We start from the raw sequence: 72,089 nt of genomic DNA, 5'->3' as shown, positions 1-72,089 counted from the left end.
GGATACATGCTGTACAATGTGTGATTTGCAAACTGTGAGCCATCACAATAATCACGCATTTTACCATCAACACTTTTGTTAGATTGCTCATATAGTTTCTGCTTCTTTTCACTTCCAAAGAGAAACTTTATGGTATCATTAATGGACATATACTGACAAGTGTCTGCAGCCAGTAGTTGAGTCAATTTTCACTGCTTTCTCACTGTGTCACCTCTGTATCCTAAGAAAATTTCTATAGGCTTCACAAGGGAGTGTTTTTCAGAAACATATTTGCACATTTTGTAGGGCGTATCTACCTCTGAAAACATATTTTGTGCATTAAAGATTGGACAGCTTCATCATCATTTGATATAGTGTATCTATTAATCAAAGACGCAGTTTTCTCCTTTAATGAGTCCAAAGTCTTCTCCAGCAGTTCTTTGGTGCATGTAATGCTTTTCTGTACATCAATTAATGTGGAATTTGATGAGGAATACATTTTTGCAACATATGATGCTGCACAGTCACGGTGGTCTGAGAAATGAAGACCCATAAGAGTGTCCAAATCAGCGTCCAATTTAGTTTCAGAAGTATCCATAGCATGGGAGCAAGATGGCATAGAAACATCTTCCAATACATCACTGAAACTGCCTTGATCAAAATGCTGTGGGTTAGCAACTGGAATGTGTTCTCTATTGAGATGTCTGCATAAGAATTGAAGTTATGGTATGTTCTTTGACAGTGGTTTTGAGTATATACAATTGTATAGTCCTACCCATCAGAAATTGCATGAACTTGCCGAAGATGTCTGATTAGTGCCCTTACTCTGTTTGAAATGGACTTCTTGCACTTAGGACAGGTGTACATGTTAATTTATACCAAGGCCTGAAGCTTGGCAATTAACTCCAAAACTCCAAATTAACTTGGCATGTCATAAACATGGTGAAAAAAATAGAATACACTGAGTCAAGTTGGATAGGGTAGGCTACTTTGCAAAGCCACAACATTTTGAACAACTTGTCCAGGGCGCATGTCAACTCTTCATCTTGAAGTGAAATGGCGACTTTGTCATTCTTTGCCACAATTATGTTATACTGGGATGTCCTATACACACAAGCTTGGGCTGGTGGACTCCCACTTCAGCTTCTCTGGCTGCTGCTTCTGACGATTCTTGTAGAAGACTGGGGATGCTTGTTTCAGTCTGAGAAAACACAACTGTTAAATGCTATTTTGAAAACATAAAAAGTATTTTAGTGTGTAAATAGTTTTTATAACAAGTTTGTTTTGCTATGAAACACACCAGACATGAGCTAACCACAGACTCTTGAGATGTTCTCTTTTTCAAGGCTGGATTTTTACTTTTTAGAATATCTGAAAATGTCAGTGGGGTTTTCAGTAAGAGAGCCTGATGTACACACAGCATTCAGCTGCTGTCAGACTGAAACAAGTCCAGACACCAGCTGAATGCGTAAATAGTTTTTTTATTCTGGCAGGTTCATCAAAAAGTATTATGCCTTAAAAACTAATATGTAAATAGTAACTGTAAATAGTTCACAGGACTGAAGGTCATTATCATCTGCGCTCTCAGGAGGTCTACACACTAACTGTTCCTAGTGTTAGAACAAAGACGGGAAAAATGTCTTTCCAATATTGTGCACCAACAGATTGGAATTTTTTACAGAGAGCTCTTAAAATTCAAACACTTGTGTCAATGCCTCATTTTAATTCTTTTCTTGATGACCTAGAAATGCAGTCAATGGTATGTCGCTGTTTTTAACCAGGTTTCTGCACTGTATGAAATGTATGAAATTGTATGAAATGTGTGTGTTGGAGCCTCTTGGCCAGGACTCCCTTGAAAAAGAGACCTTTCGAGTCTCAATGGGACTTTCCTGGTTAAATAAAGGTATAAAAAAAAAAAAAAAAAAAAACCAGCACTACATAGTAATAATGTGTGCATTTATTTATTTATCCAGCCATCCATCAAACATGGCATGTCACACAATACATCACCGAAGTAAATAATCAGCTAATATACAAAAATAAATTCTGCATAAAGGAAGAAAGAAAAAAACTTAAATCAGGAAGCTTAGTTCCACTGGGCTACAAAGTGTTTTCACTTGATGTAATATTGTCCTGGCTGCTGTAGATTTTTCCTGATTCTCTAAATATTAAGTTAATGTTAGAGGAACAATTTTACTTTCACGAACATTTTTCTAAAATTGTTCCACAATTAGATGCAGTTTTGTTGCAGGTTGGTGAACGTTGGCAGATCGTAACATCAGTGTAATATCTTCGTTGCAATGAGTAGATGGAGGAACTGATGCTTGTCTTGAGAACCAACTTTATTGCCAACTTGCAATCAGAACATCCTGACAGTCTACGGGTCTCATGGTGTGTACACGTCTCTACATAATCACATACAGAAGACTATGGCCCCCTGTCGGGCATGAACTGTCATTACACGTGTCACTACATAAAATCCCTCCCCTCTTAAACTGGAACTACGGGGGTAGTTTATAAATAAGTCTCCCACATGTAAACTTAAAGACAACCTTATAATCTTCACATACTCTTTTGCCTAATAATATCATACTAATCTAAATGCCCAAACTTAAATCTCTCATTATAACAAAAATCCACACATCATGAACACAACTGGGACAACAGTCACCATCATAGCCTTTTTTTTCTTTTTTTCTTTTTTTAAATATACATATATATAGTTATGTATCACTAAACAAAGTCTCTCATGTGTACTAGAGGGCTCGAGTTTCTTTGAGAACAGCGCAAGTCTGCGTGAGGTGAGTCACCACATGCACCAGTTTTGTGTCTTGTGTCACCAATGGTGTGCCCTGGTCCTCCTATTTCTCAGGACTAGCTTCCTGAGACGTGGTGCCTATCACTGATGAATATGTCATGTGCTCGTCCTGTATGCCATCAGGTATCACGGTAGGTAGGTTTGGCTCCAGTCTGTTAAACAGTTGATCCACGTGTCGCCTGATCACTTTGCCATTTCCCAACAGCACAGTGTAGGCAACAGGTCCTGTCATTTTCTGTATTAGTCCTGGAATCCATTTTGGTCCGCCTCCAAAGTTTCTTGTACAGGATCAACAAAGTTGAGTTCTTTGGCGTGTTTGTCATGGTACAGTTTTTGGCTGCCTTGTTTTTCAGCAACTTTCTGTTTTAAATGTGCATCGTAACCTCCTGTCTATCAGCTCTGCTGGAGACTTTCACGTTGTTGACTGTGGTGTGATACGGTAACTAAAAAGAGCCCTGCTTAGCTTTTTCTCCAATGAGTCCCCCATGATCTTTTTCAAAAGCTCTTTAAAAGTCTGCACAGCTCTTTCAGCTAAGCTGTTAAAGGAGGGGTGATATGGAGCTGATGTGACGTGTGATTCCATTTCTTGTCATAAACTCTTTAGTTTGTTCATTGACAAAACACTGGGCATTGTCCGACACAACCATTTCAGGGAGGCCATGTGTATTGAAGCTGTTTCTCAAACAGTTTATTGTGGTTATAGACATAGCTGAATCTATATAATCATAGCATAATCTATATGCAGCCTTCTACAGGGCTTCTCAGGCCGCTCCCATGGATGGAGCAGAGCACTTTGAGGTTTGTTTGTCTGTGTTCTTGGCATGCAGTACATGACTTTACCTTATTCTCAATGTCAGTGTCCATGTGAGGCCACCACGTGTAACTCTGCCCTAGGGCCTTCATACGGTTCACTCCAGGTCGTGACTGACGCTGTTCCAGCATAGGGGGTCGTCCTCTTTTGGGTATCATGGTGCGAGCTCCCCACAACACACAGTCGTCCTGCACACTCAGCTCATGCTCTGTCTGTCTGTAAGAACTAAAGTCACCGTCTTGTTGGCTGGGCCAACCTCTCAGAATATACTCACGGACTCTGGAGAGCATGGGATCTTTTGTGGTCCACTTTTGTAACTGTTAAGATGTCATCAAGGGGCCCTGCTCCTGATCCAACATCAACACATGTTCCTCAGATAACGACGACTCAGGGGGTTTCTCTGGCAGTGGCAGACAACTCAGACCATCTGCATTACCATTGTTCTTTCCCTCTCTGTACCTGATAACATACTCTTAGGGTCTTAGTAGCACAGCCCATCTCATTATCCTTGGTGAGGCCATGTGAGGTACAGCTTTTATCTCATGAAATAAGCTTATAAGTGGCTTATGATCTTTGAAAATCATAAACTTCCTACCATACACATACTTATGAAAATACTGTACACCAACAGCTAGCCCTTCCTTATTAAGTTGGGAGTTGTTCTTTTCTGACACAGTAAGTGTACGGGATGCAAAACCAGTAGGTTTCTCCTGACCATCTGGCATACGGTGAGCTAACACTGCTCCCACTCCATAAGGAGAGGCATCACAGGAAAGTATCAGTTCTTTCTTTTCATTATAGTGTACTAACACACTGCTTGATTGTAACAGCTCTTTTGACTTTTGGAAAACCCTCTCTTGTTCTGGTCCCCAGCACCATGGTTCATCCTTCCTCAGCAATTTGTGCAGGGGAGCCAACAGGGTATACACGTTTGGCAGAAACTTATTGTAAAAGTTCAACAAGCCCAAGTACGCTTTGAGCAACGTCACTGATCATGGGCACGGGGCCTCCTGCACCGCTTTCACTTTTGCTGGTAACGGATGCAGCCCTGTCTGGTCCACACGGTGTCCTAACAATGTCCCTTCCTTCTCCATAAACTGACACTTGCTCCTTTTTAGGTGAAGTCCCGCCTTCTCTATTCGCTGCAGCACTTGACCCAGTGTCTGGAGGTGACCTTCGTCATCCTTTCCAGTCAGAATAATGTCATCAAGACACACTGCGACATTTGGGATTCCTTGCAGCACACTCTCCATGGTGCGCTGAAAAATAGCTGGACTGGAACTCACACCAAATGGTAACCGAGTGTATGTGAACAGTCCTTCGTGTGTATTAACTTTGACATACTTCTCTCAACCTGATAAACATGCTATCATGTCCTCCATTCTCGGAATCGGATACTGTTCAATGGGTGACACCTTGTTCACAGTTAACTTGTAGTCCCCACAAATACTTGTGCTAGAGTCTGGCTTTAGTACTGGTACAATGGGTGCTGCCCAGTCTGAGAATTTCACTGGCTCAATGATTTTCTCTTTTAATAGCCGTGCAAGTTCTTGCTCTACTTTCTTTTTCATAGCGAAAGGGACAGATTGTTGTTTATAATAGCAGGGTTTTGCATCACTTGCTACATGTATCTTTGCTGTGAAGCCTTTCAGCATCCCTAGCTCCTCTTTAAAGACTGTTTCGTGTCTAGCCAGCAGCTCCTGCAAGACATCTTCTCCATTCTCTATTTTATGCACAGGTTGCCAGTTTAGTTTGAGGGCTTTAATCCAACCTTGGCCCAACAGGCTGGTCCCTGAACCTTTGACCACCCCTACTGCTAGCATCTTCACCATGTCTCTGTGTTCCACTTTAATTTTTGCAGCACCCAACACTGGCACCCTGTGGCCACTATATGTCCGCAGTTTGACCCCACATTTGACTAGCTTGGGCTTGCTTCTGTCATCAAACAGCTTTTCAAATTTTATTTTTGATGTGATGGTGTAACCACAGCCAGTGTCTATTTCATATATTACATTTTGTCCATTCACTTTTAGCTACAGTTTGGTTCTTCCCTTTGTATCACCATCTCATCATGCATGTTGTACATTGTCACTTTACTTGCCTTCATGTGGTACATTTCAGCAACTTCATTTTCACTATCATCCTCCTCTGCCAAGAAATGTGCACAGGTTGAACTGCTGGCACAGTTCTATTTAGTTATGAGTGAGCACATAAGAATGATACAAAACCAAGTGGCAAAGGTTCATTCTTCAGTGCAGCCATTCAAAATTAAATAGTTACACTGGTTGGAAACAACGTTCTTGAAGAGATTGTCAGAAAAACACACAAAGCAAAAAACTACTCTATTATTATGGATTGCACTCCTGATGTCAGCCATAAGGAACAGCTTTCCATCGTTTTGAGAATCGTCTATCTTGAACCATCTGTGTCTATTGCAGAACATTTTTTTGGTTTTGTAGATGTTGAAGACACATCTGGTAAAGGTTTGACTAAAGTCCTACTTGACCACTTGCAGAAACACAGTCTGAGTATTTCTGACTGCCATGGTCAATCTTATGTCAATGGCAGCAATATTATGGGCGAAAAACAGGGTGTTCAGGCAAGGATTTTGCAGCTGAATAACAAAGCATTTTACATTCCATGCAGCAGTCATACCCCTTAATCTTGTTGTGGCAGATGCTGCTAAGTCCTTAGTGCTGTCCATCTCCTTCTTTGGTGTGTTGCAAAGACTCTACAACTTATTCAGTTCTTCTGTGCAATGCTGGGCAATTCTAAGGGAACAGGTAAAGCAGCTAACTTTAAAACCTTTGTCAGCAGCAAGATGGGAGGCTCGGGTTGACTGCGTTAAGGTGGTGCAATACCAATTGCCATAGATCCTGGACACATCGTCTGCACTCTAGATGGTTGCTACAGAGAATGGGAATTCAGAGACCATGTCCTCTGACAAAAGTTTACGTGGTGAATTGAAGACCTGGTCTTTTGTCCTTTGCACAATGATCTGGTACAATGTCTTGTATCTGGTTGATCATGTCAGCAAGCTGCTAAAAAGTCCAAATGTTTCCATGGAAACACTTAAAGCAGAAACACAAGGAGTAGCATGAAGACTTCAGGGAAACGGACTGGCTTCCTGCCAAACTGATGCATCAGACACTGCAGAAAATCTGGATGTGGAAATGACCCTTCCATAGAAAAGGCAGCGTAAAAATAAAAGACAGTGTCAAGGAAACTCAGCCTACTCCAGAATAGACTTTCAGAAAAAACTTTTTTCTGCCCTTGGTTGACACAGCCCTCAGAAGACTGGATGACAGGTGTTCAAGATTAAAGGGTGTTTATGACTTGTATGACTTTCTCTTCTCAAAGGATAACATGAAGCTGACAATAAAGAATGGGAAACTTAATGAACGAATCAAGAAACTAGAACAAACCCTCCATGACATTGATGCCGATGACTTGGCACTTGAAATCAGTTCATCTATCCATGTGGCCACCTGCCCATTTGACATGCTTAACTACATATGCAGTGAGAAGCTTCTGTACAGTAATTTAAGCATTCACTGTAAATGCAAACTTTTGCCTGACTAAAGATTAAATAAATTAAACTTAATTTGTGTTATTTTTTTTAAATTTACTTGTTTACATCGAGTTTTCTGTACTTTTTTCCCCGCATATAATCAAGTACAATGTACTTACTTTTTTTGGGTGTGTACAACACCTGTACACCCTGTGCGTGTCCATTTCCGGTAAATGCGCACATCCCAGTGGAATCGGCCGGAAGAGACGAATCACAGGAATATGAAGCGACTGGAAACATGATTCAAACTTGTGCACACAGCTCCATTGGTCTTACGAAAGGTTGGCTCTAACGTTGATTTCGGTAAGTGTTACGACCCAACATTAGGGGTATGAGGAAGGGCGTAACAAAGAAAATGAAAGCGATGTGGACAGCTGGTAAAAGTGTCAAACACATTTTATTTGCACAGGTGTGGACCAGAAAAGAAAACCTGTAACAAAAAGATACAACCAGGTGTTGGGGTTAGCAGAACTGCTGAAACAAATATACAAAACATGTCCCAGGACCCACGGAGTGCAAACAACGACATAACTAAACTCGGTGAGGGAAATTAAACCAAACAAAAAAAAAACAGCAGTTCCATAAACTAGCGTGACCGTTGTCACAAACAAAAACCCTAAACTAGCCCAACACCAAACTAAACATAACCACTATGGCAGAAAACAAACTGGAGTGTAGCAAGGCCTGAAACGAACTGAGTGTATTACAAAAAAAGGTACGTCTAAACTAAGCGGACTATTCTACCGTTCCCCCACGGGGAACACACGAGCAGCCAGGAATTGTCCTGCTGCACACACTCGAATAGTCCAACACAAAACAGACGACCAAGTAGCACAGCGGACACCCAGTAGACCAAGCTACCAATTCTGCCAAGCTCGGAGACAACGCTACCTGCGCTAACCAGCCTCGCTCCTACACAGTGAACACAGTAACTAATGTGAGGGGAAGCAGCCTGTGCCAATCCGGCTTCCCCTCCCGACTGAGCACAGCAGAAGCCTTTTCTGTCCTGGCTTCCACAGAACTGCAGCCTGGTTGGCCGAACGTGCAGCCAATCAGAGGGGAGGAGACAGGGGTGCGTTGGAGCCAGCCACTCCAAGCAGAGCTCTGAGCCAGGCAATTACCTGCAGAACTAGCCGCAGCTGCCTGCAATAAGCAGCGGCTGTAACACCCCCCCCCTAAAGTTTCTAAATCCCCTCAAGGATTTTGAAACAAACACATAATCACAAAAGAGGCCAGCGCTTTTCCCACACACAAACAGGTAGGGCATCACCCCGCCACTACCACACATGACGAACCACCCGGCCACCACAAAACACCAAAAAGGGCTGTTGGCGTGTTCACCTCCATGTTCTAGAATAGAGGCACCACAGGCAGCACAACTCAGGAGGTGAACGAATGCTGCCACCCAGCAGCCAAAGGGGGAAGGTGCCAGAACACACGCGGCTTGTCACCCGCAACCACCCACTTTCCTCATCCCCACCAGGGTGACAGAACATAAGAAAGCAGGGGCGCGGCAGGGGGAAACTACAGGCCCTTTTCCTGTTTCACCCTCCCGACAACCAAGAGGTACGTCCTCCCCCTCACAAAGGGTCGCCCCTAAGACAGAGAGCCCAACATAAGCCGCAAATCCAGAATGTCCAGACAACACCATATCTTCCCCCCCCCCCCACACACACTCCCATCGGAGCCATGTTCTCTGCCGGGCACCAACCCCCACCACACAGAGGGAACACGCCACCTGGCATGAGACCCACAACAGGAAGAGCCGGATGGACGCCTTTCAAAATAACAGAATTTACTCATGTCCACATCCATGACGAAAACGGCTGACTTATCCACAACGCAACGACAATACCAGGGATCTTTCTAGGTGATATACAAAGATGAGTCTACCCCACCTGAAAGAAGCTCCTGGACGAGCCCCCACTTGTTACGACCCAACTTTTTAGGGGTAAGTGGAAGGGTGTAACAAAGAAAATAAGCATGTTGAGGACAGGTGGTAAAATTAAACCAAGCACATTTTATTGGCACTGGTGTGGAACAGAGGGTAAAGCCTGTAACAAAAGAAAACACAAAATAAATGAGTGTTGGGGATAGCGGACCTGCTGAAAGAAATATACCAGAACATATACCAGAACCCACCAAGTGAAACCAAAAGAATGTACAGAACTCGGTGAAACTAAAACCAAACAAAAGAGCAGCAGATCCATAAACTAATGTGACCGTTGTCACAAACAAAAACATCCTAACCTAGCCCAACACCAAACTAAACATAACCACTATGGCAGAAACACAAACTAAAGTGTAGCAGAGCCTGAACTGAACTGAGTGCGTAAACTAAGGTGAATCCAAACTAAAAAACAGAACCATCCAAAGTCCCCACATGGGACACACCACAGCCAGGAATCCTCCTGCTGCGTCCAAATGGTCTGCCCCACAGATGATTCACTTACACGAAGCACAGCGAGCACTCAGTAGGCCTTGTAGAATGGCACAGGCCGCTTCCCCTCACCTTAGTTACTGTGTGTTTGTATTGTAGGAGTGAGGCTGGCCAGCGCAGGTGGCCTTGGCTCCGAGTTTGGCAGGAAATTGGTAGCATGGTTTGCTGGGTGTCCGCTGCGCTAAGTGGTAGTCTGTTTGGTGTGTGACTGTTCGAGTGAGTGCAGCAGGATAAATCCGTGGCTGCTTATGTGTTCCCAGTGGGGGACGGTAGAACAGTCCATTTAGTCTGGACTTACCTGTTTGTTTTACACTCAGTTTTAGTTCAACCTTTGCTACACCTTTGTTCTGCCATTGTGGTTATCTTTTGTTTAGTTTGGTGTTGGGCTAGTTTAGTATTTTGTTTGTGACGACAGTCACATTAGTTTATGGAACTGCTGCTTTTGTTTGGTTTTCACACCGAGTTCTGTACATTCTTTTGGTTTCACTCGGTGGGTTTTATACAGGGTTTTGTTCATTCCTTTGTATTTATTTCAGCAGTTTCTCTAACCCTAACACTTGGTTATTTCTTTTACAGGTTTTTTATTCAGCGTTTCACTACTGTTCCAATAAAATGAGCTGATTATAATTTTACATCTGTCCCAACATTTTCTTTTTGTTACGCCCAATCATACCCCTACTCTGGGTCGTAACAGTAAGTTTAAGGGTTTTTTTTTTTTTTTTTTTTTAAGAATCTTGTCAACGTAATTTAACTTTTGGAGCCAGAGCTTTTGAAGAAACCAACAACAACAATGACTTTCTGACACCATTGGCATGTTCGCCTGTGTTTACATAGCAGACGTTAAAAAGTTAGCAGCAGCTCAACATTAGCGCATCTGAGTTAAGTGCTTTGGCTTGGTCTAAACGGCCTTTCTAGGCAGCAGTTAGATATCTATCTATCTATCTATCTATCTATCTATCTATCTATCTATCTATCTATATATATATATACATATATATATATATATATAAACTCAACATATATATATCAACTCAACTGTTCCCAACTCACCAGCTAAAGTGTACTCTCAGTGGCAGGGTAATAACAACAGGGCAGACCCGCCAAGGTTGGAGACTGAACAATACTGGAAAAGCATATGGGAGAAGGGGGCATCGCACAACAGCGGTGCACAGTGGCTGATGGATCTAAGAGCAGACCACAGCAACCTCCCTGAACAAGAACCAGTAACCATCACAGTGGCAGACATTCAACAAAGAGCCTCAGGTATGGAAAAACTGGACAGCACCAGGGCCTGACATGGTTCCCACCTACTGGCTGAAGAAGCTAACGGTACTCCATGAGCACCTGGCAGCCCAAATAACCCAACTGCTAAAGGATGAGACCCACCCTGAATGGCTAACTGAAGGCCGGACAATCCTGATCCAGAAGGATCCCCTGAAGGGAACAGTTCCATCCAACTATCGGCCAATAACCTGTCTCCCCACCACATGGAAGCTCATGCCAAGCATCATAGCGGCTAAGAGAAGTGGGCACATGGATCAATACATGAGCACAGCACAGAAGGGCATTGGTAAAAATACCAGAGGAGCAAAACACCAGCTGCTGGAAGATAGAACAGTTGCTCTGGACTGCAGAACCAGGCCAAATAATCACCAAGACTGGCTATGGATACCGACTCAGGAATGGGTCCATCATCAGTCATCTCCTCTACATGGATGACATCAAGCTGTAAGCCAAGAGCGAGCGAGACATTGACTCACTGATCCACACAACCAGGATCTACAGCAATGACATTGGAATGTCATTCGGACTTGAGAAGTGTGGGGGGATGGTGACAAAGAGAGGGAAGGTAGTCCCTACAGAAGGGGTCTCACTCCCAGACAGCAGAATAGCAGACATTGAGGACAGCTACAAGTACCTTGGAATCCCACAAGCAAATGGCAACCTCGAACAGGCCACAAGAAAAGCAGCCACAACCAAATACCTCCAGCGAGTAAGGCAAGTCCTAAGGAGTCAGCTCAATGGCAAGAACAAGGTCAGGGCAATTAAGAGCTATGCCCTGCCGGTCATCAGATACCCTGCGGAATAATAAGCTGGCCAAAGGAAGAAATTCAGACCACAGATGTGAAAACATGAAAGCTCCTGACCATGCATGGAGGGTTCCACCCCAAATCCAGCACCCTGAGACTGTCCACTAAGCGCCAGGAAGGAGGCAGAGGACTAGTGAGTGTTAGAACCACAATCCAGGATGAAACATCCAACATCCTTAAATACATCAGGAAGATGGCCTCAACCGACGAAGTGCTCGGTAATGTCTCAGGCAGTGGAAAACAGATCACGTGGTGATGGAGGAACCATCATGGGAAGAAAAGCCCCTCTATGGGATGTACCACCGACAGATAACTGAAGTGGCTGATATCGAGAAATCCTACCAATGGCTAGAAAGGGCTGGACTGAAAGACAACACAGAGGCACTGATTATAGCTGCACAGGAGCAAGCATTGAGCACCAGAGCAATAGAGGCCCAGATCTACCATACAAGACAAGACCCCAGGTGCAGACTGTGCAAAAAGGCCCCTGAGACAATCCAGCACATAATTGCAGGGTAGGAGCGTCATAACCAAGTGGCTGGTATAGTGTACAGGAACATCTGTGTGGAGTACAGACTGGAAGCCCCGAGGTCAAGGTGGGAATAACCGAGCTAAGATCCTGTGGGACTTCCAGATCCAGACCGACAAAATGGTAATGGCAAACCAGCCGGACATTGTGGTGATGGACAAAAAGCAGAGGAAAGCCATTGTGGTTGACATCGCAATACCAAGCGATTGCAACATCAGGAAAAAGGAACATGAGAAACTGGAGAAAAACTAAGGCCTGAAAGAAGAACTTGAGAAGGCCTGGAAAATGAAGGCAACAGTGGTGCCTGTGGTCTTTGGAGCACTCGGGGCAGTAACCTCCAAACTGGAAGAGTGGCTACAGCAGATCCCAGGACAAACCTCAGACATCTCGTTCCAGAAGAGTGCAGTCCTAGGAACAGCAAAGATACTGCGCAGAACCCTCAAGCTCCCAGGCCTCTGGTAGAGGACCCGAGCTTGGATGGATGAGACCGCCCACGGAGGGCAAGGGGACAATTATTATAAATATAAATAACTATAGGTTTTCCTTCAAAGATATCAGTCTTTTTTGTATATATTACTTAAATATGTACTCCCACTAAATTGGGCTAATAATAAAAGATCTGTGGCGAGTTCGAATGAAATTATGGACACTAATGGTGAATTATTTGACTGATTGAATAATTACAGTATTTTGTTTAATGCTTAATGCTTGGCACTGAATAGTGACTTTACCTAGTGTGTTTTACTGCTTGCAGGTGGTACGAGACCCTCACAAATACTAAAACCAACACAGCAGACAAGGGACAAGGTTGGTATTGCTTTCATTTAGAAATGGAAAAATGCTAGTAATATTAATTGGTGATGCATTTCCTAATACCTAATACATTTGGTTTGAATAAGGTATTTTTCTGTTTTTCTTTTTTTGTTGCTGTTATCAAAAGAGATTCAGACAGTTTTTTATCACGTGTCTGCTGGATGAAGGATACAGTGAATACGTGATACATGAAAGATGGAACTTGGATGGATGTTTCTTGAGACATGAAGCATGTCACCTTAGAGAGACTTGGAGAGACCATGTACAAGTACACGGCATACCCCATGGATGAATACTGTAGAGAAGTGGCCTCTGCACTGGTTGCAAAACATCCCTGTCTGCAGGAAGTTCGATCACCCAGTTGATATTGTGGATGGAAGAATAGCATTAAGTTCAAGATGGGGAATTTCTGCACAAAAATGAGAAGATCTGGAATGGCTGATGTCACGGTGAACAAGCGGAGGAAGGATTTCCCTGAAGGAGAGACATCATGTAGTAACATAAAAAGGGCATAAAGAAGTGAGAAAAATTACTTGCCAAATTTTCCTAATGGTGAAAATGCAGATACTCTTGAGTTAGTCAGACAGCAGCTTGAAAGTGAAGCAAAGAAAAGGCTTCCAGACTCAGCTGATGTGAAGAAAATGATGGATCAGACATTCGCAAGTAAGTGTTGTTTCAGATTCTTCATCATTACCTCCTTATGGGAGTGTGCTTGCTTGCTTCAACTAGGCCTACAACTGCTACTACAGTATAATAACTTCTACGACTGCAGTACAAGTCATTCTTAAACTCCCTGAATCACATAGAATGTTGTTTCTTGAGCATGTGCAGATATGCACCTTTTTTCCAGATTGTTTTGCCTTTCCTATAACCTTCTGCTTATTGTTTTTTGTCATCTTTTCCATGAGGCCAATTACATCACAACAAGATGCACTGCTGTCTTGCAATGTCTACCTCTGTATGTTGGAGATAATTCCACTGAATTCTTCCTCGGCTGCTCAGTAAGTACATTCATAATGATGGTCAGACCTCAGGTTCAGTTCTCAGACTTCAGAAAAAGTTGTTCAGGTCTGTTTTTTAAATAAATAAATAAAATTTAAAAAAATCCAGGCACCATGGCTGAAGTTTTTTGGTATAAACCAACCACTGAGTAGTAGCCTAGGAAGACATGTTCTGAAATTCAGCACACCATAAATCTAAAATTTGTATGCTTTTTATTATTAAGTGTGGCCATTTCTTCCTCTGCATAGTCTTTCCATAAAGCTCTCTAAGACAGTATTCCACAGTGCTAGTGGTCATGTGATTTTAAATTATGATTCCTGCAGACACTGAGTAGTTGAGATGCATTCTCTTTTTCTGATTGCCGGATTTTGACACTGTATATGACTTCATGCAGTTCCCTGTTGGGGTTCTTAGAGTCATGACTGAGGAAACACCACCACAGATGAACAGTATTGCACTCATCCTTGAAGGAAACATTGTCATGGACGAGATTTCTACAACCTCTCAAGCACTTTGTCTTCTCTTTGGCTTAATGTATGCACTTCATCTGGATTATTCCAAAGGTAAGAAGAACACATTCCACAGTTCATCCAGAAAATATTGTTGAACCTCGGACAACAAAAGCTCAGCCCAAAACTGCAAACATTAAAAAATGTTCTTTTGAGCTAGATGTAGGCTAGCTATACTAGTTGTCTACATGAGTGTGAGTATGATGGGGCTGAACAAAACATTATTAAATATTTTATGTATTTATTTTAACTGAATTGGGTATTATATTTGACCTTTTTGTAATACAGAGATTTTCTGCCCTAAAAAAATTTGCATTGTATAAGTTTTTATTTATCTGCCATTGTTCAGCCAAACTTGACCTTTGATAGTAACTTTCAGAATAAAACGGCGTGTAAATTGTTGTCATTGTTAGAATAGAATAAAATAGAAATACTATATTAATCCCTTCGGAAAGCCCTCAGGAAAATTTGGGTACCAGCAGCAATACAACACCAACAGTAAAGCAGGACAAGCACAAGACACAATATATACAGGTACAAAGCAAAATAGAGGCAAATAGAATGCAATAAACATAACAATAATAACAATAAGATAAGTTAAATGAAACAATATAAACAAGCATTGCACACAGTAGAGGTGGTACAGATTCCCAGTTCACTATATATATAAGTTATTTGTTCACAAATACTGAAATAAAAATGTAATATGGATTTCATAATGCCATTTGGTGAATAATTTTCATATTAGTTAAACTAATGTATATTAAGTGCATTTTATTTAAATTAAATATTGCTCACTTACGAAGGGTTGCAACTGAAAGTTGCAGGATGGTAGATCTTGAGGACCGAACTTGGGTACCCCTGGTTAAAGCCTGGTACACACATGATGATTTTTTTAATCTTGTGAGATATTTTATCTGGTCGAGAACTCACACGTGAAGATAAAAAAATCAGTTATGATCGTACTGTGTGTGGTGTGCTCTGAAAATGTAATCACGAAACAACACACACATGACGACACTGTCCAGTAACTCAAATACAATCTAGTCCTCCGAGCTGGACAAACGTTGAAACGTAGAAGAAGAACCATAGCAACAACCGGCAAAAAGAACCATAACAACAACCGGAAAAAAATGAAGAAGAAGAAACATAGTAACAATCGGAAAACACAACACACAGCATGGAAGGGGCTATATAGGACGAGGGAATGATGATGGTCTTGGCACTATTGTTAACAGAAAAAGCCAGAACTGAAAAAATTAACAGACTGAAGACGGCGTGAACACGGACTTTACTTCCTTGCTCCCCAGTCAGCTCGGTCTCTGATTGGCTACATTCCGCACCATGTCACCACCCACGCAGTCAGAATGTACATGTTGTCGGCATTCCTCAGAAATCGGCATTGAAATATTAAACATGTTCACTGTTCCAAATTGTTGGCTACGACCCATTTCGGAGCGGATTATCGGGACAAATCAGCTTATAACACACCACAGACCAAATGATAATTGGATAAGGAAATCTCATGATAATCGGGCGTTTGCCGTCCGAGGTCGGGAGGAGGCAAAATCGGGACAAATACAGTCCAAATATCCCTATGTGTGTACCAGGCTTTAGATTGGTAAGACACTTTTTTGGGGGGGGAGGGGGCTCCAAGTTTTGCTTGGGGCCTCCAAATTCCTTGAAACGGCCCCGCCTGTTCATCAGCACACCTGGTTTAATTTGCTAGTTTTCTTTACCTGCTACTCCTGCTAAGTTAACCTTTGTGTATATTGGTTTCATTTTATTTACTGCCAAATCGTCTTCATTTCCCCGTGTTCTCTTTGTGGTAAGTCTGCGTGCTCTATTCCGGATGTCACGTGACCTCGCCACTGGAAATTGTTCTTCTTCGGCAAAAACAGACGCTATTGGTCATGGCAAGAGAGCAGTGGACGGTTGTTGCATTAAAACGAGATTATATGTTTGGGAATTTTGCAGCTGACTGGGTTTGTTTGTTGTTTTCTTTGTCATTTTCAAATTTATGGTGAAAAAAATTAAACAACTGCTATGTAATTGTTCAATAATAATCACAGACAGATGTTCAGCAGTGTTTGTTTACAGTAAGTTGATTACTTTATGAATGGAAAAAATATCAATGTTTCAGTCAAAAGTAGATGTAGTTGTCCGTTTAATACTAAAGATAATTATTATTTGGCCTATTATTAACATAATCATTATATTTCTCAGATTTAAAAGGCCTGCTTAAATTAAGCAGCAAAACACTTTTCATAAACCATCGCATCCATAAGAGAATGTAATTCATCTGGAATCAAACATGAAACAGAGTTGACTGTTGTTACTCTAATACTCTTGAAATGCTTCAAAACTGACATTTAATGAGCACATGTATCTTTATTGATCGCCAATGTGCTCATTCAAATATTAAAACATTCCAATATTTACACATTAATAGAACAAATAAACTTACAAATTAAGGATATTTGGCTTTTGATGTCAGAGTGTTTCTGTGTTGCACTATAACCTTTATTAATAAACTTATGTATTTATTGCACAACAGCTCTTCATTAAGATTATTAACCACAAATAAACCAAAAGAAATATCTGAACCATGAATAGACCAGAACATATTCTAGGTCAAGGACAGCTTGTATGTAAACAGTATATGTAGACACAATCAGACCAGGCGACACCCAGCCCATGACAGTTTATGTTGCATATACCCACCACTGTTAACTTTTCTATCTATAAATTGTTTTGAAGGAATTACCATTTCGGGTTGTACTTAAATGTCTTACATTCATGATATATCATTGTTTTGTGAACTACAGACATTTTGTGTCAATTTCACCAGAAAGCTGAATATTCCTAACTTAGTAGTAATTAGTATGTATATATGCATATATACGAGACATGGTATCCAGGTAACCATTGCATTTTCATATTGTTAGCATGTTATTCCTGTAATCCAGTTAAACTTAACTTGACAGCATATCACAAACTGAGTAGCCTACAGTAGTCTAGAGGAAAGGACTGAGCGTACGTCTTAAGGAAGCTAAAATCATTCGATGTCTGATTGTTTTATGTCTTCTGTAAGTCTGTTGTAGAAAGTGCAATCTGCTTTCCAGCATCTGCTGGGGCAGCAAAACCAGAACCTGAGCCCTAAAGAAAGTGATCAACCCAATTAGTTCTGGAGCTAAGGGAGATGTGACTGTCCAGAGGAAAATACTGCATAAGCTGCTGGACATAAAGGACTGCACACCCTCAACACAACACTGAGGAAACAGTATGTTCAATCTTCTTCGGGTTTGCTTGAACGCAGAAAAGTACAAGAGATCATTACAGCCAATAGCCATCATCCTCTGGATTAAGTAATTAATCATCGTCATAATTATTTCCTTAACAAAACAAACACCCTGTCACAACACTGAAATAACTTTTTGAAATTAATCAAGTATTTTGTTGACACCATCACACTGGTAACATTAAGAAATTGACTTAGGAGTTCTCATATTTGCAATTGACTTTATTTTCCATCACTAAAACTTTTAAGAACAAAGGAAAAAAAAGGCAAAAGCCTGAACAAAAATGATGAGCAAATAAAACCGAATATTCCAAAATTAGGAGTCAAAAATTAACAATGAGTAAACAAAATGGAGGTTCACATCTAAAGAAATCTGCCACTGGCATTATGAACCCAGTTTGTAGCTGGGTCAGTCCTTCATCATCCAGGATGCTTATCAGGATCTGAAAAACAGTTAAATGATCCAATTGCACCTTGTGGTGCGCTAAAGATTTCACTTTTTAGTTTTTTTCTTACAAGTTTCAAATGAATAAAATATTGACCAAACTCAACCAATAATTTACTCTCATTTCCCAAGCCAGCAAAACTGACCATATTACCTCTGGGAGCATGACATCAAACACGAAGTCTAGAAGCTTGATCTCCCCTTTCCTTATCCTAGCTCCTAGACCCCAGACCTCCTTAATCAATCCTCAAAATCCATCTTTAACTCCGTTATAAATGTGAACACACATACATACATGTGACTGATAACATTTTCATATACACGCTGGTCACTTAAATTCAGCGCCCTTAGCTTTAGGTGCTGTTTTAGCTGGAGAGAGATTCTGCCACAGATACAATCTGTTTGAATGCGTCTTTCCATTCATCAGATCATCATGCAATGTCTGAAAGAGAAAAAGTAAAGGGTGAACATGTAATAAGTGAAAGATGATTATTATTAACAGCGAAATAATAATTACCTTTATCTGATCCTTGGAAAACACTGCCAGAACCCCTCCTCTCTCAACTGTATCCACAATCCTGCAGTAAATGATGATATATACATAAAAAAAAACAAAAAAAACAAAACAAACAAAAAAAACAAAAACAAAGAATTTCAAGCAGCTCGTGCAAAAATGAAAGATTACATGACTGTAGTGACTTTATAAACTACATGGCCAATCATTTTTTTAAATGTAATTTTATAGTACTAACAGATAATATTGGTTTTTCGTGTTTTTAAAAATTGAGTATTGCTCATATCAGATTTACAGTACCTCCAAATTATTTTATATTTAATGACTGTCTTGAAAAGACATGGTTTTAGACAACTGTACGGTGGATGAGAAGTGCAAAACACAACGACAAATTAAAAAACACAGCGACAAATTAAAAAACACAACGATAAATTAAAAAACACAACGATAAATTAAAAAACACAACGACAAATGAAAAAACACAATGACAAATTAAAAAACACATTTCAAAATTCAAAAACAAGTATATTTTAAAAAATAAATTTACATATTAGGAAACAATTTTACACTTTACGAAACAAATTTACATTTTAGAAAACAAATTTATATTTTAAACAACAAATTCAAATTCATGAAACAACTTTACATTTTAAAAATCAAATTTATATTTGAAAAAACAAATTTACATTTCAGGAAACAATTTTAAATTTTAAGAAAAAAAAAAATTTTAGAAAACAAATTTAAATTTAAATAAACAAATTTACATTTTAAGAAACAGTTTTACATTTTAGGAAACACTACTACAAATCCCTATACAAATTAACAAAAGCTAGCTTTACACGGAAAGGGAAGGTCCTAAATACCGGAAGTGACCTTCTCAAAGTGAGACCATAAACGTACAGACGGAGAGTTTTGTTGTAATGTTGGATGGCTGGGTTTTCTATTAAAAGTGTATAGGCACTTATTTTATCCGTTATTCGGGTTTCACCATCGAGCACGGGGTTAGTTTTCAACATCTTGACAGTGTAGAATGAAAAATGGTAAAGTGGAAATGGTAAAGTTTCAATGGAATGTCCTTTAGATTTGTTGTTTGGATTTTGATTAGTTTGATTTGTTTTATTTTTGGTAATTCTTTTTTGTTAAGTAATAAGTGAACTGTTTAGGTTTTCTCATTGTTTAATGTATTTGTTAGTATTAGTATCAAATAAAATGATATATTTAGTTATATTTACCTTCCCTTTCTATATATGGACCACCAGGACTCAATTCGCTGGTTAGAGGTGGATGAACCAAACATGTGGCTGGACTGGTCATTGTGATGATGGCATAGTGTACACTGAACAGCAGCCATTATGCCATTTTCCGTGCCACAATCAGTTCTCAGCCTCATGGGAACAACACTAAGGTTCCGCACACATGTCAAGAAGTTTTGAGCAATAATTGTTGGATCATTATTTATTGGTCCACATTTGAGCCACAGAACTTTATGTGAAAAGCCGTCCACCCTGAAATGGCCAAACCGAATGGTTTAAGTTTGTCATAACCATCGACATGCCACATATAGTTGGGTCCCAGCGGATGATAGGTTCTCCTAATGAATCTTCTGCGTGCTCTTCTCTCGCATCCTCGAGGATTAAGCTCTCGGAGTAAATTCATTACATCATCTCTCTTCACTCGGAGATGATGCTTTTGTTTAAGTGCCTGCCACATGGTTCGATACCCAAACAGCTGCCCAGGTCCACGAAGTTCCAATCTGATTGCATTATTTATGGTGGTTCTGGAGCTATAAAACTTTCTTCGGTACAGCCCAGCATTATTGAGTTTACTTTTAAGAGTCCTCAAACTCATTTTTACACCATATAAACTTGATATCATGTCCATGATTACACTATATGAGTGACCTTCATTGAAATATTGAATGCATTGTTGCAGGATATCTGGTTCTTCCGTCTGGTCTGTGTCCCGTAAAAGCTCCAGAGACCTTCCACAGGAAGAACAAAAAGGTGTAAATTGGCCTAAGTTTGTTCCACAAAACGGGCAAAACATTTTTTAGTTAGCAAAAGCTTTAGTAAAGACGTTCTGTGTTTTTGTCTTCAAAGCCGCCGACTTCCCTCATGCAGGTGGACTACAAAATGTTTTGTTTGTACTACAAGTTTAGGTCATCATTGCATCACTTCCGGTATTAGGACCTTCCCTTTCCCTGTAAAGCTGGCTTTTGTTAATTTGTATCGGGATTTGTAGTAGTGTTTCCTAAAATGTAAAACTGTTTCTTAAAATGTAAATTTGTTTATTTAAATTTAAATTTGTTTTCTAAAATATTTTTTTTTCTTAAAATGTAAAATTGTTTCCTGAAATGTAAATTTGTTTTTTCAAATATAAATTTGATTTTTAAAATGTAAAAGTTGTTTCATGAATTTGAATTTGTTGTTTAAAATATAAATTTGTTTTCAAAAATGTAAATTTGTTTCGTAAAGTGTAAAATTGTTTCCTAATATGTAAATTTATTTTTTAAAATATACTTGTTTTTGAATTTTGAAATGTGTTTTTTAATTTGTCGTTGTGTTTTTTCATTTGTCGTTGTGTTTTTTAATTTATTGTTGTGTTTTTTGATTTGTCGTTGTGTTTTTTCATTTGTCGTTGTGTTTTTTCATTTGTCGTTGTGTTTTTTAAATATCGTTGTGTTTTTTCATTTGTTGTTGTGTTTTTTAATTTGTCCTGTTTATTCATTTGTCGTTGTGTTTTTTCATTTGTCGCTGTGTTTTTTTGATTTATCGTTGTGTTTTTTAATTTGTCGTGTGTTCTTTGATTTGTCATTGTTTTTTTTTTATCGTTGTGTTTTTTTAATTTGTCGTTGTGTTTTTTAATTTGTCGTTGTGTTTTTTGATTTGTCTTTGTGTTTTTTAATTAGGGTCTGAGCTATACGAAGTATGGAAGGACCCTATTGTTCCTGAAATGTTTATTATTAGGGTCCGAGCCATACGAAGTATGGAAGGACCCTATTGTTTTCCAAATGTTTATTCTCCTTCTAAGCACCTTAAAGCCAAATTTGACCCCCTAAACACCCATGAAAAGTTGTGAAATTTGGCACACACATCAAGCCCTGAGCAAATTTCGATATTCTAAGGTCCGCATACACTTCAATGCAAAAATGGCTCAACAGCGCCACCTAGACACCAAAAAAAATCACCAACTGAATGGGGTCCCAAAAGTCTACTTCGACGTAGGAACACGAAACTCGGCACAAACGTGTACCACCCCGAGTCAACCAAAAAACTCAACCAAACACCTGTTGCCATGGAAATGGGGTGCCCGCCATCTTGGCGTGTACGGACACTTTTTTCCCGGTTTTTGCACTTTACACGCATCGTATTTCAACGAACTAGTCTGAGGGGATTCGTGCCATTGACTCCAAACTTGGTGGGAAGCTTCCTGACAAGTTGGGGACCAAACACTCCTCAAATCTATCTAATAGAAGAAAGCGTGTTACCGTGGCAACCGACGGAAAATGACCTTCTCGCCATGAAACATCGTTTGCTCATATCTACATAGAAATACATGGGATCTGCACCAAAGTTCACAGTATTCATACGTGTCACACCCCAAGTCCAGCAAAGAAGTCAATCAAACCCCTGTTTCCATGGCAACGGGGCGCCCGCCATCTTGGATTTCACTGCCATTTGAACGAACTAGTCTGAGGGGATTCGTCCGACTGACTCCAAACTTGGTGGGGACCTTCCTGACAAGTTGAGGACCAAACGCTCCTCAAATCTTTCTAATAGGAAAAAGCGTGTTACCGTGGCAACCAACGGAAAAAAGCCTTCTCGCCATGAACCACAGTTTGCTCATATCTCCATAGGAATACATTGGAACTGCACCAAACTTGACAAGATTCATACAGGTTGGGTCCTTAACACATTACACCACCTGTTGTCATGGCAACATCGGGTTGCGGGGTCCAGGACCCGACGGATGCCGCTTGCGACTTTAATTTAATTTGTTGTTGTGTTTTTTAATTTATCGTTGCTTTTTTTAATTTGTCGTTGTGTTTTTTTTAATTTATCGTTGTGTTTTTTCATTTGTCGTTGTGTTTTTTAATTTGTCGTTGTGTTTTTTCATTTGTCGTTGTGTTTTTTGATTTATCGTTGTGTTTTTTAATTTGTCGTTGTGTTCTTTGATTTGTCGTTGTGTTTTTTGATTTGTCGTTGTGTTTTTGATTTGTCTGTGTTTTTTAATTTATCGTTGTGTTTTTTAATTTATCTTTTTTTTAATTTGTTGTTGTGTTTTTTAATTTGTTGTGTTTTTTAATTTCTTGTTGTGTTTTTTAATTTGTTATTGTTTTTTAATTTATCGTTGTTTTTTTAATTTATCTTCTTTTTCATTTGTCGTTGTGTTTTTTCATTTGTCGCTGTGTTTTTTCATTTGTCGCTGTGTTTTTTCATTTGTCGTTGTGTTTTTTTTATTTATCGTTGTGTTTTTTAATTTGTCGTGTGTTCTTTGATTTGTCGTTGTGTTTTTTGATTTGTCGTTGTGTTTTTTGATTTGTCTTTGTGTTTTTTAATTTATCGTTGTGTTTTTTAATTTATCTTTTTTTAATTTGTTGTGTTTTTTAATTTGTTGTTGTGTTTTTTAATTTGTTGTTGTTTTTTAATTTGTCGTTTTTTAATTTGTCGTTGTGTTTTTTAATTTATCGTTGTGTTTTTTAATTTTTTGTTGTGTTTTTTAATTTGTTGTTGTGTTTTTTGATTTGTTGTTGTGTTTTTTAATTTGTTGTGTTTTTTGATTTGTCGTTTTTTAATTTGTTGTTGTGTTTTTTAATTTATCGTTGTTTTTTCATTTATCGTTGTGTTTTTTAATTTGTCGTGTTTTTTAATTTGTCGTTGTGTTTTTTCATTTATCGTTGTGTTTTTTCATTTATCGTTGTGTTTTTTCATTTGTCATGTTTTTTAATTTGTTGTGTTTTTTAATTTGTCGTTGTGTTTTTTCATTTATCGTTGTATTTTTTTCATTTATCGTTGTGTTTTTTTAATTTGTCGTTGTGTTCTTTAATTTGTCGTTGTGTTTTTTCATTTATCGTTGTATTTTTTCATTTATCGTTGTGTTTTTTCATTTGTCGTTGTGTTTTTTAATTTGCCGTTGTGTTTTTTTAATTTGTTGTTGTGTTTTTTAATTTGTCGTTGTGTTTTGCACTTCTCAGCCACCGTACAACTGAAAGGTACTTTTTGTTGTAAAGATGACAAGGATTTAAGATAAGTAATGCTCCCAAGCTGGCATTTTACTATGTTTAAATCAACATTCATTTAGATTTTCTTAAAGAAGTGCAGTACACCAGCAAAATGTTCATCTTTTGCTGCTTTTTGCTTCTGTTATTCTTATGTGACACCAAAGACATTAACAAGAAAATGGTGTTGTGCCTTGTCCTGCCTAAACACACATACACAATACAATTGTTATGCTTGCACAGCAAACTCAATGTAAATAATGACAAATCTGTCAAAAGCAATAACTGAATAAAAACTGAGAAGAGTCAGTTTGAAAGCACTTCATTTTAATGGCAACACGGGCAACTGTCCTTTCTGTTGCAATAACGTTAAAGAACGAGTTTTTTTTTTTTTTTTACATTCGATCAGATGTAATGTTGTGTCATACTTACGGATTACAGTCTTGTCACAGAAAGGACAATGGAAGTGACCCCCAACTTGGCAGGATAAATTGCACCTGCAGATGACGTTTTCTGTAAAAGGAAAGTAATTTGTCTTAAACATGTTTATTTTACTGGCATCTTGCACAAAAATGACTTTAAAACATGAGTAGTACTTAATTCAAACTATTTAAAGTGGAATGTTAAACTGTTTTTTATGAATATAGTTTAGATTTGGTTGAGTTAGTCTCGACTGTGGAGTCCTGGAGTAAGGTAAGTAGGACTAAATAAGGACACCTGGTTTGTTTTTAATCTGGGGTGATTATAATAATGTAGTGAGTGGGCATGATGAGCTGCCCTGATTACCGGGGGGAGGGTCTCGCAACCCGGGAGAGTTAAGTGTTTTGTTTATTTTTATTTTTTATTAGATGTATGTGTATATGTGTGGGAGGGTGGGGTCTTATTAGTTTTAGATATGACAGCCGCTTCGCCCTCGGTGTGGGAAGCAGTGTTGGATTGGAATGCGTTGGGCCCGAGGTGCTCGTAGCTTGCCTATTCCTCACAGGTGTTAGATTCTTCTGGTTTGGGGGTAGAATCCTGAATGGCAGATTGATGTGCAACTAATGTGTGGTGCAGTGCCTCTCTTTGTAGAGGGTGGTGTGACACTGAGTGGCTTGCGGTGTATCCTAACGCAGGTTAGGTGTGTGTTTGGAAGCAGCGCGTCTCCTATCTGTAATACTGTGGGCTTGCCGGGCTAGCGTGAGCTGTTTTTATATATGCGTGTAAATAATAAAATGTTGATTATTCCTTTGATCTCCTGGTGGTCTCTGCTCCTGGTATAGTAACCTTCAGAAGGGATTCCTCTAAATTACTGAGTATTACAATAACATACCAAGTTTAGAACTCAAAGCAGTAACAGTTAAAATATGACAGCCTTACACAAGCAATAACAAATATACCAATTCAACATAACGGATACATGTAAAATGTATAAGACCAGAAGCAGATATTTCTTATCAACGTACCCTGGAAATGTACTGCAGTTGCAGTGTGGTTCCTTAAGCGCCTCTCGATCACCCCATCACTTGTAGTCTTGAAATTAGGGCAAAGAGGACACCCAAACCCAGACAACAGGTTTCGCTCCAGAGGGGTCATCTGGACAAGAGAAAGTCAACAGAAGACTTATTAGTAAACAGCTTGTAATACAAGCTGACAGGCTGAGAATCCTCTACCAATATAGAAAGCAAATGGAGGAGGAATTACAACTTTATGTATCCACAAAATTATTAAAACTGCCATTAGCAGTGACTGTTATGCTATTTGTTTACACCGATTAAGGTCAGGTACTGGAAGTGACTGGGCACAAATATGTTTTACACTGCAACCCACCAAAAGGCAGATTAAATTCCCATACAACGTTGTCCAGCTTCTGATTAAAAGGACAGCTTCCTAACAAAGCTAATGTTAGCCCGCATCGTTGCATAAATCTCAAAGGCGGACTTGACGGAGAAACAGCAGCTAATGACCTCCAAATATTGTATATGTTGTATTTATAGATAGCAAAAAAAAAATCATATTAGCGATGATACCATTTGTTAGATAGATGACAATTAAAACTTCTGTTTTCTGTTTGAAGTGTGTGTTGCTGCCCCACGAAGAAAAAAACTTTCCGGTGTCGAGGTCTCTTTGCATTCTGGAAAAGAGTTGATGGCGGCGCTGTTGTCCCCCATCTTAACTGCAGTTGGGTGCCTCTCGTTTGTTTTAATTTTCCTTCCCTTGTTTCTTTAATTTAACCTTTGATCCTGCTTTGTCAGTCCTGCATTTCTCAATTCCTCGTTTCTGTTGCCTTAAAACAACAGTACACATACAACAAGCGTGGCTACCAAGGCCCATGTAATAAAAACAAAAACTGCAATGGGACTTATAATATCCGTTATAATATCTGTTACGTCCAGCTTCTTCAAGAATATAATATGATGTGTCATCATGTCTGCAATAAATGATTCTACTGCTGGGTCTTCTAGAAATTTTTTCAATTTCAAATTTTTGTAGGTATACTTACAATTTAGATCAGCCAAAACTTTTTCGAGAACGTCTTTGAATTGATCTGGGACGAAGTCTTCATGCAGTCCTGCCAACGTCTTCACAATTATTCGTTGTGCACATCTAGCTAGCTGATCTATTGTTAGCACTTTGAAAGCACCCAACTTTTTCAAAATTTTCAAAGTGAGACCACAAACATACAGACGGAGAGTTTTGCTGTAATGTTGGATGGCTGGGTTTTCCATTAAATGTGTATAGTCACTTATTTTATTCGTTTTTCGGGTTTCTCCATCGAGCACGGGCTTAATTTTCAACATCTTGACAGTGTAGAATGGAAAATGGTAAAGTGGAAATGGTAAATTTTCAATGGAATGTTCTTATTTAGAACACGGGACACGTCACAAAGGAATAACGTTTCCCTTGATCTTGTGTTGCCATGGCATCATTTAACGTCATGGCAACCAAGGTTATTATAGTTAATAAAAACTAACGAAAAAATGAAAACGAGAAGTTTAAAAAAAATTCTCGTTAACTGAAATAAAAATAAAAACGAGTTTTTTAAATAACGAAAACTAACAAACTGTATCGTGTGTTTACAAAACGAACTAACATTATAATAGAAATGTCCTTTGTTTCCGTTTTTTGTAAATTTATTTCATACATAAGGCCTCGGGGTTGATATGAAATCTATTTAACTCGCTCTGCCGGATTTACGCCAGGTGTCTGCATCGTAGGGCACCTGAAGGTCCGTGACGTCATGTGTCAACAGCTGTCCGCCCGAGCCGTCTGCCAAAAATTGATTAGACGGCCGCACAGCTGTGTCGCTCAGTTTCTCTCTCTGGTTTGCGGCTGCTCCTGTCGGTATAAAACCGATATAAAACGCACATGCAAGTGACAATATGTCCACACTAACAAAGAAAATCTGCTTTTGCAAGTGCTTGAACTGATTAATTACAGCTGCAGAGGTACTGTACCATATAATCAGTTTCTGGCAGACGATCACTTTATGGCACGATACTTGTTGGTCAGTCGTCTGTACGTATTTTTTTTTTTTTTTTTTTTTGGCAGTAATGCAACAATTTATTGTCTGCCGACAACTGCAGGAAGAAGATGAAGCGGTGGTAGTAGTGTCTGTACGTATAACTCTTGAAAGAAAGCAGATCACTTTCATGTAGATGCTGCAAATATACTGCAGTCAATAAAAAACAGTCATGATCAGTGGAAATGAAACTTTGTAAATCAACACTGAAATCTTTTGGATTTTACATTCTAAAAATGAACAAGAACAAGGCAAACACGTGAAGCCTAAACAACGAAGCAACATGCCTGAATATCGTTTCTGATTACAGCACCTCTGCAGCTGTAAGTAATCCATGTTATGTTGGTTTGATACCGAGAGGGACAGCCGCAGACCAGAGAGAAAACAGCGACACAGCGTTAACAAGCTGCGCGATGGCCGTCTAATCAGTTTCTGGCAGGCATTCACTTTAGGGCACAACACCGGCTAGCATGATGCTACGGAGAAAGTTTGGAGAAAGCGACGAGAGGCCTATTTGGGATTTCTATTTGAGAGAAGCTTCAGCCAGGCCGAGCAGCACGGGGAGGGAAAGTGAGTCACAGACACACTGTCAGTTACACACACACAGTCTCGCACACAAGCAAACAGACCTACACACACACAGTCAAACACAAAATCTTGAAAAGCTGAATTTTAAAGGCTTAAATTAGTATTTGTTTACAATGTTGTTATTTGTATAGCACATTTCATGTACAGGACAATTCAAAGTGCTTTACATAAAACAAAAGCATTACAGATATTGAGAAATAATAAAAGGCAGCAACACCTAGTAAGAAGTGCAATAAAATCATAAATTACATTAAAATTATTAAAAGCAAGATAAGTTAAAACGTTGGGGTGCAGATTTCGTGCATAGGCGCGTGATAAAAGAAATGTTTTTAACCTGGATTTAAAAGTGTCTACATTTGGTGAAAGTTTAATCTCCACTGGCAGTTTGTTCCACTTGTTTGCAGCATAACCGCTAAACCAGAGTCTTTGGATCTAAAAGCTCTGTTGGGTTTATACTCTCTGAACATATCACAGAGCCTAAACCTTTCTGGGATTTGTAAATAATCAGAAGGGTTTTAAAATCTATTCTGTGACTGACTGGAAGCCAGTGCAAAGATTTCAAAACAGGTGTGATGTTTTCAGGTCTCTTAGTCCTATTTAGTGCTCTTTTTAGGAAGTCTTGTTAAAAGACCATTACAGTAATCTAGCCTACTCGAGATGAATGCATGGAGGAGTTTCTTCTGGTCTTTCTGGGAGACTAAACTTTTAATTCTGAAAAGAAAAGCACATCATCATCCAGCTGAGATATATCAGTATCTTAACCAGCTGCTGGCTCTGTGTTCTATGTGCACGACATGTGCACTTTAGGTGTCTAAAATATTCGCTGCTTTATCCTGTCCTATATAACATGTGAGGCTCTGTACTGTTAATCAGCTGCAGTGATTTGTACTAAAGCTGCTGCACAAATAGGTCAATTCTTTATGTAGTTAATTATGAATTGTTTCAATGAATGAATTAAACCTCTGGTCTAGAGGCTGTTGGGTTTTTGAGGTCGTTCATGATTAGTCAGATTCAGCTTCTTTAGACTCCTGGCTGCCAAGGACTGTGAACTGTCTACTGAATGGATTCATGTTATGTTGATGCGTGTCTTTAGTATGCTGGTTTTGTTGAGTTTTACCTAACACACTATCTCAGAAACAGCATTGCACACATTTTTTTTTTACTTAAGGCTGCTATCTTTTGGGCTGTTGTATTTGATCTATCAATGGCTGTTCATGTCTCCTCCTGATAGTTTTTAAAAATTGTATCTTGTTGAGTTTTTATTACATAATGCTTTTTCTGATTATTTTGAATTTTGCACCTGACAAATACCCTGTATTATTTGTTTATTGTTTGGTTCAGATTTATTGTGGTTTGTTTATGCTTGGGATGGCACAGGTGACCTATATTTTCCTCGACCATTGGTGGCGGTGTTGAGGAAAGTGCATATAGGTGTGGCGGTGACAGTGCATGGGGTGCTTGGGTGAAGGGAGGTTGCATGGTTTTTACCGCTTCCATCACTTCTCCGCTCCTTAACGTTTTTCCACTTGTCAATGCTTTTCCAAGCGGCCTCTACTATACCTCCATACCTGTCGTAACCTCAGGGCCATCCATCCATTCTGTTGCCGTAGACCGCCATCCTGGACTTCAGATCGTCATTCATTCAATAAATGGGAGCACACTCCAAACTTACCTTTCTGCCTGGATATTGGTTTAATGAAGCGTGTTATGACCAGGATCCCCCGCACCCAGAGCGACTAAAATGATAGGACCAGCTAGTTGCTACTTACCATAATTTAGAAAAAACAAACACAAAAAACTAAAACTAATAAAAACTAAACTAAAACTAAGTGATTTTTAAAAAAAAACCGAAAACTAATAAAAACTAGAAAATTTGCTCTAAAACTAAAACTGAATTTGAAAATAAAAAGTCAAAACGAAATAAAAGCTAAAACTAATTAAAAACCCCAAACTATTGCCTTGCTAATTACCTTACTAAACCTTGCCATTGATGTCATTCAGTCGCGAGTTTAACCCTTCACGTGCCTCTTGAAGTTTATTAGTTTGTCCCCTCTTTTTATTGGCATGTGACTTTAGACAATTTCGGAAAGAGTGTGTGTCTGAACTGCACAAGTTGCATTTCTTTGGCAGGGTGCAGTCCTTGGTGATATGTTCGTTGCTGCCGCAGTTCTTACAATAAGTAGAGATACACTCTGAAGCCAGGTGTGATGTGGAGCCACACTTTCTGCAGGTCTTTGGCTGGCCTGGATTAAAAAAAGTGTCTAATTGCCCCTAGTTGAATAACTTCAGGCAGATGGTTAATATTCCCAGTCAATTCATATGCCCATAGTTGTACAAGGTTTTTATTCCGTCTTTGTCATGGAGTTCCATACCTTTTAACACTTTGCATCTTAATGATAACCAGGTGTAAATGTCACAATAAGGGCTGTAGTCAATGAGGGCTCCACAGGGCACAATGAGGCTTAGACTCCCCAGAATGAGCAGGGCACCTCGCCAAGGACATGTCTCCACCAGCAGCTGGAAGAGTGGGTTAAAGGCAAAGGATAAGAGGCCAGTGCTAGAGAAGCCCAGTCCCAGAGTCAGTGCACGGCGGCGGGTGAAGTTAGCCATAACTGTGGCAACCATGGGAGTGAAGACCAGCCCCCAACCCAAACCTGGAGTTAAAGTACATGAAGGGAACGGTGAAGGGTCAGTTTGGGCAAATGCCGGTCACTAATCCGGGTTCACAGTTAAGTGATTAACCACAAAAGTTATTTTTTACTTGCACATTACAAAAACGCCTCTAAACTACTTTTATTTATTGAGAAACATGTAGAGTAGTTAATACTTTCAAACACAGAGGTGTGGAGGTCTCATTTATGAGACCGTGATAAAACAAACAAAAAAAAAACTCAATAAAAATAGATAACATACAAGATAAGAATTACTTAACAGCTATATCAGTTTACAAAACATAGGTGATTATACATAACATTTCCCATTTTAACAACAGATTTTAGTGTTGCAGGCTGATTGAATCAGATGATGAGGATTGATCATCAGTTTGGCCCAAGGTAGAGATCTCTGCATTGCCCTCTGCTGATGGAGATGTTTGTTGCATGAGCAGCTTTGTCTGTTTCCTGAGAAAGATAGTGTTTTCTTTTTTCAGTGAACACTGGTATTTCAGTCTCAAAGTAAGGAATCAAACATGGGCTTCTGTCATCAGTATGTTTTGATAATGAAGTTAAGGTTTATAGGTTCACCTTGATACATTACAATTACAGGTTTAACCACAATCTCTTTCTCATCAAGTCCATTAGTATAACATTTTTTTAACCATGAAGCTGTGTCAGATTGAAAAAAATAAAAAAAATCTTAAAAGCTTTACAGCCGTTCCTGAAATGTTTCCATTTGAACTGCAGTTATACCTTAGAGTCTTGCAGGGCTTACATGATCACTGCTATGACCAGATTTGCCAACACAAACTAAGCCAAAATGACAAAACTTGAAAAGTAAATGGGAGTGTGAGGGCCGTACCTAAAGCCACACATTTAAAGGCGGTAACCCCCGCTACACCGACACATTTCAGTTATGTTAGTTTGAGTTAACACTATTTTGTTTATATATTTGGTTTAAATTAGGTTGAAATGCTTTAGTTCTCTTTTGTTAGCGCACACATTAGAGCACCATTGTATTTTCAATTCTGTTTAAGTTCTGTGTATTTAACATGTATTCTTTTCTCTTAATGGTGCTGGGGAAGCCTTGGGGAACGCCATGGGCCTAGACCAAGCCAGCTCCTTCCAGAGGGGAGATCAGTTGCCTCCATATCTTTAAATATTTAGATTTGTTGTTTGGATTTTGATTAGTTTGATTTGTTTTATTTTTGGTAATTCTTTTTTGTTAAGTGATAAGTGAACTAACTGTTTAGGTTTTCTCATCGTTTAATGTATTTGTTAGTATTTGTTAACCCCTCTTGTGTTTTAGACTGGTCTGATCAGCCAGTATTTAAGTGCCCCTTTGTTTCATGTTTGTGAGGTCAGTTTGGTTCTCATGTTAGTTTGGTTTCTTTTGAGTTCCATGTTAAACAGTTAGTTTGAAGTTTCCTGAGTTATTGTTATACCTTTGTTTAGTTTTGTTCATTTGACCTCTTTTAAGGGCCCAAAACTGTTTTGTAAGTATTTTTTTGGGGTAAATAAAACCTGTTCCTTTTTTAAACCAACCGTGTCCTTGTCCTTCACCAGCTCGGTCCCTCACAGGGAGAGACCCAGATGAGAAAACTCTGACACGTTGTGCCATCAGGCTGGCATTTCCTCATTGTGTCCTGCAAGGCACAGAGTGAAGTTTTGTTCATTAACAAAGCTTTTATAAACGTTTTAATCAAAACAGGAACACTCAAGCATCAAAAACTGTATGTATGTAAAACACACAACTAAAAATTTTAATTTGAACAACACAATCCATAAACTGTTAACACAGTTTAAAATATATAAAATCTCATTTGTGCATTTGTGTAATTCTTTAATTTTAAATAATGGCTGTAATTCAAGTGTTTTAAGTGACAACATACTGTGTGGTAGATGGTCAGGGTATGAGCAAAATAAAACCATCATACTGGGAGTTTGCATGCATGCATGCGTGAGAGCATTCATACTTTCAAAATCCCACTGCAGTTGTCTCCCGTGCACACTTTGTGGAGTGTGAGCATAACCATGGGGAAGTTACGAAAGTTGCTGTTCCGATGTAACCCCAGACACGGATAATCAGGAGAACATTCTGATCGACACAAACAAGCAAAGCAGATATCCAGATGTGGATTTTTCTATTTGAGTAATGGATCTTCTGCTCTGTAATGTCAGTGCAAATACGAAATAAGCCACTGGATCCAGCAGCGTGTCCATATTTTTGTGCCGTTTCATGTCAGTAGTGTCATTGACCTAACTTGCCAAAGAGCTCCACTCCCAGCACTCCATAGATGAAGAAGAAGAACAGGAAAAGAAGACAGATATTCCAAACCTGAAACAAAAGCATATGTTAAATTCTCTGGTTATCAAACCTCATAACCCAGAAACTAAATTTTCAAAGTATTTTGTGCACATTAAAGGAAGACTGCAACATTTTAAAACCTGGGTCCCAAAGTACATAAAATCTCTCATTATTTGTGCAAATGCAGGGCAACTTGTATAAGTCCAAGTACAGAAAAGGCAAAGCCAGAGTGAAACTAAACACAGAGGACAATGGTTGGCAGTTCTCTTTGCATCTGCTTTTTTCCTTCTGTCCTCATTTGCTGGGATTCATTAGCTTAAATACAAATTCCTGAACAAGATAGAAGAGTTCACACGTAATAGCCATGTAACTTTAACAGTGTTTTTTTTTTACCTGAGATAGTCTTGATAATGTTTTTTTGTTCAGGACTCTTGTTGTCTTGGCCTTCAGCACTAGTGAGAAACACTATGGAAAATGTTCATGTTTATGTACATGTATACACACACACACACACACACACACACACACACACACACACATAAACAGACCTTCATAATGAATAATAAAGTTCTCATTGTTCAGTGCCTGTGTGTGTGAGTGTGTGTACCTTGAGAGAGTCTAAGGTAGGGCTACTCAATTCGGTCCTACGAGGGCCCCAATCCAGCAGGTTTTCCATGTTTCCCTGCACCAACACACCTGAGTCAAATTAGGTGGCTCTAACAGCCAATCAGGTTCTACACAATAACTCCTTAATTTGACTCAGGTGTGTTGGTGCAGGGAAACATGGAAAACCTGCTGGATTGGGGCCCTCGTAGGACCGAATTGAGTAGCACTGGTCTAAGGATTCTACAGGCTCTCAGTATGGTGGGATGGAAAGAAATTATGTTTGCCATCCTTAATTGGGTGAGAGCAATGCTGATGACAGAAAGCCAGATGATGATGATGATGATGATGTCCAGGAGGTTCCAGCTAAACACACAAACACTGTCAAAGACTTAAAGCACAAGAAAAGAGAACAGCGACACTACTCATTCTAGTGTATTACCAGTGTTTTATGAACTTCACTACACCCAACACCACAAGTTTCAGTAGAACTTCAGTGATCATGATGATCATGAACACATAGTTGGAGTAGTCAGTGACTTGGTTTATGACCTGAAATAACACACACATGCATCATTGTTACAACCAAGTCACAGGGTTGAAGTTAAATCACGTCCAACCTGTGCTATTTGCATGCTAAGTAACTAGTTCTATGGCTGTACACACTCAGGGCCGCCATCTTGATGAGCATCTCCGCCAGGAAGTACATAAAGACAACGGCTTCAAAAACCTGGTCAGACACAATGAGACATCCACCAGTTTGACATTTAAATTAATCCAGAGCACTTGTCATCTCTAGCATGCAATGCTATAACTGAGCCATCATCTTTCTCAGACATGTGGCCCAGCAGGCTGAACACAGTAAAATGTTGTCTATAATCCAACCAGATGACCCAGAAGTGAAGCAGTAGAGCACAACAGAACTGGCTTGTGCTTTACAGAACTTAAGTTTGCACCTCTGAAATAATGCAGGGCTTCACACCTCTTGGATTACGCTGTCCTCTTCACCAGGCTGGTATAAGCCCTGAACCACACTGCTCAGTAGGGTGAAAAAAATAGAGATCCAACTCAACCATCTGGGGGATGTTAAGGACAAAACACATCTACAACAGAGGTTAGAGGCTTACATGACAAAGACACTTATTGCAGCTGAGGGAGTTAAGAGCCATTTCCAAACTGTTCCCACAAATTTAGGAGCACAGAATTGTCCAAAATCTCTTTGTTTATATATCTCTTGGCTGAAGCATTCAGAGTTCTTTTCACTAGAACCTGTTAAACGGCTCCCTGACAAGCTCTGCACAAGTCTGCTAATGATCCATTAATTTGAATCAGGTGTGTTGCAGCAGGGAGACATCTAAGACCTGTAGGATAGTGGGCCTTGAAAACTAGGGTTGGGGACCTCTGCTCTATACCACTGCATCCAACGCTTTGCATTGCTTTTGGTGATGTATGGCTTGGATGTAGCTGCTTGGCAGTGGAAACCCAATCCATGAAGCTCTCTGTTTTTGAGCTGATCTGAAGGCCACATGAAGTTTGGAGGTCTGTAACAACTGCAGAAAGTTTCCGACCTTTTTGCCTCAGCATCTGCTGACCCTGCTCAGTCATTTTACCACAGTCATACTAGCACTTCATGGCTGAGTTGCTGTCGTTCCCAATCCTTTGTTATGATACCAATGACAGTTGACTGTGGAATATTTAGGAGTGAGGAAATTTCATGACTGAACGTGTTGCACAAGCAGCATCCTATCACAGTACCACACTGGAATTCACTGAGCTCCTGAGAGCGACCCATTCCTTCACAAATGTTTGTCTGCGTTGACAGTTTTTGTGCCTCAGTGCTTGATTTTTATACACATGTGGCCATGGAATGATTGGAACATCTGATTTCAATTAATTGGATGGGTGTGTGAATACTTTTGGCAATATAGTGTATCAATATTTTCCACATTAAAATAAGCTGATTGTGCCAAAAAACATTCAAAGGGATATTATAAATGAAAAGTAGCCTATGTTGTTTATATGAAGACTAGAGACTATATGGTTGTTTGATCGGTGCGCTTAATGTTATTTATAGCATGATCCAGACATAAATATGATTAATACACGTGAAACAAAAAAAAAAAAAAACTTCGAACCTGGGGGGGTGGTGGTCTTGCTGTGTGGAGTTTGCATGTTCTCCCCGTGTACACGTGGGTTCTCTCTGGGTTCTCTGGCTTCCTCCCACCATCCAAAGACATGCATGCCTAAATTCTCCATAGGAGTGAGTGTGTGTGAATGGTTGTCTGTCTCTTTCTGTGTTGGTCCTGTGATGGACTGGTGTGTACCCTGCCTCTTACCTGTTAAATGCTGGGATAGGCTCCATTATGGCTTACAGCTTATGGAAACCCCAGAATCTAAATCTTAGACGTGCGGTGAAGTTTATGGTTGGTGAGGTACTGATTTACAATTGTAAGAACTGAAAAGAGCATCTTATTTCAATATTCATTCAACAGCATGCAACTGGTAATGCTTCATATCCTATCAGCATTCCTTTCAGTTACACTCACACACCCACTGTTACTAACTCCTCAGTGAGAAAAATAGCTATTGGCTGTCCTAAAAGTCGCTAGAAATCGCTAAATGACATCATCTAATGTGCATAATAGCCTGGTACATGGAGGCTGCTGTGGGGAGGAATGTCATGGGAAAGGCAAAAATGGACGAAAAGACAAGCTAAAAAATTTTAAAAAGGCTAAACTAATAAAAATAAAAGAAATTCTTTGGTTAATATTTTCTTTTATTCTAGTTTAATTTTATTAAGTGTAGGTTGTTTTCTAATAAGGAGGCTGCAACATTTCACAACACTTGTTTTCCTCCACACTCTTTATTAATAGACATTAATATCTGACGGTAAGCCAGCGCGAAATCATCCTGCACCAGCTTTTAACGTTTCATTTTCAGCCTGGTCATGAAACAGGTGATCATCTCCTGCTCTGAATGCAGCTACTGCTGCTGCCAGAAGCCTCTTCTGATTGCTTTTGGACAGGAGAGGCCTGCGCAGCAGCACTCACTCCTCATTGAGAAGAATAAACTACTTTCATATACGTAAGTCTACAAAAGTCTCCAATACTGAAAAAGTTGCAAGATTTGTAGCTAGTCGCTTTAAAAAACATTCACAAAAAACACAAAAAAAAAAAAAAAATAAAAAAAAAAAATGTTGCTAAGTTGTCAACACTCACACACTGTGTTGGTGTATGAGTGCGCTCCCTTGAGGTGAGGCAGAGTACTGTTTGCCTCACCTGCTGACTTTTCTCTGCGCTTTATTGTGCGATAAACGGGAATATTTCTCTCACAAATACATTAAATACATTACACAGACTGTAGAGAGTCATGGTGTATAACAAATATTTCTGTGAAGTTCATATTGACGATATGCTGAGGAACAGAAACCTGTCATGCAACCCAGTTTGTGTTGGATGGCACAGTCAGAGCTGAGGCCCAGCTCACCCGTGCTTCCACCATTGTTTCTGCACTGGATTTGATCGGGAAATACTCAAATTTGACAGTTTTTACTTAATAAACGGTCAAAAACGTGTTAGAGTCATACTGAAAATGCATTTTTAACACAGATCAATAGAAAATTTTAATATTTATTGTATGCTTTTTTCTTTATCACAAAATGCCTCCCTTTATGCCTCACCTGCCTCCCCTGACCGCACATCACTGCTGCACATTAAGTGTTTTGGATTGTAAGCCTCTCCACTCTTCCTCCAGACTCTGGGACCTTGATTTCCAAATGAGATGCAACATTTGCTCTCATCAGAAAAGAGCACTTTTGAGACTTTCCCTCCTTGTGGAGAGTGTCGTTGATGATTTTCTGCACAACTGTCAGGTCAGCAACCTTCCCCATGATTGTGAATTCTACTGAAATAGACTGAGAGACCATTTAAATGCTCAAGAGTCCATTGAAGTTGTTTTTGGATCAATTAGCTGATTAGGTGGGGTACTTAGTGACTACAACACTGAACCTTTTCACAATATTCTAATTTTGTGAGATTTAGATTTTTGGGTTTTCATAAGCTCTAAGCCATAATCATCAAAATTATAATACAAAATGTTTGAAATATCTCACTTTGCATAAATGAGTCTATATAATATATTAATTTTCAATACGTTGAATTACAGATATAAATTATGTTTTGTGTGACATTCTAATCTTTTTAGTTTATAATAAGATGAGAATGTTATAATATAGCGATATAATAACGGTGTTTTCCATACATTAGAATAATTAAACCCAGGTCATCATTCAAAGCATCCACAGCAACTTCTTGTCTTTCGAGTAATTTCAAACTTCTTTAAAATAATGTATTGAAAACGCTCCCACTGAACTCATCCCCTCCTGACAGCAGAGGAAAAAAAGTAATGAGGAATAGTATTTGATCTTTTTCTCCGACAGCGCCGCTGGTGTAGTGGTATCATGCAAGATTCCCATTCTTGCGACCCGGGTTCGATTCCCGGGCGGCGCAAGTCTTTTTGCTTTCCTGTAAGTTAGCGCTATTCTTCTTTATTCACTTTCATAAATATCAAGAAATTCCAATAACCAAAACAAATAATTACATATATTTCTCAACTTGCTAATACAAATTTACAAGCAAAGTGTCCAGCTGACGATTTATTTGCACTGTGATCTTTAAGCAAATGCAGCGTATTCAAGTTTATAATATAAATATTATTTCTTAAAGCTTAAATCCTGTTCCTATGTGTGCAGTGTAAACCTAACAGACGCGGAAGAACATCTTTGTGTGAAAGAAAGAGCGCCTGATTTGGGTCTTTTTTTCAGCGCGCAGCCAGGTTGACGCTGCTGCTGACGCCGCTCCTCCGCCATCTTCAACTTCCTATTGTTTGCATCAGACTGAGTCTGTCTGCCCTGTGTGTGTTTGTGAGACGAGAATCTGCCACGAATTTATATCATTGTGTAGTATTTACAGTCTTTACGTTTAAGGTCGCTCAAGTTAATTACAAACTATTTGTATGTCATTGGAATAGAGACATCTGGGGACGCGACCACTAAACCTTGACGATGGAGGACGATCAACCCAGAACCTTGTGAGTAACATTGGCCATGTCTATGTCCAGGAATACATAGGCTTCGTCTAGTTACTGCAAGCCCGAAATGTTTCCACGTTGTTGTGTCAAATAAAAGCTGTTTTACCTTACCATATAGGCTCACGGCCTTATTAAATTAGCATTTTCAATTTCTGAAAGTGACATCTTTTAATATAATTAAAAACATTTTTAAACACAACATGTTGTTTGTCTTTATAAATATCCCGAACTGTTACTCGCATTAAAACGAAACTGGTAGCTAGCCAGTCCCAGCCATCATTAGCTAAAGATGCAGTCAGTAGCACATAACTTTCTTTCATTTTCCTAAAACATAGCTACAGTCACAGCTGTTGTGGTGTTTAATTAACAATGGACAAACGTTTTATGGACTGTAATGGAAGCGGTTTCATTTTGTGAAGCACCGCTTGCTGCCAACATTTAGCCAGAGGCCTGTAAAACCGGCTAGCGTTGTCTTTAGCTAGCTGGCAGATGAGCCACGTCAACGCTCGAAGTGACTGCTCGGGACACCTCCAGTGAAGGGGTGACTGTAATGGTATTGCTTGTGTAAGACAAAGATCAATGCCCGGTAGTGTTTAATCAATTTTCACCTCTACATTTATGTCGATATCATGATTTGTTGTTGTCGTTGCTAGCCCGGCGTATTAGCCTTTGTTTCCATGCTACTTCCTGTTTGACAAAGACTCAATTCACATGTCCCTTCTTGGCCCGCAGGTATGTGGGGAATCTGTCCAGGGATGTCACCGAGCCTCTCATTTTGCAGGTTTTCACGCAGATAGGACCCTGCAAGAGCTGTAAAATGATAGTTGATGTGAGTATTATACTTGAATTTGTGTGTATATATAGCTAGGCTAGGTAGGTAGGTATGTTTTTGGTGCTTATAAAATTCCTTGCAGGCCATAGAAATGTCCTTTATTTTCTACTGTTATTAATTGGTTATATTAGGTCTGACACATTAATCATCAGTGTCTTTTATCATCCACAGTGATTTAAACATTGTTTAATACTAGTCTTGTTTTCCCATTGACAGACAGCTGGAAATGATCCCTACTGCTTTGTGGAGTTCTATGAACACAGGCATGCTGCTGCCTCATTAGCAGCTATGAATGGAAGGAAAATAATGGGTAAGGTAAGCTATCGTATCTACAGGGTGAGTGGGGACGGGTGGGCTCTGAATGGGAATTTAAGGTTGTGTGTTTTCTAAAAAAAAAAATCGAAACAAGTGGTCAGCTTACATCAATGTTCTGTTAAGCAGATAAAATATTTTAAATGACAAGAAAAAGCTTCTGGATCCAGGGACAAAATAGTTAGAAATCATTGTAGCTACCACACAAAACTGGTTTTGCAACGGCTTCGTAATCTGAAATCTCTGGAGATGTGTAGTTGTTAGTCTTAATGCTTCCGTTTCATTCACGATGAGATTTAACATAATATACAGAAGAACATAAACTCAGAAGAGTGTAATTAAACAATTTGATCTAAGCCAAAGGAACAAGCCACTAACATTTGAACTTGCATCATTTATAAGACCACATGGCCTGTTTAAATGATATGAAAGTACTACTGGATAGTAGATAAATGTCTTCAATTTATTGGAATAAACCAATTACTCAAATCAGTCAGGCACTCAATTTCAAGACCACTTTCTTTAAGAAATTACCATCATTAATATCATTATGTTTGACTGCGTCGATCCCTCCATTGCATCAGACTTTGGTCATACTTTGGCTTATTTTCGAAATCCAAAAGATATGTCAAATACCTGAGAGCGAAAAATAGATATGTTTTTTTTTAACTTTTTAACATAAAAAAGAAGGGAGTTTTAGGGTACATTACATGGAATTTAAAATATAACCTAGCTTGAATTATTCACCCATATAGTTGAGGTTTTGCTTAATGATGTAAACGTATCCCACCTGGCCTGTTCTTTCTTTGTCCCTGTTCTCAGGAGGTCAAAGTGAACTGGGCCACAACACCAACTAGCCAGAAAAAAGACACAAGTAGTAAGTACTTGTTAGAAATGCATGCTTTCACACTTCTATGCTGGAAGATTTTGTGGTGCATAAATGGTGATTTAATGAGAGGATTTAACTTGCCTCTCAAAATTTAATTTCACACTTGTTTTACCCATTTAATGTAATATTTTGTCCTGGCTGGAAATATCAATTTTAGAAAGTAAATAACAATTTACAACTCAGTATTTAAACATTAGATGGATCTTAACACTTATTTTCCCCAACAGATCACTTTCATGTCTTCGTTGGAGACCTCAGTCCAGAAATAACCACAGAAGACGTCAAAGCTGCATTTGGTCCATTTGGCAGGATATCGTAAGTTTCAAGTAAACATTTATTGTCAGTTTATTGGCCCAGATTAAATCTGGGACAGCCTTACCTGGAAGAAATGTGACTCCATGTTTGCCACACCAGCAAACCTACTTGCAATGAAAGAAACTGAGTACAATGTTCCTTTATTAATGGCATGTTTAGGGATTTATATTTGCAGGGCAATGATGACTTTTTTCCCCCCAATCAGTTATTAGATCTTATTTTCCCCAAAGAAAATGCCCATAGTTTAAAGGTTCAACTTTCCTAAATGTGCTGATGTTTTTTAATCTTGGTCACTGAACAGAATATTCAAAGGTTTTGGACTTAATTCAAATTTTAAGCTATAGACGCTTTAAAAGATAGACATGGCCACCAGGTTTGAAACATGATGCTGATGTTCAATGCAAAATCACTGATGACTGCTTGAACCACTTGCACATCCCTAGCTCCAACAAACTTACTTTTTGTTTTTATTATTGATTTATTTTGAAATTCTAATTAAATATAATATGTTAATACTTTTTTAATGAGTCATTGTGATATTGTTTTACATGACTTCTAATCTGTGTTGGTTGTCTGTTTTGAAATTGATCCTATAAATGTACGATCACATTGCAAACATGACTCTCCAGCATCATGTTCTTGTCCAGATATAATTACATCTAGATTAAGATTACAAATACCAAGATGATAACAGTGAAATGCACAAAGCTTCATTTAAACAGTTCACAAACTGGTGGATGATGTCACATTGACTTTTAAAATGTCAAGTTCAGGTAAAAAAGCTGAGAAGAGTCTTCTTATCCTCATGAAGTAAATGCTCAGTTAATAGTCTGAAAGTAAATGGTGATTACAAAATAGATTTTGAGTTAAGTAAATAAAAAAAAAAGATGAACTGTTATTCTTTTACACTTCATAGAATGGAGTCATGTTTTGCTGGATGTGTCTCATCTGCTGAATGTGGTGTTTTTGTCCACAGAGATGCTCGTGTTGTGAAAGATATGGCTACAGGGAAATCTAAAGGCTATGGCTTTGTGTCTTTCTTCAACAAATGGGTAAGAAAGCATCCTATTAATACTGATGATTGGGATTGTTAAAACATTATTATCCTGTTTATGAAAAATACTGTTAAGTCTTGTTTATGATAACACATTGTAGTATTGGCTGTTCTGTGGTTTGTGTCCCTCTTTGTGTGCAGCTTTTGTTGGGCTCCAGCTTTATGGAAATAAACCCCTTTCTTTCTTTATTCCAGGATGCAGAGAATGCCATTCAGCACATGGGGGGTCAGTGGTTAGGAGGCAGACAGATTCGAACTAATTGGGCCACAAGAAAGCCCCCTGCCCCAAAGAGCACCTATGAAAGTGGGTTGACACAGTGTACATAATTTTTTTTGCTTAGCATGTTGAATTAATGCGCTAACAGTGTAAATGTGTTGTTTTTTTTTCTCTCTGCCAGATAACTCCAAGCACCTATCCTTTGACGAAGTAATGAGTCAGTCCAGCCCCAGTAACTGCACCGTGTATTGTGGTGGAGTCAGCACAGGGCTCACAGGTAGTTAATAACTCCCAGCACCACTATTACTTTAATTGTTTGACGTTCTTATATTTATTCCAAAAATTCAGTTGAATGTACTTCATTTTATATTTTCTTGAATTTTTTTTGTACATTTTCAACTATTATCTTTTAGCATGTTTTGGAAATTATCACGTTTCTTAAAACTTTATAGCTTTATAGCAAAAAAATTACCGAGCCTGTTTGATGAGGTCGACAGAAAAAAATGTTATCCTGTGGTCAGACAACATTATTAAATTGTGGCCACACAATTTAAATTACCTGGTTGGCGGAATGGCACAGTGGGTAGAGTGGCCGTCCTGCAGCCCAAGGGTTGCCGGTTTGATCCCGGCCAGGAGAGCTCATATCGAGGTGTCCTTGAGCAAGACACAGAACCCCTAGTTGCTCCTGATGGGTCGTGGTTGAGCGTCTTGCATGGCAGCTTCCACCATCAGTGTGTGAATGTGAGTGTGACGTACATGAAAAGTTCGTATATAAGTATAGACCATTTACCATTTAATGTTTAGAGTAATTATAGAATAGTTACTGAGTTTACTTGGTTGTTGATTCATTGGTAATCGTGCCTGCGATTTAAGAATTCATGGCCCTAGTTTTTCCTTTTTTTTTCTGTTGTCACCAAATGGTTTCAGTGCTAAATGAATTGGCTAATGAAAATTTTTCTCATCTAATTAAATTCATCAAAGAGATGGGAGTATCCTTCTAGAAATGCCAAGCTATGGTAGCAAATGAATACAAAAGGTCTTCCAGAAATGCACCAATAATGTAAAAGTACACTTGTGAAAGATATTGACAAAGCTGTGCTAAAAGTCCTGTTTTCCTTTATAATGAATGAATCCACCATAAGTAAGTAACTCATTAAGATACACAGATCATAATCAGATTAAAACAAATTGTTAAGGAAATCCTAAAATCACATGAACATGGATTCAGCGCAACAGCGGATTAAAAACAGTTCTGAAATTCACTGAATAACACAAACCTCACCAGTCTGATGCTCATTTCAGAGCTTGACCCTCCCCAAGACCAGTTTGATTATACTGGAACTTTTATCAAATGGAAAGAGATTCATTAGAGGAGACAGAGGATACAATAGAACATGGAGAGAAATGACTTATTACGCTGATGCAGCTGAAAGAGTTAAAAAATTAAAACATGGAAGTTTTTTATACCAAGTCAGTAAAGACTGATATGTGAGCAGGTTCCAAACATTGAAATGAGACCAGAGAGCTATCTAAGATGACGGGAAAAAGCAACAAATTAAAGCTGCAAATGAATTTGAGGTATGAGTAAGACACTGCAAGACCTGTAGTTCAGCTCACAGCTAATTACCCCCCTCAGGTTATAAGGTCACTCTCAAGGCCTGTAGGCTTTGCAGCTAATTCCAGTCATGCCTATGAACTTGAATGTGTCCAGAAAGTGTTCTTTACACCGAGTGCTTTCTCATGTCAAAAAATATATATTTATCTTGCATTTTGCTTGACTTTCAGAGCAACTGATGAGACAGACTTTCTCCCCCTTTGGACAAATCATGGAAATCAGAGTTTTTCCAGACAAAGGATATTCATTTGTGAGGTAAGTGCAAGCCCCCCCCCCCCCCCCCCCCCCCCCCGCCCCCTTATAGCTTGACGCTGACTCGGGGCTCTCACACTTGCTGTGTAGTTTTCTGTATCTTGGGTGAGAAAACCTTCAATGTTGCGGATACAGAGCACCAGAATTGGGAACTGCCATAACACGTTCTTTATGATTAGCTGCATGTCTGTCATCTAACAACAGGTTTTTCAGGTTTTAGCTGGAACTCTTTTCAGTTTCAGTTTATGTTCATGTTTATCTCTTTGTTCTACAATGCAAAAAAAAAATATTTTTTTATTGATCGAAATTAAAATTACTTTAATTTCCCTTTGGTAAATATTTAAGTGAGTTCTTGGTTGGTTCTTGTAATCTTGCTCACTAATCAGTTTGTCATCTGAATAAACTTCAAACATTTCCTCAGTCTCTTTTTCTTTGTATGTGTGTGTCCAGGTTTAACTCCCATGAGTCAGCAGCTCATGCCATTGTGTCCGTGAATGGCTCTTCGATAGAGGGCCACATAGTGAAATGCTACTGGGGTAAAGAAACCCCGGACATGATGAGCTCGATGCAGCAGATGTCTATGCCCCAGGTAAGGGTGCAGAATAAGGACAGCACCATTTTTATTTTTTTGGAGTTCTTCTTTATAGAAAAGTATGGTTTGCTATTGTGACCTTTTTTCAAAGCCACATTTCTCTTGACTTGCTTATAGAAATAGACATTGTCTTAACTGAAAAGGTGTTTTTAAGTATTCCAGCTTAACAAATTCCCAGTAGGAATTGGTCACCAAAATGTACTCATACGTTAGGCATTGACTTCTGAAAAAAAATATATTTGTGCATATTTGTGTATTTTCTTTTAGAAATGTTTGACTTTCATTGTGTTGTATAGTTGGCGAGCAGGTATTATGTAGTATGTTTTTAAGATGTATATATTTTTATCAAAAGGTTAAACATGTTACTGTCAAATGTTCAGAAGCAAGAGCATTGATGTGAGGTAGAGGCTATAATTCATGTTTTAAACCCTTACAGCAGAACAAGATTGGCTTCGCTGCTGCCCAGCCCTATGGCCAGTGGGGCCAGTGGTATGGCAATGGCCCCCAGATCAGCCAGTATGTCCCAAATGGGTGGCAAGTTCCTACCTATGGTGTCTATAGCCAGGCTTGGAACCAGCAGGGCTTCAAGTAAGTAGCACATTGTGCACAGGGCTACCCTTCACCACCAACACCACCACCAGAGTCCCCTCGTCAAGACCGGGGCACCAAGAGCCAGCTTTGTCCACATCCCAAGAAAGAGAGAGAGAGCAGTAGTCCACCCCAGCCCTCCCCCAACCAACCTGCCTCCTCTTCCCCTCGCCAGATCCTCACCATCCTCATCTTGAGAAGATTGAGAAACTTAAATTTAGCTGTTAACAACCATAAGAATTTTTTATAGAAAATGTTTTTTTTTTTTTTTTTTTTTTTTTTTTTTTTTTTTTTGAATTGTAGCCCACATTAGTTTAAGGCAATAAATGTATAAAAACTTTATTAAACTTGGAAAAAGCTAAATTTACAATTCCAACAGGTCTAAATATAATTGACTAAGCACAACTGATAAATGAACAGTGCAGAGTTTTCACTTTTTGTCCAAACCGGGGATAGTTTGCTAATGAACGATGCTTTCCTGTTGTGTAACTTTGTCCACTGTAAGTCAGGACTGTGTGCTTGGCTGTTATTTTGTATGTTCAAACATGTCAATCCATTTTACTTTATTTTCTTTTAGATTTCATTGATTTGTAATAATTTGAGTTGTACATGAATGTCAGTAGGATGTGTCCAGTATCACTATGGTTTTCGGTTTTTGATTTTAGATGCCCAATGTGCAGTTATGTGTGCAATCAAGTAATAAAGGAAAAACCTTATTTTGCTCACAGTCTAATATTACTGGTGAACAACTGTATAGTTTCTACACAAAGGTATGAGGTGATAATTACTGAAAGTAGTGTTTGATTTTCCAAATGTATAGTAAATGGACAGTTTCTAAGACAGAAGCAACGCCTGTCTTGACATTTGAAGGTAGAACTTTATCCTGAATAAGCTGAACTCAGTCTTATTTCTTTTAATGAGTAAAAAAGCTTTAAAAGACATCCTGTGATTTAGGTGAGCTTTTCCTGTCCTTTTTCTTTTTTTTTAATGCTGTCTGGCCAAATGTAGGAGTGTGGGGAAAAGTAATGAACATGTCTAAGTAAACAGTGGCTTGTTTGTCTATGGGCTGGTCACAGCTGCTTTATGTTAATAAGTACCAGCAATTGGGAGGGAAAGGAATATTTAGCTTGCTACGCTTAGCCTTTTTGCTTTTTGTTTGCTTGTCCACCCATCTGTAATCAATGACACCTTTGATCCCTTAAAAGAAACCTCAACTTTCTGTTTTCCATTTGGATTTTTTTTCTTTTACCCAAACTTCTTCACTCACAACTTGATAACTTAACTAAACTTAACTGTTTGCCTCCTTGTTCTCACTCTAGCCTGTCCAGATTCTAGTAAATCTAATACGTCCCTTTTGGCTCCCTTTCGCCTTGTCTCTTCTAACCTGCTGGCATTTTGTCTTTTTCTCTCCCTCTCTTTACCTCATCTTTTGCAGTCACTTACCGGCCAGTGCTGGGTGGACTGGCATGAGCGCCATCAGTAACGGTGGGGTTATGGAGCCTACACAGGGATTGAATGGGAGTATGCTAGCCAACCAGCCCGGTATGGGAGCCGCAGGATACCCCACACACTGAAAAGTGGGAAGGGTGGGAAATTTGTCAACAGTCTTATTGGTTGCGTGCTGCCCTGCGGGGCTGTTTAACACCTCCTCCATTTGTGGCAGGACTAAGACTTTACAGGATGTGGAACCTAATGATGAGGTTGACATCTGTGAAATGTAAATGGAATTTCATGAAGAGTTGAGGTAACTGGAGCCAGGGAGCAGTGATTTGACCCACACGGGTGTTTACACACCTTTGCGGAAGGCGATACTGGCCACGGACCAGGGCTCTTACCATTTTTTTAAGTTAACTGTAAATGAGAGTAAAATTGTAAAGGAGAAATTTTTCTTTCTTTTTTGTTTTGGTCTGGGTTTTTACAGTTTGCTTCCATTTTCACACCTGTTTTCTGACAGCCACAAAGTTTTTTTTTTTTTTTTTTTTTTTTTTTTAAATTGGAGTCGCACTAAGCTGTGAACTCGAGCTATTATTTGAGGAATGGAAATCTGTTAAATATTTTTCTAGTTTTCTCTTGGATTTAAATCAATTGCAGGGATTGTTGCCACTGCTGTTTCTCTGTAAGGGCAGATAAATATTGCACAGTTTTTTCCTGTCTTGTACTTAATAGACAAATTTGACTACCAAGAGTGTTTCCTTTTGCATTCCATTTCTCCTTCATATCTGACAGCCTCAAATCATCTAATCACATCTGTAAATATCCATTCTTTCATTTGACACGATGTAAGTAAAATGCTACTGTTAACTGTGGGTGCTTGCTTTGTTTTGTTTTGATAATTTTACAGTTAACTCCCAACATTGTTCGTAGCAGAGTGGCACTATCCGATGTGACAGTGGCACAGTGAACACAATTCTTCCATGCAGGGATAAGATAGCATTGCCATGCAGTGCATACTTAAATTTAACACAGTTCAAATGTTAGAAGTTGAACATGTATGTTTGAAAACTGATGTTTTTTTAAATACCTATTGAAACGCCAGTATTTTATAACAAAAATCTGAGTGGATTCAAGCTTTTCACTTGCTCTTTTTGCCGGCGAAATGCGGAGGCCTGCATTGTAACTGTTGCCTTATAGAGCTGGTTTCTTTTAGCTGACAAGATCCTCATTTTAATTAGGCAGTGCCTACAGACATTTTCAACCCCTTTTGTTTAGAAAGGTGTTAGCCCTGAGAAATGACTGCTACTGTAATTATGTTTTCTTGCTTTGTCCAATTAAAATGCTGATGCACATATACCTTACTGTGTTTGTCTTTCTCATGGAGGTACTTTCATAAGTCAACTAAAATGAGTTTTAAATGAGAAATGTCTCGATCTCCCCTTTAATTTATTATTAGTAGGTTACACAAAAGTTTTTGATAAGCAGTGTAAATGTTTTTAAAAAGTAAAAATTCAAATTTTTTTTGTCTTTGCTGTGAGCAGAGCCTCAGGGGCTGACTTAAAAGAAAATATATATATAACTGTGTACTTACATGTGTGCTTGTTAATTCAGTACCAAGGATCAACAGCAGCAATGATCTTTGATGGGCAGCAGCAATTGCTTTTCTAGCTGGGAAGGGTTATAAGGTCATTTCTAAACAAGTTGGAGTCCAGCATTCTGCAGTGGGATAGATTATTTACAAGCTGAAAGCATTCAGGACAGCTGCCACTCTTCCCAGAAGTGGACATCCCAGCAAGTTCACCCAAAGGTCAGACCATGCAGTGCTCAGAGAAGCTAAATTTATCAAGAGTTGCATCTCAGACTCTGCAGGGCTCAGTTAGCTTGTTAAATCGTAAAATTTGTGACAACATAGGGAAAGCAGAATAAGTATAAGTTAACAAAAGAAAGTTTAAATGAGGCATCAGAAGTGTCTGAACACACTCAATGTAAAATCCATCTTCTCACAATGTGTTTTCTGCTAAACTTCAATAACTTATTTGTGTACTTTGTTTAAACTGGTGTCCCACCTGTCCTCAGCAGTCAGATTTATTGAGACTAATTTTAGGGTTGTCCTCATTCTCAGCAGGGGATTGGGTTATTTGTTGTTCAAAGGCCACAAAAGCATTTAATAAAGCAATGCCGTGCCTAATCCTCTAAGATGCCGTTAATCTTCGCTCTTGTAATGACGTTTGAAGGAAATAGTGTGATCATTTTATAAGTCATCATTACTCCACTCTGTACTTGGCACTTCTGTGACTGACTGTCCGCTTGAGTAAATGTCCTATTTTTGGCTGCATCGCAGTAACTTCATCTAGAATATGCATCCTTCAGTCATTGACAAAGGATCTTTGTTGAATCAGACTTAATTATTTGCATTTTTTAAAAATGAATCGTGATGACAGTTTAATATGCTATCAGTTGTTTAACCACGGTTGCACTGTATTGACCTAATCTTCAGATCGGGTAACGACAAAGTTATTTTTTTCTTATCACCTGTTGTGTAAAAGCTTAAACCTGGAAGAGGCATCTACTTTCTATTCATACAACATTACTACTAACTTGGTTATAAACACACAGAAGCCAAAATGCAAAAAGTACTTTCAGTTTACTCTTCCTTTAGTCCTCACAGTACATTTTCACTGAAACATTCAGTACTGATTTTAAAATACCAAAACTTTTATCTTTGCTGGGAAATCACTGCTGTGATTCCGGGGTCTCATCACCTGGATGCTGGCATAGGTTCTTTTAATATTGAATGTATTGAGGCATAACTTAAGATAGTATTTTTGATTGATTTGTTACCTGGTAGCCAGAAAATGTGACATTTACATGACTAAAAAGTGAATTTTTGATTTTGCTTTCCAAAATTCTAATATATTCCTGTTTTACCTTGCTTGTCTGTTTACATGTCTTAGGATGGTCTTGCAAACATGATTGCAAGTCTAAGTTACACAATCACTGGTCATTTTAATAGGTACACCCAGTTAGTACATTTTTCCATCTTCTGTTGCCTCATTTTGGTGAGTCTGTGTGAATTGTGGCCTCAGCTTCATGTGGGGTCCCAGTGGGGTCTTCTGCTGCTGTAGCCCATCTGCTTCAATGTTGGATGTGTTGTGCATTCAAAAATAGGCCCTGTGTGCCCCTCTTTTAAAGCTTTTTTGAGCTGACATTCACATTATGTTTTTCTTTGACAGCCATCATTTCATTTATGATTGCTAATGGACATTACCACAACTTTTTTGTAGAAAAGAAAACTGTAAGCAGGGTCCTACAATGCAGTAATCTGTTTTTTGTTTCTTTAGTTTCATCAGTAATACTAACCTGATGTATTTCAATCAAATTGTCATTGATTGATATAAAAATTGACCTGTCCAGGATGTATCCTGCCCTTTGTACCTCTTATCTGATGGCTGTTGGATAGAGACACATCCACCCATCCAGTCGCCACCTTGTGACCCTGACTAGGACACAAAAGATAAAGAAGGAATGGAAAATGGATGGGGAATTTTGCTGATTGCTAGCATATGCACTAGATGGCGCCCTCAACCTATATGTTGTCTATGAGCATAGACTGTATATAAAAGGAACTGGAGGCAGCTATGTGACTGCTGCAGTTTAGTAGTGTGACTCAAACCATCAGTCTGTCAGCATCACCTTTTCACAGTGGGGTGTCTCAAAAACTGTAAGATAAGTGACGAACATATATGTGGCTCTATGTTAGTGTTCAGTTGTTTACAGTCTTTCAGTGTACGGTATTACTGTGTACGTTCTGCATGAATGTGTGCTTGTGTCATGTCAGGCAGCAATGCCTCCTTTCCTCAGTCTAACTAACTTTTAGGTCTAGGTGAAGAAAAAAAAAAAAAAAAAAAGAAAGAAAGAGAGGAAGCAAGAAGCAGGCAGCAAGAGCTGACAGGCTGATAAATGGTTTGTCTCTTCCCAGCTGCTCAGCCAGGACCTGACTGGGCTCTAATGGAAGCAGAGTCTGTTAGAGATGGAGGGGGAGAGAGATGTCAGGAGATGACTTAGCAAGTAGATTACAGCTGAAATCAATCAAAGGAGATGTGCTCACTTTCTCTTCTTGACAGTTCTTTTCATCTTTTTCTGTCTTCTTTTAGTGGTTCCAAAACTTGTATGACTGTCATCTTTTCTCTAAAATATATAATGTGTAAAGAAAAAAGAAAAACAAAACTGTATGAATATTGGGGAGAGAACATGCTGTCATGGGAAAAAAGAAAGTAGAGAAAGAAGGTACTTTCTCCAAACTCTTCTAAAAAAGCCAATACTTGTTCAGCCTTTTTTTTTTTTTTTTTTTATAAAAGTATACAAGCATGATACATGGGGGCTGTAGAGTCTGGGATGTAGCTTTTTAAGGAAAAAAACCCATTTTTTTCCATTATTTGGTTTGAACTTGGAGGGAACTTGTTGGGAAGTCTACTGATAGACAGCCATCATGTGAATAATCTTTCTTTCGATGGACTCAACATTGTTTGGAGTCTGTCTCCAAATCAGCTGCCTCTCTAAGATCATTGCATCATTCTCCTCATTGGAAAACAGTCTTAAAACACTTAAATGCTTCTAAACAATGTACTGACAAAAGCCCTACTTCTAAAGAGGTGATATCACTTTCTAATTTTGAATGTAATTACCAACAACTGGCTTCACAGAAGTCCTTTCTCCTGTTCTTTGTATTGTCTATTTTAAGTTTTAATTTTAGGGAATTGCCTCTTTGGTCTCTTGATTCCTAAACTACTTGATGTGTTTAATTGTTTATTTTTCTACCTGCTGGACAAAACTTTAAATGTTCATTAGAAATTATTTGCGTGCTTCTGTGTTGATCTCAAAAACATTGTCCCTCAATGGACGTTTTCTGTCCACATTAGGAGTGCTAGCTCTGGGCCATCTGCCTAACTTATCCACAGATGTGATATCAAGCTTTATTATTTGGTCAAACCTCAATCATCTTACCACCCTTCATTGCTCTTCAGCCTTTACTAGTACTCAGATGCCTCAACATTTCCTTAATCTCATAAAAAAAAAAATAGGTTGAGTTCATCTTGACTTAAACTGTAACTTAATTTTACCGTCTTTCTGTGATTATCAAAGCTTCCTTTATGAATATTGCTATTGCTGCCAATCAGTATTTTGTTTTTTAACCTAATATTACAAAGCTCATTCCGTTTTGTTTCTTTCAGTTGAGAAATATTTCAGCAGTCAAGCCTAAACCATCAGCCAATCACTTCTCTGTTTGCAGCATCTTTTCCCATTTAGAAGAATATAATTCCAGCTGGGCCTTGCTATGGACTGGCATACAAATAGCTGGGATAGGCTCCAGCCTTCCCATGACTGAGCTGGTCTATAGTGCAGAGACTGTTCCATTAACAAAACCTAGATGACGCTACTGTTTCATTATGTTCTGCCTTCCTATAAATGCTTGTGCTGTTCTGGACCTAGATGTCCTCCTAATATTTCCATTGTTGGGGATGGCTACATCGATCACAACGGCTTTCCTATTCATGATCACAATGTCCAGATGGTTGGCCATTACCATTATTTTGGTTTCTATTTGGAAATCCTACAGGATATTAGCCCTATCATTCTCCATCACCTTGGGAGGTGTTTCCCATATTGACCTAGGGGTTTTCAGTCGATATTCTGCACAGATTTTCTGTACACTACATGTCGTTCCATGTATTCTTTGCCTGTCAGTTTCTTGCACCCTGCTGTTATGTGCTGGGTTGTTTCAGGGGCCTCTTTGCACAGCCTGCACCTGGGATCCTGCCTAGTGTGGTAGATCTTGGTCTCTGTTGCTCTGGTGCTCAGGACTTGCTCCTGTGCTGCCATGATTAGCGCCTCTTTGCTGCCTTCAGTTCAGCCCTCTCTAGCCATGGGCAAAATTTGTTCATTTCTGCCTACCAGGGACCAAGCAGTAAAGCAACAAGGACACAGAAAGTAATTTCAAAACTGGGTTTTTATTGACCCAAAAAGAATAAAAAAATCCAAAAGAATGAATAAACTAGCCAGCCAATAAAAGAGGTCAACTAAATATATTACTCAAAAGTATAACCTAAACAAATCAAACTCCACTGACGAAAAACTGACCTCCACAATGACAGAATGAGGGTAACATACATAGTGGTTTGGCCAAACCAAATTACACTCACAGGGGAAACAAAATGGATAACAATAACTAGACAAAGACTCAAATCTAACTAAACTTGAAACTTGAAACAAAACAGACAGCAGATGTGCCAGGTGCTCCTCCCAGGTGTCGCTGATATGACAGTGACAATGTCATCCAGGTAAGTGGCTGCAAATCCAGAGACGTCACACAGTACCTGGTCCATTAGCCTCTGAAAAGTTGCCGGAGCCCCATGCACCCCAAATAGCATTACTGTATACTGGAAAGGGTCCCATTGTGTTCTGAATGCTGTCAGCTTCCTGGACCTCAGTCTGTGGGACGTGCAAGTAACCCTTGCATAAATGAATTGTTGTCAAGTATTTTGCTCTTTCCAGCCATTCGAGCAATTCATCAATCCTTGGTGTTGGATAGCAATCAAATAGTGAGATGGGATTCAGATACCTGAAGCTGATACAGAACCTCATGCTTCCATCCTTTTTTGGTATAAGTCCAGCCTACAAACCCGCACTTCGATTGGTGTGTAACAAAGGCTGCTGGTGATGCATCCTTTACGGCCTCTTTTCTCCCAGAATTCATTGTACACAAGACGGCTGCAAATGAGCACCAAAGCTCCGCAGAATACATTTTTTTGTCTTTAACTCTACTTTAGTTGAAACGTAACAAAAACAAGTACACTAAAAACATGTTTGTTAAATCGTGGCATTAAAACTCTGTAATATTTTATATTTGTGGATTTTTAAGGGGTTAAGAAAAAATAAAGAAAAAAAATCTGAATCTGTTCAAGCTTTCAGGCATAGCCAGTCTTGTTCACTAATTAGCTGAGAGGGTTCAGGCCTATGCAGAACAGCAGCAAGGACAGAGCATCTTCTTGGTACAGACCATTTTTGATGGAGACTTCTGCAATTGGCTCAAAGTTGGCCTCAAGGGTGTCTATCACAGCCTCACTGAGCTAGCACTGAAGGCTCATAGTGTGTTGTTTTGTACAGTTTCAGGCATTCCAGGATCCATGTATGTGGCATTGAGTTACAGGCTTTCTGGTAATCAATCCAAGCAGTGCACAGGTTTGTCTTTCTGGTTTTGAAGTCTTGGGCAACAGTTCTATCAACCAGCAGCTGGTGTTAGGCTCCTCTGGTCTGTACCTGTATCACATGTATCAATACATGACTTATCTTGATGCCAGACAGGAGAATCTGTGTTGTGGAGAGAAAAGTGTTTGGCTGAGAGTTGGATGGGACTGTTCCCCTCTAGTGATGTTTCAGTATCAGGACTGTTTGACCCTTGGTCAGCCATTCACATTCATTTGTGCTGCTAGGAACTCATGGAGTGAAGTTAGCTTCTTTAACCAGCAGGTGTAGATCATGTCTAGGCCAGGTGCTGTCCAGTTCTCCATATGCCTTATCTTCTATAATTTGCTGGGAATGGAGCAGCACAAGCTGAGACAGGAAGAGACTCAACAAACTGGTCAAGAGAGCTGGATCTGTCCTGGGATAATCACTGGACTACATTGAGGTGGTGGCAAATAGAAGGATGTTGACTAAGCTAACATTCATCATGGACAATTCCTTCCATCCATCCATCCATCCATCCATCCATCCATCCATCCATCCATCCATCCATCCATCCATCCATCCATCCATCCATCCATACTCTCACATATTTTTACACTTTAACACACACTTTTATTTTCCTTTAAGTAGCTTTAAGATTGTTAAAACTATGTTATTCCTCACTCAGCTTGTTTCAACTGTTCATTAAATCTTCATGATGATCATGTGGAGTGATACATTCAAACTGACAGCTTTTTATAGAGCACCGCCATCTCCTTTTATAACCAATTCATGTGTTTGAGCTTAAGTCCTACTTTCACTAACAGGAACAGATGTGTTATTATTATTATTATTATTATTATTGACAACTGTATGTTTAATGTTAATCTGAATCTTATACAGTTCAGAATACTGCCTAAAAGTCATTTAAATACTTAGAATCGATTGGGCCTAACTGTGTTTTAAGGAGATAAACAAGTTTTGTTTCTTTTTTAATTTATTGAAATTACATTCTCTACTACTCAGAACAGATGCACCGCATGTGTTCCTGTCTCTGATAACATAGCTTTCTTTTGAATGTCACAAAAGCTGCTGAATCACTGTGTGCTTATATTTCTGGTGGCTGATGGAGTAATGTACAAAGTGTGCTGGAGCAGGAAGAAAAGAACTGGGGAAAATGTTGATGGCTTGAGGGACACAGGGTACCCAGTGAATTGTTTGAGTGAACAGCGTCTGTGTGTTTGTCTGTGTTTCCATGCAAGTGACAGCTTGCTGCAGTGGCTGACAGCAAATAAACATGTTCCAGTAATTAACCTTGACAGGCCCAATGTGGTGCCAACAGCAGAAACCTGCTAATGACACAATTAATCCATAATTAAGGCATTCTGTCACACTCCACTCACACACATACTCTGTCACTGAACAGTGTGTGTATGTGTGTTGGAAAGACTGGTTCATGCTTGTGCAGTAAAAATAGTTTTAACACAGAAGCAGGTCTGTTTCTTCAGAGGCTTATTGACCAAAAGGCTTCTGTCACAGTGATGAAATTACATGGATGTAATCAAGTGGCAAACAAAAGCTTAGAAATGTAATCAATGGCAACTATGTTTTGCTAATGGAGAGCACCTAAACACTAATGCTGTCTTTGTACAAAAGGTGGAGTGGAGTGTTTGCTGAAGACGATGAAGCTAATGTGCAGTTTTTTAAAAGTAAGATTTAAAGAATCTGCTTTAACATGTTGCCTGGACGTTTCTGTTATGAATTCTTTAGGGGCCAGCCTGTGCATCATTGCACATGGGGAGAATGGTTGTCTTAACCGCTGCACCTGTCATGGCAGCCGTGACCCTGACAGGTGTTGGGGTGACCTGGAGATGGTACCCACCCTGTATTACTTGACCCAGTCATCTGTACATGTAGGCATTGCAGTTTGATCACTGTTATGGTAGCTTACAGCATAATACACATGACAGTGTTATAGCAAAATAAACTTTAGGACTCCATTTTTCATCTCACTCTGCAATTATTTTACAGTATATTCATTATGAATATGGTAGATTCCCCTGAAGTACATGCTAATAACTTTAAATTAACTAAATATATGCTTTTACGTTTGTTCCAGTTTCATTCAGAGAACTGGATCAGTCTGTTGGTGTTGCTTCTCAGTCATCCAGTTCAGGGTATTCCTCAGAAGCTGGATAAAGGCAACTTTTTTTCACTTCTTGAAGGCATTTTCTCTCTCACCTTTTCAGATGGCTTTTTCAGTTCTGACAAATTAGTGGGGAGTTTTTACCTCGTAAGTTGTTGAAAGACTGGTCACACCTGGAGAGTCATTAAGGTCACTAACTCCCCCAACCAATGTGTAGGTTATTTAAGTCTTTGTCACTTGTGAGTTATTGAATTGCCTAACCAAATAGGTTTTGGCCACAAGATCCACTGTGCAAATGATTGTGAAACCGCCTGAGGAGGCGAGTTAAAGCTGCCTCGTTGGTGATACCTGAGACCTGGAAAGAAGTTTGCAAAGACCAAAATAATAGAGGCACGTGTGATTAAGCTTTGGTCAGAGAACTGAGAAAAATCTGTGATATTTTCTTTTTCACATTAAACATGAGATAACATGGACTGTTTCCTATACAAAATACCCAGAATGCAGTTGGACTAACGTCTGCATTTACTGCTGTACCAATGTCAAAGGTTGTTTCCCAGTCCTTTAAATCCAAAAGGGGTTGGATTACAAGCATTTTGTTTTAAAGGAGACCTTGGAATTAATGTACCTATAAATTACACTTTGCGATGATGTTCAGATCTTCATATAGGATCTTTTGTTACAAGACTTTACAAGATTTAATTAGCACTTAGCATAATACAAGCATGTTTAAGGCACATTTTCATCTATAAACAAACAAAAGGAATCCAAGTTGAATAACACTGAACTTTGAAATCAGTGATTTGGTGTTTGTGAAAATTAATTTATTATCTAGTATCAATGCCTAACCAGGTTAGTGATTAAACTCGACTGGGTTTTTCTTTGTTTTTCAGGTAAATGAAACACACCACTAGTTGTGCTCCTCTTGAAATTTGCTTTGGGAATGTATCTTTAAGCAGTTAGTTCACCCATAAAATTAAACTGGCACCACATTAGGAGTAAACAATCTGTTAAAAAGATAGAATTCAGCCATTCAGACATTTGTCACTTTTCTGCTGATGTTCATCACTATTCATTTAGACATTCATGAGGGTGATAAAAAGAGCTACAATGAGCAAACAATACTTGACATCTCTGGGCAATACACCAAGCAATGTATACTATAATCATAATGAGTTATAGATTTCTCACAACATGTTATATCACCACAGGAATTATATTAACATGCTGTGTTCACAGTGTTGGTGTAAAAAAAAACCTTGTTGAATAGATGCAGGTGAAATGATCAGTTTTCACGTTAGCCTTGTTAGTCAGTGTGACGCTGTGTACAAAAAGTGACAAAGCAGTTGTTATACAGTAAGCTTGAGAAAAAAATGTAATCTTTGCTTCACCTGAGGACACCTTCTCTGCAGAATCACTGCATTATGGCAGAAGAAAATATGCACCTCCACACAAAGCTCAAGAGTCCTCCTAGACTTACAGTTTTTTTCATTACATGTTGTTTCACCATTTACAATCCATGACAAGCTAGCAAATACACTGTGGTATGTTAAACAAAATGGTGTTGATATATGGTCAGACAGAGCTTCAGCTACAATTCAAACACTTTCAAACTTCTTTTCCTTGTTCATTTTGTTAAAAAATCAACAGCTTTGCAGCTCCTAGGTAAAACCACAGAGAAGTGAAGTTTGAACAACACTGTTTTTAAATTCATTTGCTAATGCAACTGTCATCATCAAATTTATATGCTGATGACAGATCAGTGGGGGTAAAAAAACGCTGCTGTCCGTGTCTGTTAATGTGACTGCAGCACTTCACACTGCTCTGAGGAAAGTCAAATGTATTTTACTTGGCTCACTCAAGCCAGCACCCCCATCACAAATTGTTTGGGAAATGCAAATTTCTGTATTTTTTTTAAACTAGAGAGGAATCAGAAATGTTGAAAATATATTCCTTTTGCTTTGGGTGAATGGACCCTTTAAACACTATTTGCACTGGGTGGAAAAAACGATTAGTTAAACACACTGACTACTGATATCTATTTTTTCTCTCTTTTTTAAAAAAAATAAATGCCAACACTGGGTTGACATTTGAGCTAACCATTCTATCAACAACCAACGCAAGACAAACTTTATCATGCCAAGTCTCTTTCTGAGCTCTGCTTTCCTGTTTATAACTTTGACAGCTTTATTATGCAGTTTGTATACAGCTGAAGCAGTAAGTCACATTCATGGTATTTGTAAATAGACTTACAGGTGATTTTGTGGCTGTCAGAGTGTTCGCTAGACAGTCATGACTGATTTATAGTCAGTGCAGCAAACACAACATGAATAATCCAGCAGGCAAATAAAGATGAAACTGTGCTCTCAGGTATGCTTTTGCCTCCAGTGTAAACACACACACACACACACACACACACACACACACACACACACACACACACACACACACACACACACACACACACTCTTGCAGAAAAACAGCACACCATACACTGTACAGGTCAGGAAAGCTGAGTGTTTAAAACCTGGTTGTAATATGTACATGTTCGGATAAACTGTGTTTGCATTTGGGTCTGGGCACCCGTATGTGTTCGTGCACATGTGAACAGTTCACCCACATACATGTAAGTGTTTGTGTGTCTGTCAGGGCGTGTCAGGCTCAGCGGTGACAGGTGTGTGTCACCTCATCATTCAAGCTGTCAGCACTGCTGACATACAGGAGGAGACAAGACGCCACTGAAGGACACTGGTTGGTTGTTGCTCAGGCTGAGCTACTTCCTGTGCACACAGTTCAGTCAGATTCTTGGAGAAGTCCTATATAGGACAAAAGCAGCCTGCAGCTAACCCCCCCTCCCCATTACCACTGTCTGTAATGCCCCCCCCCAACCAAAAAAAAAAAAAATCCCCCATCTGACTTGACTCATCGCTCATCACCAGCACAGAGAGAGTATGAGAGCGCTCATGGATCAAAGACTAGATGTCAGATCCCCCTCTCCTCCCATAAATTCATCCAAAAAGCCAGAGTGAGGGCTGTATGTATGCATGTATGTGTGAATGTGTCTGTGTTGGAGGAGAGTAGCTTGCCAAGCTCCTCAACTTGAGGCGTATGTTTATGTACTTTGTCACTCAGGAAAATGAGAAGTGTAAATCCAAATGTCAGTGAAGAAGAGATTTCTGACAGCGCCGAGCATCACGTTCCAGATTTCTCGCCTTTTTCTCTACAATTTTTGGCCCACTGAATGCTTTGCTGACAGCATCGTGGCTGACAGAGACAGGGGTAAAGATCTGAGCACAGATAGAAAATGTAAGAAGGCGTTGATGGTGGTGTGTGAAATTTTTTGAATGCACATAAACAGATGCTCAGACAGGGAACTTATAACAGCCAAGGTCAGTTATGCCTGTGAATTTCCATGCGTGTATGTGAGCGTAGAGAAGGTCTCAGGGCACAAATTGGAATAAGGCCTCTGCAGTATTTGGGTGTCAGAGTAATGGAGACTGGGATGTGTGTGGATTGTGTGTCCGGGTGTATGTGTGTGTCCGCCTGTCACCAGTATTCAGCGGCCCTGCCACTCAGCAGAACATGCACAGGGTTGACAGCTCCCGCTAAAATGTGTCACTCGACATTACCAATAAAGCACCACTAGAGAGGGTGGGGGGGGTTGTAGATATGTGAGTGTAAGAAGTGCTACCAAGGAAACAGAAACACACTGATAGACTGGTTAGTCTCCCCCCCCGAATCTTTAATCTGTTTTCTCAACCTTTAATTACAGATGTGGCTCAGATCTGGTTTGTGCAAAGCACTGGATCTCAACTTTAAAGTTACAGGCACGCAAAGGCCTCTGCTGTCGCCTCAAGCAAAATTAAAAAACATTGCTGTAATTCCCCAAAGAAAATAAGTAGCAGATGTTGTCACTTAAGATTTTACTGGAAAATCACAATTAATATGACTTTAACAGGAACACTGTTTATGCTGTATTTATGATAATTCCACATCAAATCAAAGTTGCTAATAACCACAGCTGCCATCTAAATAAATGAAAGACAGGGTCATTTACAGGCCAGGTTTTTATTAATATTTCAAGTGTGTGCTCAGCCAGGTTTATGTGCCCTTGAGTTACAATGAATCTATAGCTATGTTCACGTTCACATTCACATTTTTATTCAGTTCTAATTCAATTCCTGTTCAGTACAAAAAAGATTTGATGGTTCACACTGACCAGATGTGTCTTACATCTGACTTTCATGTGAATTCATTTGACCACTGAACAACACACTTGTGATAGATACCGTTTAGCATATTCAGCATGCATACTTTGAATCAAAATAGTGTAGAATTAGTACAAACAATGTTTATGTTCTTATATTGCTTAGTATTTGGGTTGTCAGTTATATTTCATAGTACAGAAAGACCGTTTGTGTTTTAGTAGTACAGCTTTACCTGTAAGCGGAACTTTGTAGGAGTTGTTTAGTGTTCCGGGGGGAATTGTGTGTGTGTGATCGCTCGCTGGCCCTGGTGTGGACGTAAAACGTTCGTCTGCACTGGTGCTAGAGCGTTCAACAATCTGTGATTGTCCCGCAGATTGTAAAGTGTTGTCATCTCCAGTAAAAGGAAGCTAAACGTTATATTCCTGGTCCGGAGTGTCTTTCATCTACACACAGCATCCAAAATATATCCTGTTAGCAAAAGCTAACAATTGGTGTCAGAAGTGGCTTCACAGTCAGGATTCAAGACGGAAAAGAACAGCCTCTTCACGTCGGACTAATCACTGGAGCAAATCCAAGGTAGTGAATCGCAATCAAACTGCAGTTAAGAAGAAAAAAATAAATAATCAAAAAGGTGCAGCCTTAGTCCTGTGGGCTACCCTCAGCGGCTAGCAACAAGTGCAAGCTACAGGACGGATGAACAGCTACACGCTGTGCAAGTGGCAAGCTGCCAAGCAAATCTACACTGCAAAAAGTGAGGAGCATGAGAAGATTTGACTGCACTGTAAAAGAAAGAAAAAAGGACTAACAAATAAACTTAATCAAAGACCATTTCAAGACAGTACATTTTGCCACAGCGGCTGGACAGTAAATAAAGTAAAAAAAAAAAAAAGGAAAAATGGATGAGAATGAGGAATTACTGGGAGCTACAGCCGCATCCTTAGATCCAGGGCCTCCACCTTGGCTGCAGATGTTATTGGACCATCAGACCCAGCAGTTTAAACAGCTGCTGACACCAGTTCTCCAACATGTAACAACAGAGCAAGTAGGAGCAAATAAAGCCACATCCGCTCACCCAAGCAGCCAAGCCCCAGATGCTGCTGTTCTCCCCCACCCAACTCCTCAAGAACTGACAGAACAAACGAGCAACAGGTCAGATCCACCATTTGCAGCAGAATTAGAAGTAATTCGACAGAGGTCACGTAATTCAGGTCCTTATGCTTCAGCTACACACAACCCAGCTGTACGTCGCAGAGATGAACAAGTGCCCCAGCGCTCTGTCCCAGCCCGCACAGTTTCACATGACACTTATGACACTCATAACTACATTGGAAACCATCCTGACAGAGTGCAGCAACCTCCCTGCGAAGTCTCCAAAATCAAGCTTGCAACTTATGATGGCAAAGAGGACTGGGACTCATTTCTACTGCCCTTTGAGCGTCAGGCACGGAAGTGTGGTTGGACGGGGTTGCAGCGGGTGGATAAACTTCATGAGTGCCTACGGGGAGTTGCCATCCGTTATGTTTGCTCCCTACCCGAACACATTCGTGAAGACTACACTCTCCTTAAGGAGCAGCTCACTCAACGGTTTGGAGTAAAAGAACCACCCACAACTGTTCGCAGGAAACTGGGAGAGGTGCGCCAGGGGAAAGAGTCACCAGCAGAATTTGCAGAGGAAGTGCGACGACTAGTGAGTCTGGCATATCCTGGAACAGATTTGGCGCTACAGGATCAGCTTGCCACTGATGCCTTCTTAAAAGGACTAAAGAACCAAAAAGTAGCCTATGAGGTTATGAATCGAGACCCACAATCCCTGGCGGAGGCACAAAAGCTAGCAGAAGCTCATGAGCACAATTTCAAAGCAACTTTGGGCCGAGAGACTGAAACAAGAGCAGGAAGGGCAAGACGTATTTCCTGGGCAGATGAAGAAGAAAGCTTAACTGAGGACTTTTGTCCTGTTTCCCGACGCTTACAAGGCCCAAAGTATGTAACAGAGGAGCAGTTTAAAGTGCTCATCGACAGAGTGGAGCAGTTACATCTGAAGCTGGAACGTCTCCAGCCTGTGGTGAGGGACTGTGGAGGTGTGGCATCTGCATATGCTGGCAGAACGCAGGAACAAGAGCCTGATAGGAGATTGTCACTCCACCTACCTGCTCAAAATCCCAAAGTGCGACCACCTAGCCCAAGTCAGCTAGCCAAAATCACCTGTTTCCGCTGTGGAGAAGCAGGTCACATCGTCAGAGAGTGTTCAAGGTCGCCTAGTCCAACTCGCCAGAGGGCCATTCCCCGAACTACATCTGAAGCTGTCAAGAAGCCAGCAAACAAGGAGGAAAATCCTTTAAGCCCTCAGCTTGGACGCACTTCCAAAAGAGGTCCTAGTTTACAAATCGAAATGACAGTGAATGGCCTACCTGTTCAGGCAGTTGTTGACACTGGCGCAGAAGCCACAGTGATATCTGAAGAGGTTTACAACATGCTTCCAATGGAGGCACGGAAACCTCTTAATGAGACGTCTCTCCGTAATGCCGGAGTTGGGAGTACAATGTCTGCTTTGGGTGAACTGGAAGTGACACTGGAAATTGGGAGCCGCAAGTTCAAATGGAAAGTCTTTGTTGGTCAAATACATGACTCTCTCCTCCTTGGCCTCGATGCAATGCAAGCAGCTGAGATGACAGTTTTTGCTGGTCGCCAGGTGTTTGTAGGCAAAGAGCCAGTGCCCGCTCGTGTCGTTAAAGGAGGTGGTGAGGATTACTCTGTGGCACGTGTGCTTTTGGAAAGCAACATTACCCTGCCCCCTGAAAGTGAGTGTCTTGTGTGGGGTAGAGTTGATAAACCAAAACCCGGTCTCCCAGCTGTCCTGGAGCCATTAAACATAACTGAGGAGGTCTCATCAGGAAGTGTTGCCACCTACATGAACTCCAGAGTGCCAGTGAGGCTCTGTAATCTTTCAAGCACCAAAGCGTCCCTGCCCTGTGGGGTATGTGTTGGCATTTTGGTTGAGACTTTCCCAGATGATCTCTTTGTCATGTATTCCTCTGAAAACAACGAGCAAAAAAGCATGACAGATGAGGAAAGCAATAAAACAGCTGCTACAAAAATTGGGCGCGTGACAAGAAATGCAGTAGATTTACCAAACCACCTGCAAGCCCTGTACACATCAGCTAGCGAGGCTCTTAATGAAGATCAGCAAGCAGGACTGATCGAGTTGCTTATAAAGTACCAATCTCTTTTTGCAGCCAATGATACAGACCTGGGCCACCTCTCTGCTATTAGTCACAAGATTGACACTGGAGATGCTAGGCCAGTACGTCAGCCGGTCCGACGGACACCTCTTGGGTTTCAAGATGAGGATGAAAAGCACCTTAAAGAAATGCTGGAATCAGGAGTTGTTGTGCCGTCATCCTCTGAGTGGGCGTCACCGGTCGTTCTCGTTCGTAAAAAAGATGGTGGTGTGCGATGGTGCGTGGACTATCGGCGTCTGAATGCTATTACACTAAAGGATGCATATCCGCTGCCCAAAATAGATGAGTGTCTTGACGTCTTGGGGGAGTCCACTGTCTTCTCCACTTTGGATCTCCAGTGTGGATACTGGCAGATTGCTGTGGACCCTAAAGATCGCAGCAAAACAGCATTCATCACCCGCTATGGCCTCTATGAATACACCAGGATGCCATTTGGCCTCTGCAACGCACCTGGTACATTCCAGAGAGCCATGGAACTGGTCCTTCGAGGTTTTCAGTGGAAGACACTTCTCATCTACTTGGATGACATTATCATCCTGGGAAGAGGGGTCGAGCAGAATCTGCAGCACCTGGCTGAGGTTTTTGAACGTCTCCACAGTTATGGGCTGAAGCTGAAGCCAAAAAAATGTCAGCTGTTGAAAGACAAGGTCCTTTTTCTGGGACATGTGGTCAGTGGAGAGGGGATAAGCCCTAATCCAGAACTGATAAGAGATGTACAGGAGTGGCAGCCCCCCACAAATAAACAACAGCTGCAGGCTTTCCTGGGACTATGCAATTACTATCGCCGCTTTGTACCAGCCTTTGCTGAGCTTGCTGCTCCTCTTAACGGCCTCCTTAAGAAGACAGCAGAATTCTTTTGGGGCGAACCACAACAGGCAGCTTTTGTGAAACTCAAAGAGAGACTGGTTACTGCCCCTATTCTTGCTTACCCAGCAGCTGCAGGCAAATACATCCTGGACACTGATGCTTCCAGTCACAGCATTGGCGCAGTACTGTCACAAGTCCAATGGGGGGAGGAAAGAGTTATCTCTTTTGCTAGTAATCACCTCACTCCTGCACAGCAGAGATACTGTGTAACGAGACGAGAACTGCTGGCCATTGTCAGATACACAAGACAGTTTCGTCACTTTCTCCTTGGAAAAAAGTTCCTCCTCCGAACAGACCACTGCAGTCTTGCTTGGCTCTTCCGTTTCAAACATCCAGAGGGCCAGTTAGCTCGTTGGCTTGAAGAATTGAGCCAATATGACTTTGATATTGAGCATCGCTCAGGCCAAAGGCATTTAAATGCAGATGCACTGTCAAGGAGAGATGTTGAAGGCCTAGGACGCTGTGACTGCTACCAAGCAGGCAAGCAAGTAACAGATCTCCCATGCAAAGGGTGCTCACATTGTCAAAACCTGCATGAGCGATGGGCCCGATTCGAAGAAGATGTGGATGATGTTGTGCCACTGGTCATCAGACAGATCTCTGTGCAGGAGGTTGAAAACAATGGGGAGGGACAGCAGCAAATGGAAGTTGATCCTCCCAGTTGCAAAATAAACTGGTTGCAACCCCTGAGTCACCAACAGTTGGTGACAGCCCAAAAGGAGGACCCAGTACTCTCTATTTTACATGGCTGGAAAGAATCGGGAAATCTTCCAAGCAAAGAGCAAGTTGCAATCGAATGTCCAGCAGTGAGGAAGTACTGGCTCTGCTGGCCACAAATAGAGCTTCATGAAGGGGTTCTATATTACCGCTGGGAGAGTGTTGACGGCTGCGGTCCTTCCTTGTTGTTGATGGTTCCTGCTTCGCTGCAGGAAGAGGTCATGCAAGCTTGTCATGACCCCCCACACTCTGGGCATTTTGGAGAAGCAAAGACCCTTCAACGTCTATGACAAGCTTATCACTGGTACAGCATGGGAAGTGATCTTCATAGGTACATTTTAAAATGTCCCCCATGCAAAGCCCGGAAATCAAGCAGTCCCATGCAAAGGGCCAAACTTCAAACTTACCAGGCTGGAGCACCAATGGACCGGTTGCACTTGGATGTATTGGGCCCTTTTCCCACCTCATCTACTGGAAACAAGTACATCTTGGTCATCATGGACCAGTTTACTAGGTGGGTGGAGGCATTTCCAGTCCAAGACCAAAGTGCAGAAACAACGGCCAAAACACTGGTCAACGACTTCATCTCACGTTTTGGAGCCCCCTTGGAGCTTCACACAGACCAAGGTCGTAACTTCGAAAGTGCACTGTTCAAAGAGGTCTGTCGGCTGTTTCAGATCTCCAAGACCCGCACTACACCATACCATCCTGCTTCAAATGGACAGGCGGAGCGATTTAATCGCACACTTCTTCAGATGATCCGCTGCTATGTCGACCAAGATCAGAAGAACTGGGATGAACATCTGCCCCTACTAACAGCAGCGTATCGTAGTGCCCAAAATTCTAGTACTGGTTTCTCACCCAACATGTTAATGCTGGGAAGAGAGGCGCATCAGCCACAGGATATTTGGCTTGGAGTGGCAGAACAGAAACACAGTGGGAAAGAGCCTCCAGAGTATGTGCACAATCTTGAAGAGAACCTATGTAAGGTCCATGAGGTGGCTCGACAGCATCTCCGTACTGCTCTACTCAGGCAGAAGAAGACTCACGACTTAAGAGCTCAACAGCACAACTACAATGTAGGAGACCTTGTGTACATAAGAGACAACACAAAAAAGAAGGGGTTTAGTCCTAAGTTGCAAGCCCCCTGGAAAGGGCCATGTATAGTGAAGGCCCGTTGTGGACCTGTACTGTATGAGCTCTTGACTCAACGTGGAAAGAAAGTCATGCACCACGATCAGATAAAACCTTACACCAGTGATGTGATCCCCAAATGGATAAGGCGACAAAGACATCTAGCTCTGCCAGAGAACCAGGATGCAGTCTTTGAGCCCGAGGAAACTATGGTTGTCCATAAGACATTGTCTGCTGACGATATCAGTGACAATGGATCAAAGTTACCAGGATTTGTGCAACGGGACAGAAAAAACAAACGTCAAGTTGCAGCACGTAGACAGAGACTCTCCACTCGGCATCAGCAGCAGATGGAACCACATACTTCATCTGATGAGGAGATGCGACGATCAACGGTGCGAAAAACTCTTCGAGGACGGAAGATACGAACCCCAGCTCGATATCAGGATGGTTGGACTGAATGACTCTTTAAAATAATTAGGACAACTAAATAGTAATGTCAAGTTGTAGGCAGTTAAGTTCAGGTAGTTCCTGTTAGGTTATTGTGGGTAAACTTTGACCCTTCATTTGGTATGACGCCGAAGAGACTCGGTGTGGTTTAAAAGGGGGGGTAGTGTAGAATTAGTACAAACAATGTTTATGTTCTTATATTGCTTAGTATTTGGGTTGTCAGTTATATTTCATAGTACAGAAAGACCGTTTGTGTTTTAGTAGTACAGCTTTACCTGTAAGCGGAACTTTGTAGGAGTTGTTTAGTGTTCCGGGGGGAATTGTGTGTGTGTGATCGCTCGCTGGCCCTGGTGTGGACGTAAAACGTTCGTCTGCACTGGTGCTAGAGCGTTCAACAGTCTGTGATTGTCCCGCAGATTGTAAAGTGTTGTCATCTCCAGTAAAAGGAAGCTAAACGTTATATTCCTGGTCCGGAGTGTCTTTCATCTACACACAGCATCCAAAATATATCCTGTTAGCAAAAGCTAACAATAGTGTATTTCTTAGACTACTCAGAAGTTAGACTGTGACACAAAAAAAAAAAAATCCGAAATAGATGCTATCGCAGCAAATTCATGGATGACATTTAGCTCTAGAGGTCTGCAAACATGTTCCCAGCTGTAAAGTGAGATTGAGAAGGACAAGAAAAGCTAGGCGCAAAGCTTTCGCTTTTTTAGTGGCTATTGGAAGCAGTGCTGCTGCAGGTTGATGACAACATGAAAGTTCTAGTGTATTAACAAATGCTGCATTGAATCAGAGATTAGTGTCCTCACATCTGTCACACAGCTGTACGCTGATAGACTTTCTGACTGAGAACTAAACAGTGAAGTGACATAGCTTGAAAACAGTCAGAATCTTCATAAGTAAGGAGAATGAAGTGGTTTTTCATGGATTCGGTTTTAAAAACCAGTAAATAACTTTGTTTCTAGACACGATTATAAAGATTCTAAATGTATGACTTAGAAACTATCATGAACTTCTTATATGTTTTTTGTTGGATTCGATTCACCTCGGTGACAAGGCACCTACATGCACAAAATCAGCTTCTCTTGCCAAGATAATGTCAAATTCTGATATTTATATGGCATGAGTAATAGCCAAACAATTCTGCAATAACAGATTGATCTCTTATCATTAGTGTGTAAATTTTGACAGGCCCAATTACATGTATTGGTGTCGATGATACTAACCTTTTATTTACTTGGTATTGGATCAATACCAAATCTTGCAGTATCGCACACCCTTAATATGTACCTGAGAGTAAAACCCAGCTTTAAGGTTTATTGTCATTGCTTTGATGCACCAACATTAGATGGTGAGAGCAAACTCTCCAAGTTATTTCTGAATAGAAAACAAATGGGCTGGAGGAGATGTATGGGAGTCATAGGATACCCCTCCTTCGAATGATAAGAGCTAAGTCTGAGACCAGTTTGGGATACTTACCTTCTACTTGTCAAACTTATTAATCATATTTTTCTTTGAATTTAGAGTGTTTTGAGTGAAGTGACATTTCATGTACTAGACTGCGGATAAAAACGGCTTTTAGCCGTGCATATGTTTTTTATGATAAGCCAACAGATACAGTAGGTGTTTGGCAGTGTAAAACTGTCAGATCAAGCGGGATTATAGGAGTTAATGGCTGCATGTCAAAACATGCCTTTCATTCTGCCCTTGGGCGACATAACAATACCCCCCCTCCAAACTCCATCTGTCGAAAATCCAGCCGCCACCATTCTCTCCATGTCTTTCAGTCCCTATCCTTAGGCACCATCAACTCGCTCAGCTCCATTTCCTGCCAATTCATACTGTCATGACAAACACACATGCATACACATTTATGAGCACTCACAGGCAACAAAAGGTAAAATCGGTTACAAGCAAGACCTGCATGCACACATGAAGTAGCATCAAATGTTACAACTTCATCTGGCATCTGTTTGGGTTTCAGCAGGCAATGTGAGGACAGCACAGAGAATCAGATAAAATCATTCTTGTCTTGGTCCTGAAGTGTTTTGTGTATGGGGACATGTAGGTTTGGGTATGCTAAACACAGCGTTTTTTTTTATTTGTATTTGATTATAGACATTATTTTATTATACTTCACTGAGTAAATGTAAATATAGTTTGCTTTTGTTCTATCCAAGTTTGATTATCAGGCTCCCATTCCACCAATATAATTTTAGTCCATTATGCACAAGACATACAGTATGCTCTCTTCTTTACTTTACTCATGTTGCATATGATATTACATTTCCTAATACTCCAGTTTGGCATGCTCAATCCTGGGTCGTGCACACTTTTTTGTACTAGTCAAATTGACCTATCACTGCAAAGTCACAATAAGCCCAAACAAGTCCATGTAATAATTGAGTCAAAAGAAAAGATTTATTTTAGCATTTCTTTATGTGATAATTGAAAAGAAGAAGGGATGCATTTGGAGTGAAATAGTACCAACTCATTTCCTGCTAATACTACAATCCATGTTACATTTTCTCCATTGATATACAAGCAGATACATGCTGGCAGAGAACAGGGTTGAGAAGTGAATTAATTTATCTTTCATATCCTCTCACTTAGTATTCGCTGTTCTCTCTCAGGTTCAGCTTGGAAACACCCTTAAGACCCCTGGGCAAAAACACTGCAGATGCCACCAGGCGCCAGATTTCCTCCACTCCAGATGAGGCTGATTTGCATGTTTCTTATACCTCGCTGATCTTCTGTTCTGGCTTTTGAGACAGTCATAAAAAATCTGTATTCTATCCAAGGGTGTTTGTGCTTAAGAGGGAAGGTTGGATCCTTGATCTTATAAATTAGAGACTGTGGCTGTGTCCGAATGTGCACCCTATTCCCTACATAGTGCCCTATATAGGGGTCACGCCATTTTGTCGGAGTGTCCGAATGTCCAAAGAGAAAAAAGTAGGGCTCTCAAAATTACCCACAATGCATCCTGAAAAGTAGTGTGCATCGATGGTCAACAGACAGGTTAATATAGACCACAATGCACTGCAGCCAGAAGCTCAACATGGCGCTAGGAGGTGAAAAAATTGAGCTGCGCGAAATTACCTGTAAGCAAACAAACAAAGAATAAAATACAACACAAGGAATAAAAGTAAAAATATTTACACACAACTTTGGTTTGGATTTCGAATGACATCTTGACGCGGGTTGTGGTTGCCGTGGTGATGGCGGTAGTCACATGGTTTGCTGCGAGGAAAAAATAGGAGGCTTCGTGTCCGAATCGCCAAGAGAATGAGTCACTATGTAGTGTGCTATATAGTGCAGCCCTATGTAGTGAACGAGGGGTTAGGGAGCAGGGTGGACATTCGGACACAGCCTGGGTGTTGTGGAACCGAGTGGAATGTGAGGAAATGTATAAGATGATTTGTATTTTTGGATCGCTTGAAACAGGAAAATTTGTCCAGTGAAGATGGAAGATGTTACACTTTAAATGGGTCAAGTGTCACAGGGGAAAGTTTGATAAAAGATCTTTTAAATAAAAACAGAACAAATGCTTTCTATTGGTCTTTAATTTAACAAAGAAAAAAAAAAGATATTTTAAAGTCATATTTCAACTTCCACCATGACAGACATATAGAGAAGAAGGAGAGGACTAGCTAAAGAAGATAAAAGTGATGGACGGCATGTTAAGTGGATATTTTCAACCAGTGTAACTGTATCATGACAGGGAGGATTATAACGTGACACAGAACTGCTTGGAAGGTTTAAAACCACTGACTGACACATGTCCTGATGATATTTGTTATAGGCTTTACCAATGGAAGTCAGATAAGTCAGTCAGGCTAAGTGGAACATGTAATTCACTGACAGCTAGGAATTTGACATGAGTGCTCCACTGAAGTGCAAAAGTTGCATGGGAAAAATATGGTTGGTTGGCTCAGACTGGTTACATCTAATGCCCACTGTTCCCAGGTTTCAAGTGATAAAACTCTAACTAATGAGAGAGGCCTGTAAACAAGCACAGTACATGACTATGAGCTCTACTTGCAATGTTAATTTGCCACAAATAGGTGAAGTTTGAAAAACGTTTAATAATTGGGGACTAGGTTAATATTGTTCAAACGATAGATTACAACTGTCGAAACAAAGCTGTATAAAAGAAATCTCCTTTTTTAATGTTAGACTTGATGTTTCAGACTTTGTTGTTTGGCATTTGATGCCCTGAACAGTTCTGCTGCAGGTCCAGCAAATCCATAGGATGCAGGCGCTTAAAGACATCAAAAACATTTTCAGCTGAACAGCAGTCAAACTAACGATTCCAGCCATCCAACACAGGTGTGTCAGAGAGCATCTCCATCATGCAGTATACCAGCAATAGGTGTGTCTGTGGCTCCCCATCATGAACTGGACTGATGAAACTGTCTAAGTTCTGACTATCTAAGTTGTTGCATTGTTACTGTAATATCCTATTTTTATTGTACAAGCAACAAAAGTGAAAAATTAAACCATCTGGTACATGATGATTGAGTGATCTGGTGCAACACTGGTATTGACATCGGGTTCAGCAGTAAACCATGCTTGTATCAGTCATAATGATCACCATAAACATGAAATCATACTGTTCAGAATCTTTCAATACAGTTATAAATATTAATTTTAACTGGCTGCATAAAGAAACTATTTAATAAAACTTGGAAAAACTGTTTCTTAAAACAGATATGTAAAATCTTCACATCAGTCTACAGCACAAAATCTTGAATTACCGTAGAAAAAGTTTCCAAAACTTTACAATAAACTAAGACATAATCCCTCCATCTATACAGAGACTCAGTAATCTTATGTGATGGTGTATATGTTTCATGTCGGCCAACATTCATGCCATATGATGACATTCAGATGTTTGCAGTGACTTGCTGAATTGTAAACATCACACGTTGTTGATTTTGTTGCTTACAATTAGCTAAAGAGGTGGCTGCAGCAACCACTGAATTTAATGTTAGAGACGATAGATTTAACCCTCACGACGGCTTCAACTGTTCTTGTGTTTCTCAACTTTTCCTCCCAGTCGTGATTTCTTACTTTTCAACTCCTCTCTTATCTGCTTGGTATTAAGGCTAAGATTTAAAATTACAAGATGAGGTTTATGTGTATACAAACAAACATAAAAAACCCAAACAACCCCCTTCCCCAACAAAAAAGACGAAAAACAAAACAACCTCCTCCTCCG

The 72,089-nt window shown here is 39.9% G+C and overlaps 1 protein-coding gene and 1 non-coding gene across 4 annotated transcripts; both read left to right on the top strand.

Annotated features, from left to right (window-relative positions):
- Window positions 1-38,132: 38,132 nt before the first annotated feature.
- Window positions 38,133-38,203, top strand: trnag-ccc. The gene has a single exon. It is a non-coding gene; the product is annotated as a tRNA-Gly (tRNA).
- A 317-nt stretch (window positions 38,204-38,520) lies between these two features.
- Window positions 38,521-48,239, top strand: LOC121648729 (nucleolysin TIA-1-like). Of its 3 annotated transcripts, none has more exons than XM_041999024.1 (13): window positions 38,521-38,593; window positions 38,724-38,783; window positions 39,516-39,612; window positions 39,832-39,930; window positions 40,750-40,804; window positions 41,044-41,131; window positions 42,108-42,183; window positions 42,381-42,489; window positions 42,584-42,679; window positions 44,188-44,272; window positions 44,720-44,858; window positions 45,298-45,449; window positions 46,885-48,239. In XM_041999024.1, the coding sequence occupies exons 2-13, from the start codon at window positions 38,758-38,760 to the stop codon at window positions 47,021-47,023; spliced, it is 1,161 nt and encodes a 386-aa protein (XP_041854958.1). In that variant the 5' UTR covers window positions 38,521-38,593; window positions 38,724-38,757; the 3' UTR covers window positions 47,024-48,239. The 3 variants fall into 3 exon arrangements, with proteins under 3 accessions (XP_041854958.1, XP_041854960.1, XP_041854959.1); XM_041999025.1 differs by having other exon boundaries at window positions 38,588-38,606; XM_041999026.1 differs by having other exon boundaries at window positions 38,557-38,783; window positions 45,301-45,449.
- The last annotated feature ends 23,850 nt before the right edge of the window (window positions 48,240-72,089 follow it).

This window comes from Melanotaenia boesemani, chromosome 11 (assembly GCF_017639745.1).
Source record: "Melanotaenia boesemani isolate fMelBoe1 chromosome 11, fMelBoe1.pri, whole genome shotgun sequence".
NCBI classification, from domain to species: domain Eukaryota; kingdom Metazoa; phylum Chordata; class Actinopteri; order Atheriniformes; family Melanotaeniidae; genus Melanotaenia; species Melanotaenia boesemani.
This window is presented reverse-complemented; position numbering and strand designations above follow the sequence as displayed.

Coding starts and splice junctions, on each gene's coding strand:
- LOC121648729 (XM_041999024.1), top strand. CDS start 38,758: ATGGAGGACGATCAACCCAGAACCTT. Junction 39,613..39,831: donor GCTGTAAAATGATAGTTGAT/GTGAGTATTATA, acceptor TCCCATTGACAG/ACAGCTGGAAATGATCCCTA. Junction 44,859..45,297: donor AGCAGATGTCTATGCCCCAG/GTAAGGGTGCAG, acceptor AAACCCTTACAG/CAGAACAAGATTGGCTTCGC.